Here is a 61,763-nt window from a genome sequence, read left to right as displayed (position 1 = left end):
CATAAATGAGCAAAAATAAAGAACTTTTTTGATCTTAACAATTGGCTGCAAAGAAACGATTGAGAAATTTAAAAGGGTCTAAATACTTTCCGTACCAATTTTATACTGGCCTCTTCCTCAAGATGTCCACTCCTCTAGAAGCATTGCAATTTCAGTGGTTGTCTTAATGGTTCTTCTTTATAAGCAATGGCGAATGGGAAAATAGGTTAAAACAAAAAGGTTCTCAAAATTCAGGACCAAAATGTCTTATAAACAACATTTAATTTGACCAGAGTGGAGCCAGCAGTGACTAAATATATCTTTGGCTTACAGCTGTCCTGTTTTACAGCTATTCCTCACCCAACACCTAGGTGGTCCCAAGATACAGTTATATTGCTCCTGTCAAAAAGCATATGGGGTTGGGACAGGACACATGCAGAAGTAGATCCCCCAGTGTAGATGAAGCATAGCGCTATAGGACCCATACATTAGATGTTGGCTAAGACATGTACATTCAATTCAGTGGGGAGAGGGACATAAGCTACTAGGAGCCTGCCCTCTTGAGGTTTAAAGAATTGATAACTGAGATTAAAATTCAACTCAAATGTTTTTTTTACCACAACATCTTCTGTCTGAGGGGAGTCCGCATACCCCCATAAATATTAGATGGTCATCTAGTTTTATCAAAATTGTATAATTTGTATTAGCAGCTGAATCAGAGTCCTAAGTGTTCTATGCCAAACTGCATATTTCTGTGTACTATATATTTTCTATATCCCTTTTCAATCTGTCTATTTTCTATCTTTCTTTGCCTCTTTACATGGGGTCTGATTTCTATACTAGCCCTGTTCTATTATAATTAGTCGCCACGGGGGACATTTAAATAACAGTTTTCTGGCATAGAAGCACTGAAATAATCGTAATTTCTTGCGCACTACAAGAGTTTGCAATTATTTTTAAGACTACACCACCTCCAGCTCATGTGGTTGTGGACAGGGGTGCGGCACCAATGGAGTGGGGGGGAACAGGGTGTTCCTGCCCCATGCCTGCAAACTTAAAAAAAACCTACAGAACTGCCGTAGTTTTGCCCGGCAGCCGTGCAGCCCGACAAATACATCAAGAGGCTTATGGCATAGACAAGCATAAGGGGGTACTTTAAAAGGGGGTATAACAGCGATTGGGCATAATTTTAAAAAGTTGATTTTTAAAGGAAGGAGGCCATGGATAACAAATATAAGAAGATTACCACAGTACCAGTGCGTGGATCTATGAGTAGGTGCCCCTGGTTTGTCATACTTGATTTCAATGGTAGATTTCCTTTAATGTATTGAAAGAGATGTGAAACCCTTTAAGGAAGGTATCACTCAATGGGGCATATTTATCAGGACCTCTGTACCACGCCACTATTGCTAGCACTTGAGACTATGTAACCCTCTCCTCCACCTCGGCGGTGGGCCGAGCGGAGGGCGCGGGGCTGGTGCCGGCGACTTTTAAGTCATCGTCTGTGCTTATTTCTACACCGGGAACGGCCTGGTGTAGAATAAACGCAGCGCAGCATCCTGCCCCAATACATCAAGAGGGTTCCGTCTCTTGATGTATCCCACTGCGACTATGCAGTGGCGGGGCAATCATATGCTGGCGCTCGTCCCCCAATACGTATATGTGACATATGTACCACAATTTTTTTCTAATGTAAGCATAAAGTGGTTCTTAGTCTGTTTTTTAGTAAGACATTGTCACCTTCCTATCCTAACCTCTTAGTTTCCTCCTGACAAAAGCCGTGTATCACAGCACCATCCATTGCGTCTTATTACTGACTGAACACTACACAGTGTATTATGGATAGAAACATATGAACATTTTGTAAGAACCCCTCTTGCACTTCTTCTTGTTTTTGAATGTTCACAGTTACCGCACATTATTTCCAGAAGGAGGTTGTTCATCTATCATGGGTACATTTGCTTTTTTTTTTTTTGTGTAGAAAAATAGACAATGGACAAAAATGGGCAGCTCTGACATCATTTTTATTGTAAAATGAAAAATTGTACCAATTCTTCTATGGACCATACGAAATCATTATCTTCACACATGTATTGACCAGTGTATGCCAAATACTGCATGTATCCACTATTTTATACACCTTGGCTGGAGTGATGTATAAAAATAGCAGACATTGCTAAGCCTAATCATGCGGCCTCCCCAAAAAGAGATCTAAGTAAGCCAATAGGTAGATTGAGAGTGTGTCCACGCATTCCAGTTTTCAGATTTTTGATTTCCAAAAAAAATAGGATGGAGTGAAAAAAAGAAACAGTAGCTTCTCTAAGTGATTTGTTCTCCCCCATTATGGTCTGAATCTGCTTTTGGCTTCAAAAACTGCATCTGAAACCCTGAACATGTGGACGCACCAAAATGTTGTGGCAATTTTTTCTCTTTAGGTGTTCAGTACCAAACAGAGATAAGGGGCTGGACAACCCCTTTATTTAAAAAAAAAAACATATTAAAATTAAAAAAATGGTTTCCTCTTCTATTCCTCACTGACCGACCACAAGCAACCACCACAAAGTGTTTGTTTACACGCAGCTGTTGCAGTGACCATGTGCCATACTAGCCCTCCCCCCAATGGTTAAAAATTGAATAGTGTTTTTATGGCACTTGTGTCTATATATTTTTTTCTGAATCCTGATATTGCCTATAAAAACTTTTCTTTAGATAGTTATTTATGTCACTATTCTTTTCTATGCCAGAATAAAACAGGGGTATTATATGCAAATACCTTTTCCAGGGTGGTAAATGGAATATTGGGGCACATTTACTAAGGGCTTTGCACCAGTTTTCTGTTGGAATTTGCATGTTCTTTTTAGTGCAAACTAATACGGGAAAAGATAGGACATGTCCTATCTTTTCCTGGTGTACGGAGCGGTACGGTGCCACACCTGTGATGCACGGTACCGCTCCCGTAGGGTGCTGTGTGCCCATTGCCGTCTATGGGGGACGTATATCGGCCATATATACGTCGACCGTATATACGCCCCCCCATGCGGCAGTGTGAATGTAACCTAAATGTGCCCCATTGTGCCTCCAGTGCTACCATGATGAAACCCAGGGTGATCAAAACAGCCCTGTGTACAGTTCCTGGTTTGGCTATTATCCCACTTCATGTCACTAGACTTTATAAAAATCTGACATTGTCAAAACCTGCAGAACTGTTTTCCTTTCCCCATATTGGAAAATGTATTTGCATACCCCCTAACCCAGAATCCCCGGCAGAACATGCATGACCTATAACCTGTAAGCCTAAAAAGGTGACCTGGAAAGGAAATTTACATAAGCAAAATGAATTCCTTCCTGAGAGTACAAACAGTCATTTTCACAAATATCCATTAAAATTTATAGAAGTGGTCATTTCCAAGAGAATTCCCATAACAGCTCACAATATAATAGTCCTAATCTATCCATGTTCTTTACCGGTGCCCTGTAAGACTAGATGCATAAAGATGACACAGTGGATGTTGCAGTCTCATTCATCAAATTACAGGAACACTGCATCTTATAATGTGCAAGGAGTAATTTTCAGTTGAACTGCTCCCCCTTGTGTTCAAAGGGTTATTTACACTAAATAGACTGGATGGGGGCATTAAATACAGTCTCACTATATAAAAATAATTTTTATTGAACAGATGTTTTAAATTTTAATATGGAAGTCTTCTTTCCTTTATATCACCTTAAAATAAAGAAGTAATTCACACAATGCGTTTGAAACACATTAGACAAGATACATCACATGCAGATGTGTTTTTCTAGTAGCAGCATGTTGGCTGTGTGTGACATTGTTAGTGTCATCACTATTAATGTTAACCCTTTAAGGACACACAGCACCTTTTCTGTTTTTGCCTTTCCATTTTTTATTCCCAACTTTCATTTTTTTTTTTTTTTCTGCATAAAGAGTGGTAAATAGGCCTGTGTAGCAAATTATACTTCTTAGTGGCGGGATTTAATATTCCATATCATCCAGTGGGAAGCTAGAAAAAAAATTCCAAATGTGGTAAAATTGACAAAAAACACATTTGCACCATTTTCACGTTTTAAACGTCTTTACTCTGCACTCCAAATGACACCTCCACTTTATTCTATGGATCGGTACAATCGCTGAGATAATTTATATACGTTTTATTATGTTTTAGTAGATTTCAAAAATAAAAATCTTTTGTACAATTTGTTTTTCCATTTTCCATATTCTGAGACCAATAACTTTGGTCTCATACTTTGGTGTACGGAGCTGTGTAAGGCGTCATTTTTGTACGAGCTTGTACAACCTTTTGATTACTTTTTATTGAAACTTTTGTGTCGCAAAAGGGCTAAAAAGTGACATTTGTACTTTTGTACATTTGTAGTTTTTTTGAACTTATTTTTATTTCAATTTTATTACAATTTTTTAGACCCCTTAGGGTACTTTAACCCTAGGTTGTCTAATCAATCCTACCATATACTGCTATACTACAGTATAGTAGTGTATGGGGATTTTGCACATTAACTTTTACAATGTGCCGCTGAAATGACAAGTCTTGGGGACTTTTAAAGACCCCAAACTAATTGTCGCTTTCCGATGACATCAAGGTGAGTGACAATCACAGGCAAGATGGACAGCTATTGGTGTTAGCAGTGGGTGTTTGCTCCATTGTGAGTCCTTGCCAGGCAGGTGCAGGACATGTGATGTGGACATGTGACCAGCGGCCATCTTCTGTCCTGTGTCTTCTCTGTGCGGAGGAAATTAATGGACTGATTAATTGGCCAGTATCATTTTAATTCTTCATTACAGTCTATATCACAGCATATTTCTGCTAAGGGGAGCAAAGTTTTAAATAACAACTAATTACATATTAGCTTATATTTTAAGGACCCAATTGTATATGAATTGTGCTGAATCCTAGAATACCCCTTTAACCCCTTAAGGACGCAGGGTTTTTCCGCTCATTTCTCGCTCTCCAACTTCAAAAATCCATAACTTTTTCATTTTTACGTGTACAGACCTGTGTGAGGGCTTATTTTGTGCGTAACAAATTTTACTTTCCCGAAATGTTATTTATTTTAACATGCCGTCTACTGCGAAGCTGAAAAAAAATTCCAAATGTGGAATAACACGTTCTTGTGGGCTCAGTTTTTTCGACTTTGACTGTGCACTCAAAATAACACCTCATCTTTATTCTTTGGTTCGGTGCGATTGCAGTGATACAAAATTTATATAGGTTTTATTGTGTTTTAATACATTTTCAAAGATTAAACGAATGTGTACAAAAAAGAAAAAAAAATTTTGCCATCTTCTGACGCTAACAACTTTTTCATACTTTGGCGCACGGAGATGTGTGAGGGGTCATTTTTTGAGAAATTATGTGACGTTTTCATTGCTACCATTTTGAGGTCTGTGCGACATTTTGATCATTTTTTATTTCATTTTTTATGTGATGTAAAAAGGTGTAAAAGTCGCATTTCGGACATTTGGGCGCCATTTCCCGCCTCGGAGGTCACCGCCGGCCGTAACCGTTTTTATATTTTGATAGATCGGGCATTTTGGGACGCGGCGATACCTAATATGTTTGTGATTTTTACTGTTTATTATGTTTTATATCCGTTCTAGGGAAAGGGGGGTGATTTGAACTTTTAATATTTTATTAATTTTTTTATTTTTTAAACTTTTTTTTTTAACTATTTTTTAGACCATCTAGGGTACATTAACCGTAGATGGTCAGTATTGCAATATATGGCATTTTTGCACACTATACATTACAATGAGCCACAGGCTCATTGTAATGCATATGCAGAAGCCATGTATCCTCGGGTCAAACGAAGACCCGAGGCTACCATGGCAACCGATCGCCCGCGCGCCGCCGTCTTTTAAATGCCGCCGGCGACTTTGCCGGCGGCAACGGAGGGGTTAATATCCGCGATCGGTGCAAGCACCGACCGCGGTTATTAGCGGTGGGGGTTTTCTGCAATATGCAATATGGGTATCGAGAACTTCTACTGCAAACATTGATCCCAAACACAGAATGATAAAAAAAAAATATATAGCAACAGTATATAGTAAGGTATATTCACAATCAGGGTTAGAGATCCACATTTTTTTTTTCCCGTCAGAACGCCAGTCACAGAGCCTCGCCTCCTTAGGGCTATGCCATGTGCACCCTATTGGACGTGTCCCCTGGAAACCTAGATCTAACGCTATATTCACACGACCGTAAGGGGGGGGGGGGGGCGTATATACGGCCGGCATATATACGCGGTATATACTACCCCCATAGTCGGCAATGGGCGCACAGCGCCGTATGGGAGTGGTACAGTGCAAAACACTTGTGGCACCGCACCGATCCATAACCTGGAAAAAGATAGGACATGTCCTATCTTTTCCCATAATATATCGCTGTGGAGAGGGGCAGGGTCGAGCAACGTTAAAAGGTTAAGTGGAGTGGAGAGGGGTGACTGACCGGCCTGAGGCTCCCTGTTATACAAGAGCCGGCTCTTATTAGTGAGTGGAGCCTAATGAGCCAGATCACTAAGAAGAGCCGGATTTCCCATCACTAAGGACATCAGTGTTCCCAGATAAATACTGCACACAGAATTGTAATGCAGCGCTTGTAGTAAGGCTTCTCCCCACTAGAGGGCAGTGTCACCTCAGCAGTGCCGGCAGGAAGTGGAGTGACAGCGGTGCTCTCCGTGTCCGGGACTGATGACCTTCCGTGTGACACAGGCAGGGGTGAGACACGTGCGCCCGGTGCAGTCATGTGACCGGGGATATACGCGTATACCGAACACGTATGGGCTGAGCATCAGTGTCAGAGCAGAGGCATGTAGGGCGGCTACGGCTGACACTTCTGTACTGGAAATCATGAAGGCAACATCTCCACATGTATCAGAGGAAGTGGGAGATCTGCCTGTATATACTATGAGTATATGATACCCTGTATGGAGTATATGATACCCTGTATGGAGTATATAATACACAGTATGGAGTATATAATACACTGTATGGAGTATATGATACCCTGTAGGGTGTATATAATACACAGTATGGAGTATATAATACACTGTATGGAGTATATCATGCTCTGTATGGAGTATATGATACCCTGTATGGAGTATATAATACACAGTATGGAGTATATAATACACTGTATGGAGTATATGATACCCTGTAGGGTGTATATAATACACAGTATGGAGTATATAATACACTGTATGGAGTATATCATGCTCTGTATGGAGTATATCATACACTGTATGGAGTATATCATGCACTGTATGGAGTATATAATACACTGTATGGAGTATATCATGCACTGTATGGAGTATATAATACACTGTATGGAGTATATCATGCTCTGTATGGAGTATATCATACACTGTATGGAGTATATCATGCTCTGTATGGAGTATATCATACACTGTATGGAGTATATCATGCTCTGTATGGAGTATATGATACACTGTATGGAGTATATAATACACTGTATGGGGTATATAATACACTGTATGGAGTATATGATACACTGTATGGAGTATATAATACACTGTATGGGGTATATCATGCACTGTATGGAGTATATAATACACTGTATGGAGTATATAATACACTGTATGGGGTATATCATGCACTGTATGGAGTATATAATACACAGTATGGAGTATATAATACACTGTATGGGGTATATCATGCACTGTATGGAGTATATAATACACTGTATGGAGTATATAATACACTGTATGGGGTATATCATGCACTGTATGGAGTATATGATACACTGTATGGAGTATATGATACCCTGTAGGGTGTATATAATACACAGTATGGAGTATATAATACACTGTATGGAGTATATCATGCTCTGTATGGAGTATATCATACACTGTATGGAGTATATCATGCACTGTATGGAGTATATAATACACTGTATGGAGTATATCATGCACTGTATGGAGTATATAATACACTGTATGGAGTATATCATGCTCTGTATGGAGTATATCATACACTGTATGGAGTATATAATACACTGTATGGAGTATATCATGCACTGTATGGAGTATATAATACACTGTATGGAGTATATCATGCACTGTATGGAGTATATAATACACTGTATGGAGTATATCATGCTCTGTATGGAGTATATCATACACTGTATGGAGTATATCATGCTCTGTATGGAGTATATGATACACTGTATGGAGTATATAATACACTGTATGGGGTATATAATACACTGTATGGAGTATATGATACACTGTATGGAGTATATAATACACTGTATGGGGTATATCATGCACTGTATGGAGTATATAATACACTGTATGGAGTATATAATACACTGTATGGGGTATATCATGCACTGTATGGAGTATATAATACACAGTATGGAGTATATAATACACTGTATGGGGTATATCATGCACTGTATGGAGTATATAATACACTGTATGGAGTATATAATACACTGTATGGGGTATATCATGCACTGTATGGAGTATATGATACACTGTATGGAGTATATAATACACTGTATGGATTATATCATGCTCTGTATGGAGTATATAATACACTGTATGGAGTATATCATGCTCTGTATGGAGTATATAATACACAGTATGGAGTATATAATACACTGTATGGAGTATATGATACCCTGTATGAAGTATATCATGCTCTGTATGGAGTATATAATACACAGTATGGAGTATATAATACACTGTATGGAGTATGTCATGCTCTGTATGGAGTATATAATACACTGTATGGAGTATATAATACACTGTATGGAGTATATGATACCCTGTATGAAGTATATCATGCACTGTATGGAGTATATAATACACAGTATGGAGTATATAATACACTGTATGGAGTATGTCATGCTCTGTATGGAGTATATAATACACTGTATGGAGTATATAATACACTGTATGGAGTAAATGATACCCTGTATGAAGTATATCATGCACTGTATGGAGTATATAATACACTGTATGGAGTATATAATACACTGTATGGAGTATGTCATGCTGTGTATGGAGTATATCATGCACTGTATGGAGTATATAATACACTCTATGGAGTATATAATACACTGTATGAAGTATATAATACACAGTATGGAGTATATCATGCACTGTATGGAGTATATAATACACAGTATGGAGTATATAATACACAGTATGGAGTATATAATACACTGTATGGAGTATATAATACACTGTATGGAGTATATAATACACTCTATGGAGTATATCATGCACTGTATGGAGTATATCATGCACTGTATGGAGTATATAATACACTGTATGGAGTATATAATACACAGTATGGAGTATATCATGCACTGTATGGAGTATATAATACACAGTATGGAGTATATAATACACTGTATGGAGTATATAATACACTCTATGGAGTATATAATACACTCTATGGAGTATATCATGCACTGTATGGAGTATATCATGCACTGTATGGAGTATATAATACACTGTATGGAGTATATAATACACAGTATGGAGTATATCATGCACTGTATGGAGTATATAATACACAGTATGGAGTATATAATACACTGTATGGAGTATATAATACACTCTATGGAGTATATAATACACTGTATGAAGTATATCATGCACTGTATGGAGTATATAATACACAGTATGGAGTATATCATGCTCTGTATGGCGTATATCGTGCTCTGTATGGAGTATATCGTGCTCTGTATGGCGTGTATTATGCTCTGTATGGCGTATATCGTGCTCTGTATGGCGTGTATTATGCTCTGTATGGCGTAGACCATGCTCTGTATGGCGGGTATCATACGCCTAAATTCACTACTTTTGTGAGATTTTTAATCAAAAATGTTGTGAATACACTGCAGATGTTAACACCTCATACACCCGACTTATCAACTCACTATGATAATTCTAACACACAACACAGCTCCTAAGGCAGTCTTAACCCCTTTAGGACGCAGGGTTTTTTCGCTCATTTCTCGCTCTCCACCTTTAAAAATCCATAACTTTTTCATTTTTCCGTGTACAGAGCTGTGTGAGGGCTTATTTTGTGCGTAACACATTTTATTTTCCTGTGATGTTATTTATTAAAAAAATTCCAAATGTTGAAATTTTTTTTTAAAAAAACGCATGTGGGTTACGTTCTTGTGGGCTCAGTTTTTACGATTTTCACTCTTTGCTCCAAATAACACCTCAGCTTTATTTTTTGGTTCGGTACGATCGCGGTGATACCAAATTTATACAGGTTTTATTGCGTTTTAATACATTTTCAAAAATTAAATGAATGTGTACGAAAAAGGAAAAATAAATTTTCGCCATCTTCTGACGCTAATAACTTTTTCATACTTTGGTGTACAGAGCTGGGGGAGGGGTCATTTTTTGCAGTGTATTGCAGTATATGGAGTTTTTGCATATGATTCATTACAATTAACCACTGGCTCATTGTAACGAATCTGCAGTAACCATTCAGCCTCGGGTCTGACGAAGACCCGAGGCTGTCATGGCAACCGATCGCCTCCTCTCCCACAAACCCCCGATGACATTTGAGGGAGCGACCATCGGAGGAAACTTGGTGGTGCCCAAGTGCCGCCGGCGACTGTGCCGACTGCAAAGAAGAGGTTAACACCCGCGATCGGTGCAAGCACCAACTGCGGGTGGTAGCGATGGGTCTTTGCTGCGATATTCCGCAAAGCCCATCTCTGTATGAAGAGGGCTCAGCCCCTTGAGCCCTCATCATACACCCTTCATAGCTCTGCGGCGGATATATCCATCACAAAGCGTGAAGGGGTTAAAATTGGCACACAATGTGTGCCTAATAATACATCCTGCTCAGTATCCTTGTTTTTGACGTGATAGTGGAATCTGTACATAATTTCTTGCTGAAAAACTAGTGTATATACAGATTCTGTGTATCTATCCTCAGGGTGTGTTCACACGTTCAGTTTTTCAGATGCTGTTTTTTTAAGCCAAAAGCAAGTGTAGATCATTATAGGTGCAAAGCTGCTCCTCCTCGATCTGTTACTATGACTGGTTATACAAAAACCCGAGGCTGTCTCGTTTTAACCCATTTATTACAATGTGTCATTTGTACATTGTAATAGATGATGTGTAAAATCCCCATTTACTGCCATACTACAACATATGGAAGGATCAGACAACCGAGGGTTAAAGTACCCTAGAGGGTCTGAAAAATATAAAAAAAAACAATAATAAAGTTATGGATTTTTGAAGGTGGCGAGTAAAAAATGAAAATGCAAAAACTGCAAAGGGCCTGGTCATTAAGGGGTTAACTCTTTTGCAATACATAGGATACAATATGCAGCTAATATACTTCAACCTGAAAACATGCACATTTTACCACAAAATGTCAGGAGCACATACCATAAATGGCCAGTACAGGCAGTACCAGATGGATTATTTAGGTATGTTCTAATGTTGAATTTGTATGTAAGTCAGAACTGTATATTTTATAATTGGAGCTCCAGAGAGCTTCACCAGAGGTCACAGTGGTCAGAGAGGTCCGTCTGTAACTAGGGGTTGTCTGTAAGTCAGGTGTCCTTGAGTCAGGGACTGCCTGTACTGTTCAAGCAAATATTTATTGCTTATATTTTATCATGAAAAGTTTTCTAATTTTCTTTTATAGTCTGTATAAGTTCCTTGCACGTTTCAAGATCTCTTTTTGCTGTTTTCTTTTGCACCTTTACATTTGTATAGAATGCAGTTACAATAATTTCATAGATTGTTAAATGAAATTTTAAACCCATCCAGAAGAGGAAATCTTTCAGAATGCCAGGTTTGGAGGATAAATGGGCAACACCCCTGCCAATGCATAGACAGGTGGGAAGTTGCGAATAGCACCCTCTCCAGGTTAGGGAGATTGATCACCTCTCTTGGAAGGTTCTGGAATCTAGACATTGTGTAATTGCAGCTGTAGGTTCTGCCTGGAAAGGCAACAGTTAATGATGTTATTTGTATTGTCCAATAAGGTGCCTGTAAAGCAAGTTGGAAGCTGGGTGGAGGAGTGCTACCACCTGACCAGGGGAGTATGAAAACCTCTGCTGGGTGGAAGCACATGGTCTTGAATCCAGTCAGCAGATAGAGAAGCAGGTCCAGTGTGCGGCTCCCTGCAGAGCTGCTGTCCAGACCCCCTACCAGGATGAAGAGGTATGTCAGGACGCTGCCTGATACCTGCGGGCGAGTAAGGAGACTAAAGCCCAGAACTGCAGCTTCCACTATTGGACACAGTTCCTCCGCATATCAACCCAGACTGCAGCTTCTACCAGGCTGAGAGTAACCTTCCTGCGGACCAGCGACCTCCCACTAGCGTACCAGCATGCTGAATCTACTGCTGTTACGTTTGGCCGTTGCCTGCTGTCTGAAGTTCGGTAAAGAACCGTCAGTGGATTTGCACAATGTTGCCTCCGTTTGATCCCTGGATATGGCTGTCTACCACCACGGGCTTCCCCATCCATAACCCAAGGACTCATCCTACACCTCAGGGGTTGCCCCAGGGAGATCTAGTACCTCAGCCTCTCCCTCCATATTTCTTGCACACACCACGTGCTGGAGACCTGCCAGGCTGTGGTACAAAGATAGAACTGGTATTTTTGTGTTTTATGCAACTTTTCAGTTTTTTTGAGAAACATAAATGTCACAATATTATCTTCAGTCTTTATTTTATTTGATTTAACCTCTTAAGGACGCAGCCAGTTTATGGCTAAACCCCATTTTTTGTATTCTGACCTGCGGCTCTTTATATGGTTATAACTTTTGAACACTATTACTTATCAAAGCAATTCTGAGATAGTTTTTTTCCTCACATGTTGTACTTCATTTCAGAGGTAAATTGTGGCTGATAAGTTTTGCGTTTATTTATAAAAAAAAAAGAGAAAATGCTGAATTTTATGAAAAATTTTCCATTTTAGAAATCATTGCGTTTTCAGGCAGGTAGATTTACCACCTAAATAAGTTGCTGGATAACATTTCCCATATGTCTACTTTATATAAATGTCTGGATAATATATTTACGCGGCTTTGAAATCAAATATTGATTTTCCATATTTTCAGAATTGACTATTTGGGGATAAATACAGTTTTGATAGAAATTTTCCATATTTAACATCAAAACCCCCCTATATAACCAACCCATTTTCAAATCTGCACCCCTCAACCTATCAGAAACAGCTTTTACAAAGATTGTTAACCCCTTGACATCTTCATAGTAATTGAATCAAAATGGAGGTGAAATTTAGAATGGTCAAATGTTGTCAGTAATACATTCATTTAGCCCTAAACTTTACACATTTCCAAAAGATAAAAAGAGAAAACCCACCTTACAATTTGTTATGCAGTTTCTCCAGAGTACAGAGACCCCACCTCCCCCACATGTGGACGTTACTTGTTTTATGGGCTCACAGGGAGGCACAGAAGGGAAGGAGCTATGGAGCTGGGAGATGGCTTGTTTTTTGTGGGACATGTTGTACTTTGCAACAGTATCATTCTGGAGTACATGTTTTTTTTGATCACTTTTTATTGCATTTTTTTGTGGGATTCAATAGGTAAAAATCATCATTTTTGGCAGTTTCTTTTTACTGTTTTTTTTTTTTTACTGCGTTCATCAATAATGATTTACAGTATATACACGAATATAAGCTGACCCAAGTATAAGCCGAGGCCCCTAATTTTACCACAAAAACCTGGTAAAGCCTATATTTTTTTTACTCGAGTATAAGCAGAGTTTGGGTTTTCAGCACATTTTTTTGTGCTGAAAAACTAGGCTTATACTCGAGTATATATGGTACTTTTATTCTACGGGTTGTTACTGATGTATTGCAGGGTATTAGCGGTGTCAGCCTATGCACATAAGATGATGCCATCTTTCAGGGACTGCCTGCAGGCAGCTCTGGGGTCCTGATCGGACCCCAGGGCTGCCACAGCAACGATCGGGGTGGGGGAAAGATCCCCCAAAAGCAGGTTAAATGCTGCGGTCGCGCTGACCGCGGCATTCAACGGTTTAAACACTCAAGATCAGAGCCAACTCCGACCACGGTTGTTACAGCACCCCGTGTATCCCGATGCCAGTTCGACTCGGCTCAGATACCGGCATCAGCTCTGTGTCTGATGCCCTTTTTCGTTTTTGCGTTTTCATTTTTCACTCCCCACCTTCAAAAATCTATAACTTTTTATTTTTCCATGTACAGAGCTGTGATATGGCTTATTTTCTGCATAACAAATGAAACTTCAAAATGGTGGTATTTAATATTCCATGCCGTGTCCTGGGAAACGGGAAAAAAAATTCCAAAAGCGGTGAAATTGGTGAAAAAAACGCATTTGCACCATATACTTGTGGGTTTGGATTTTACAGATTTCACTGTACGCCCCAAATGACATGTCTACTTTATTCTTTGGGTCGGTACAATTACGGGGATACCAAATTTATATGGGTTTTATAATGTTTTCATACATTTACAAAAATTAAAACCTCCTGTACAAAAAACATTTTGGGATTTTGCCATCTTCTGGCCAGAGCTGTTGGTGGTGTCATTTTTTGCATCTTTTGATGACGTTTTCAATGTTAGCATTTTTAAGACTGTACGAACTTTTGATCACTTTTTATAGAATTTCTATATTTTTAAAGATGGCAAAAATGCGACTTTGGGCGCTATTTTCCGTTACGGGGTTAAACACAGTGAAAAACCATTATTATATTTAGCTATAACGGCATTTTTGCGTGTGGCTATACGTAATGTTTATGATTTTTACTGTTTATTTATATTTGTATCAGTTGTAGGGGAAAGGGGGTGATTTGAATTTTTAGGTTTTTAATTATATATTTTTTTTAAACTTTTTTTTTTTTTTACTATTTTTCAGACTCCCTAGGGTACTTTAACCCTAGGTTGTCTCATTGATCCTACCAAATACTGCAATACTACAGAATAGCACATTGGGGTTAAAACGAGACGCCTTGGGTCTTCGAAAAACTCAAGGCTGTCATGGCGATGGATCCGGTAAGTCTTTTCTGCAATATGCAGCAAAGACTTACCGGCTATGGTGAACCCTCTCCATGCACTCACACCTGGCTTGTGACGTATTACTATGTCACATGTCGGTAAGGGGTTAAAGCCTAGAAGCGGGGTGGTGCATGGACCAGTCAGAATCCAAGTATGGCTTTCACAACTGACGGAATTGTTTATTGTTGAAGAGAGGTGAGTAAGGGTGAGTGCAGCTGAGAAGTCCTCACTTCTCCTGACGCTGGGCTCTGTGTACTTGCGCCCGGTGCTAGTTGTATGTGGTGGTGCCAGGACCCAGGTCGGAGTGCCAGAAGAGGACCCAGGAGTGGTAAGTACTTGTCAGCTGTACGGTACTGCTCCTGGGTGATCTCCTGCTACTGACACATACAACCAGCACGGGACATTGAAGAAAGCAGAAGCTGCAGAGTGGTACAGTGAGGAGAAAAGAGCTAGGAAAGGAGAGGATTTTTAGGGGTCTCCAGTCTTATCAGTTGTCTGCTCTGGGGGTCTCCTCTATTATTTGTCTATTCTGAGGTCTCTCCATTATCATTCTTGTCTGCTCTGGGTTCTGCATTATTATTGTCTGCTCTGAATGCGGTATGTAGTTTCTGGACTGGTATTTATTGCTGTACTGTGGTATTTATAATGGTTGTTTGAGCATCTAGGGTGTGGGTTACTGGTGCAGACCCTTAAAGTTAAGCAGTATGATAATGTGCCACTTGGACCAATAAATGTTGTGCACTCCAGGCCCAAATCTTTAGATGAGGAAAAAAGGACACTTAAAAAGAAACGTAATCATTTTTATAATTTATTATCTATTTGTGGAGTCGTCCATATCGCACTCTGCCTCCGCAGCCCTGGTAAAGGCTTGTGCTGCGTTTTTGTTTCTTTTCTTTCTTTTTTTCCACTTTTGCACTTGTATCAGTGAGTTTTGCATCAGAATTTGTAAACCAAAACCAGGAGGAGAATCTTCCTGGAAAAATATCATCTGTGTATTGGACCCAATACTGATGTCATGTGAATGTGCAAACCGCCAATGATAATCCCAAACCGCCAACCAGTACTGAATAGAAAATACAAAGAACGATTCATACAAGAAGATGCATCTTGTAGCGCTGTGTGGAGTGCGTATAAGCCTAAGGCCACATTCACATGTTTTCAGCCTTAACTTCTTGAAGGCAAAAAGAGTTGTACACAAAGCCAAAAATGATTGAGTATGGGAATCGCACCACGACATGCAAACCACCAAAAGAAAGTCTCAAACCACTAATCAGTACTAATGCAATAGATAAAATGGATTATTTGTATATGAATATTTTTTTTGTATTATTAGATATTTTGAAAGAATCTGCATACTAAATGATCACAGGGAATAAAAACATACACAGAGCAATGGAGGGGGGGGGGGCAGCTAACCTTGAGAAAGCAATGTGAAAAGTGCATCTGATGGTGTGGAGAGTGAAAACAGTCAGACACTCCAGAGTTTGCTCTTCAGGTCTGTAACTTTTGTTTATTTACTCGCCAGCTCTTGTTTCATGTTACATGTCCAAACCAGTTTAAGTTCCCTATATACTGGGCTATGTACTGCGGGGGCTGGCAGGCTACGTACTGCGGGGGCTGGCAGGCTACCTACTGGGGGCAAGGGGGCTGGCAAGTTACATACTTGGTGGAGGCTGTGACCAAGGTTTTCCCAGGTTTCTTTGTTAAAATTAGGTACCTTGGCTTATACTCGAGTATATACAGTAGGTTTTTTTTTTTTTGTATCTGATCGTTTAGTGTCTGGATTCTTTCAAAGTATCTCATAAAATATTTACCCAATCGTTATTGATGTTAAGATGTTGTAACTTTTTTTTATGCTACTTTATGTTAATCAACATTTTCAGGTAATACCTTTAAATGTAAAATGAGTCTAATGATTTACACTAATTGAAGATCTGTAAATTTTCATGTATGACAATAAATTTGACTCAATTTGTACAGTATATGAATTTTTTTGTAGTACTGTATCTATATTGTATTTGTACTGATTAGTGGTTTGAGACTTTCTTTTGGTGGTTTGCATGTTGTGGTGGGATTCCCATACTCATCATTTTTGGCTTTGTGTACAACTCTTTTTGCCTTCGAGAAGCAAAGGATGAAATTGTAAATATGGCGCTAGGCTTATACACGTGACTTAAAGGGTTTGTCTAACTTTGATAAAATTTCTAGAGGCTTACTGGGGGCACCTCCACTCTAACTGCTTCCAGGCGCCTGGCATCTCCTGTCCCAGCAACTGATCTAGCTCGTGGCCAGGGGACACAAGCTGCCATACAAGCTGCATCAGTTGCTGAAAGTAGTGAGATGCTCTCCCCTAGTAGCAATGCTTCGAGCCATATACCGTAAATACTGAAGTATAAGCTGAGACCCCTAATTTTGACACAAAAAAACCTGGAAAAACCTATTGACTCAAGTATAAGCCGAGGGTGGGAAATGCATTGGTCACAGCCCCATGGAGTATATAGGCTGCCCACCCCCCTGGAGTATATAGCCTGCCAGCCGTTACCTGTAGGAAAAAAAAACAAAAAGTGTACTCCCCCTCCGACACCTCCTGGCAGCTCCTCTTCTATCCATCGTGGCTCCGTATCCCGGTCCGTCGCAGGCACCATGACGTCAGCCGCTTGTTGGCACACAAATTAGAATGTCAGTGTGTGGCTGATCTCACGAAGACTGCGACGGACCAGGACACGGAGCCGATGCCGTGTCTGTGATGTATGGACGATGACCTGCTGGGGGCGTCGGAAGATGAGTACACATTTTTGTTTTTTTTCTTGACTCCAATATATGCTGAGATAGGGTTATAATTTCGGCTTAAACGCGAGCAAATTTTTTTAATTTGTACAGAAGGGGATGGAAAATAATATTTCCCTACATATGATGTAGGAACATTATAAAGGTTTAGTAGAAGGACCATTTTATTCTTTGGTGGGCCCTGGTAAAGCTCCGTCCAACACCTGAAGCTAATATATGATCCTATGACAGTGGTGGCGAACCTATGGCACAGGTGCCAGAGGTGGCACTTGGAGCAGTCTCTGTGGGCACCCAGGCCATCACCCCAGCACAGAGTTTCTAGACAGGACTCAAAACCTCCTTGTGCTGTCCCTGGCCACCCAGGATGTTCTGTGATCAGGACTATTTTAAAGCTACACAGCTTTAGCTGCTTGGGACTACAGGAGGAGCAAGGAGGTCCAGATAAGGCTGCGTTATTATTGGAGCTCCTGCTCTGGGCCCCGCAGTTCTTCCTGTTCAGGGGACCCTGGAAGGAAGCTACAATGATAATCTGTTTTTCCCCTCTTTCTTTTAACTGTATCGGTGTCTTCAGGACACCTATACAATTAAAAGCCGTGACAAAACAGGTAGCAACATGTTACTGCTTAAATTGCCATGTTGGTCCTTTGCCTTTAAATAAGTGGGTTTGGTTGTAATTTGGGCACTTGATCTCTAAAAGGTTCACCATCACTGCCCTATGACCTACAGCTGATTTCTTTTTTAAGTTTTCCTGCAAACCTAATACCATTTGCTTGTTTTGGAACGGTCAGTCATGATTTATAGTTGGCTTGTTTAATGTTCATCACTTGCAAAAATTAGCAAGTGTTATAGAAGCCTGGTATCTGTAACAAAAGCGACAATGTTTTCATAAAAAGACGTTTGTGATATGTGGCAACACGTTCATTAACATGAAAAGAGAATGTTTTCTTACTGAGGGAAGGTTTGACAGATTAGAAAGAACATGCTGAAGGCACTTTTTGTAATTCCATCATCATCCAGGCTGATTAACCATTGCTTTAGCTCTTGTTTTTGTATTGTATTTTGGTATTCATATTGTTTTGTAACTTTTATATGGCCCTAAAAAGATTACCCCCGTATTATAACAGAGGGTTGTGCTATAGTTTGCAAATAGACGTAAGAAGACAATCAAAAATCTCCAAAACGTGTTTATTTGTTTCACTCAATGTACACTTTGGTGAGGAACTTACCCCCTTGTATTCTGGAGGCATGTGCTCTGCTGACCCTTTTTTCCTTTGCCATCAGAATCCCCATGTACATCATGCACATGCCTACAGTTGTGCATATCAATAGCCACAAACAACGGAACTGTTCTCTATTGCTTGTGGCCAATGTGTCATCAGAGAATGAGGCCCCGTTTGTGTGTATAAGCCCATAGAAACCAATTATTCTGTGTGCTAGCCATTAAATCAATAGAGCACAGACAGCTGTGCACAAGGGCCTGGATTGTGAACGACGGTAGCCCTGTAAAAATTCATAGCTTCCATCTAAAGTGTATGCTCAGCCTTAGGCTACATTCACACGACCGTATGATTTCTCCAGTCCTGTATTTACGGGCCGTATGAACCCGTATATACGTGACGTTTTTAATCCGTATGCAGCACGTATTTAACCCGTATTTTATACATGCCCATAGACTTTTAGGGCATACAGAACTGAAATACGGGAGAAAATAGGACATGCTCTATATTTTTATACGGCCAGTATACGGTACGTACACTCCAGTGTCAAAAACGGCAATATAAATGGTTGGACGTATTGTCCATTGAAGTGAATGTGGCCGTATGTAACCCGTAAAAAAACGGTATGTATACGGCCGTTTTCATACGTCCGTGTGAATGTAGCCTTAGTTAAAGTTGACAGTCTTTAAAAAGAACTGGCAAATATTTTTTGTATAAAAATAACTTTTTTTTCTGTAAAACCTATGTTATATAGTACCTTTCAAGCCAAGTGCTCTGTGACTAGGCATTTTGTCCCTTGGGCGTAGCTAAGGCGTGTGATGGACTTTTTCATATATATGAAAAGGACACATGGAAGAGCGGTTTCCCAAGGGTGGGGGGGGGGGAACTGCTCCACTATAGCCACTCCCAGGTGACAAGTGCCTAGTCACAGAGCACATGGCATTGAAAGGTTCTATATAACATATCTTTTTTTTTCTTTAAAATCTATTTTACATATGAAAACTCTGTGGGGACGGGGGGGGGGGGGGTGCTAAATATGGGTCTCCTGGTGACAGGTTCCCTTTAAGCATTATTCAAAGGCATACATTACATGTAGTTTATTTTAGTAGTTCTGTAGGCGGTTCAGGTACTGTGATCCTAATGAAGTTATGGGTAAGCAGATTGATTATTAAGGCCTTAATAGAGGATCCAGAAAATGGCCGGATGCAGAGAAAAGGGTTCAGCCTATGGAAACGCAGCCTAACGGAAACAGTTCCACAGACAGAACACATTTCACAGGAAGGGAGTCTTTGCATAAAAATGAAATGGGATTCCCTGGCTGCCGACCACACAGCTGCACCTGCACTGGTATAACTTGTAAAGTGCGGAAAATAGGGAGTCCTTGAATTATATTTCTGGACTTGTTTCTTGGGATCAGACCAAATTACGGCTCCATTTCCACAGGCTAAATCCGTTCGTGTGCAGCCAATGTTCTTATGTTCATACAGATAATTTATTTTTGTCAATGAATCCTAAATCGCTGTATTACCTTATGTACTGTAGGGGATCAACTCAAATGGCAACTTCAGTAACAGTCCAGGTAGCTGTTTTATTTCTTTCCAAAACAGTTTAACGAAACAGAATCGCTTGCTTCAGCATATAACAGAAAATACAGTCCATATAAACAGGCTTGACTCACAGTCCTTTGTAGGTTGTGTCTCCATCCAGCAGCATAACCAAACAATGTCACTATTGCTGATCCTTGGCTGTGTAACACCTCCAGCTCTGCATGCAGTATAGCAGAGACTTCCAGACTGCAAACACACATTCCCCCAGCTCACCTGAGCTTCCTGGCTTTATCTCTCAGCCAAAACCTGGCCTGGATATGTGGGAGTAGTCACCCACCCTGCTCTTGACTACTCCAATGAAAGCCGGCCCGGATCAACTGCATTAAGCAGCTTTGCTATATTAACAATTGTCAGAAACCTAAGGTTCCTGACCAAACATTAACCGGCTCACTTCACTGAGGCCAGGCACCTCGGTGACACATATCTGCCATCAATAATGGCCCCTTGTACCTTCTCACATACCCCCCTCCTCTGACAAAAGCCGGGGGTTTTGGCACCTTTAGCCACCAGACTATGCACCCTTGACAGGGCGTCTGCATTTCCCTGCATTTTTCCTGGCCTGTGCTCCACTGTGAAAGAAAAATCTTGTAGGGCCAGGAACCAGCGGGTGACCCGGGCATTTTTCCCCTTCTTCTCCCGCATCCATCTTAGTGGGGCATGGTCTGACACTAGTTTGAACCTCCTTCCCAATAAATAGTACCTGAGGGAGTCTAGTGCCCACTTTATGGCCAGACATTCTTTCTCAATGATGGCATAATTTTTCTCCGCTGGGGACAGTTTCCTGCTAAGATAAATTACTGGGTGCTCTTCCCCATTGACTACTTGAGACATAACTGCACCCAGACCTACATCAGACGCATCTGTCTGGACCACAAACTCGCGGGAGAAGTCAGGAGCTATCAACACTGGTTGACTACACAAGGCTTCCTTTAACTCTTTAAAAGCCCCCTCTGCTTCTGGAGACCACTGCACCATTGCCGACTTTGTACCCTTTGTGAGGTCAGTCAAAGGAACTGCTATCTCTGCAAACCTGGGGACAAATCGCCTGTAGTATCCCACAATTCCTAGAAATGCCCGGACCTGTTTCTTGTTAAGTGGGCGGGGCCAATTCTGAATAGCTTCCACTTTATTCAGTTGGGGTTTAATTTCCCCTCTTCCCACTATGTAACCCAGGTACCTGGTTTCGTCCATTCCTAGGGCACATTTATTTGGATTAATCGTAAATCCAGCCTTTCTTAGAGAATTCAGGACAGCCTGAAGCTTAATGAGGTGACTTTCCCAGTCATGACTAAAAATGACAATATCATCCAAGTACGCTGCTGCATACTTCCTGTGAGGACGTAGAACCTGGTCCATGGCTCTCTGGAAAGTGGCAGGGGCCCCCTGCAACCCAAATGGCATTCGAACGTATTGGAAACTCCCCTCAGGTGTGGAAAAAGCTGTTTTTTCCTTAGCCTCTTTAGACAATGGAATCTGCCAATATCCCTTAGTAAGGTCTAGGGTGCTGATGTACCTGGCTGGCCCTAATTGCTCTATTAGCTCATCCACCCTGGGCATGGGGTAAGCATCCACTGTGGATACCTCATTGAGTCTGTGGTAGTCATTGCAGAATCTCCATTCACCATTTGGCTTTGGCACTAACACTATGGGGCTGGACCACCCACTTTTGGACCTCTCAATCACTCCCAGTTCTAACATCCTGTGGACTTCTTTGGAGATTACCTCCCTACGGGCCTCAGGGATCCTGTATGGCTTTAAATTTACCCTGACATGAGGCTCTGTGAGGATTTCATGTTCTATCACATTAGTACAACCAGGGCTTTCTGTGAAGAGATCCTTGTTCCTCTGCAGCATTTCCCTACAATGTTGTTTTTGGGAAGGGGATAAGGTCTCTGAAATTTTTATGGCTTCGATGGCTGACTCCGATTGAGTCACTAGGCAAGAAGCCTCAGGGGGGTCTCTCTCTTTCCAGGGTTTGATCAGATTGACATGATAGATTTGGAAGGGCTTCCGCTTCCCTGGCTGATGGACCCTATAGTTGACCTCCCCAACCTTTTCCACTATCTCATAGGGCCCCTGCCATTTCGCTAGGAACTTGCTCTCCACAGTAGGGACTAACACCAGTATGCGATCTCCTGGATGGAACTGTCTCACACGAGCAGATCTATTATAGACCCTGGCCTGTGACTCTTGGGCCTGGAGAAGATGCTCCTTTACAATTGGCATCACCCTGGACATCCTTTCCTGCATCTGAGCTACATGCTCAACCACACTCTTATATGGTGTAACCTCACTTTCCCAAGTTTCTTTTGCCACATCTAAGAGACCTCTGGGGTGCCTGCCATAAAGTAATTCAAAGGGTGAAAACCCAGTGGAGGATTGGGGCACTTCTCTAATTGAAAACAAAAGATATGGTAAAAGACAGTCCCAGTCTCGCCCATCCTTCTCTACCACCTTTTTCAGCATGGCTTTCAGGGTCTTATTAAATCGTTCCACGAGACCATCTGTCTGGGGGTGGTACACTGATGTGCGCAACTGGGTGACTTTTAACGCCTTACACAGTTCCCTCATCACCTTTGACATGAACGGGGTTCCCTGGTCCGTTAAGATCTCCTTGGGAATCCCTGTACGGGAAAAAACATAGAACAACTCCCTGGCAATATTTCTGGAGGAGGGGTTCCTTAGGGGGACAGCCTCGGGGTAACGTGTTGCATAATCCACAATGACCAGGATGTACTGATGCCCCCGAGCTGACTTCACTAAGGGTCCTACCAGTTCCATTGCTATTCTTTCAAATGGGACCTCAATAATTGGCAAAGGGACCAGAGGGCTGCGGAAATGTGCCACTGGGGATGTGATCTGGCAGATAGGGCAGGATTGACAGTAATCTCTGATTTCCCGGTAACAACCTGGCCAATAGAATCGTTGTAGTACCCTCTCAAGTGTTTTGTCCACCCCTAGGTGACCTCCCAACACATGTGAATGGGCCATATCCATAACCATACGTCTATATGGCCCCGGGACTAGTAGCTGCTCTACTATCTCATCCCTTATTTTAGTCACCCGATATAAAAGGTCCTGATTCAGGGCAAAATGTGGGTACCGGTTGTCTGCCCCAGGTTCTTGAGCAGCCCCATTTAACACTGTAACATTCTCTAGCGCCCCTTTTAAGGTCATGTCCCGGAGTTGGGCTGTGCCAAAATTTTCCCTGGATACATTTAAGTCAGGGACAGCTGCCTCCTCTGAAGTTGAATCTTCCTCATTCTCCCCTATTAGGACATTCAGAGGAAACCCTGGTGTTTCCTCAGGATTTCCATCAACAGAGCTGACTGGGTTCTCTGGGAAACTTTGCAAAGCTGCCTTGGCCCACAGGTCCCAGAACAGAGGGCAATCACGTCCAACAATTACCTCATACATCAGTTGTTTAACAACCCCCACATTGTGCAACACAGTACCCTGGTCTGTCCCAAGCATAACCTGAGCCACTGGGTAAACCTTGGTGTCCCCATGGATGCATGTGACACCCAGAGTTTTCCCAGGGGCCATAATGTGAGGGAGAGTGGCCGAGATGAGAGTGACCAAACTCCCTGAGTCCAACAGTCCTGAAACAAGAGTCCCATTAACCATCAGGGTACACATCTGTGGTCCCTCCCCCTTGGCTGATATGGCACTACATGTAGGCTGGGCAAAAAGGGAACTGCGGCGACCCACATAGCAATCCATGGGCTCTGTGGTGAGGGGACACTGGGCCGCCATATGACCCGCAGCATGACATCTCCAACAAATTACCTCCCGGGGTATCCCTTTGGTCACTGGTTTGTACCTCCCTTTGTCCTTGGTGCGACCATAATGAGAGGTTTTAGGCCCCAGTCTCTGACAGTTCCAATCTTTTAGGGGCTCCCAGTATACGGATTTCATATCCCCTGGCCCTCCCAGGGATTTCTCCATAGTGTGGAACCTCTCCACCAGTCCCACTAGATCATCTGCATTCTGGGGGTCACCCTGTGCAACCCAGCACTGTATGGCACGGGGAAGCGAGTGCATAAATCGGTCTACAACCACTCGTTCGACAATCTGGGCTGGAGAGCAGGTGTCTGGTTGCAACCACTTCTGGACTAGATGCAAAAGGTCAAACAGCTGTGATCTTGGCGGCTTGTCCAGGCTATAGGCCCAGTGGTGCACCCTCTGTGCTCGGACTGCTAAGGTGGCACCAAGCCGTGCCAGTATTTCCGCTTTTAATTTGGGATACTCCTTGGCATCCTGCAGGGCCAGGTCATAATACGCCTTTTGGGGCTCGCCAGTTAAATATGGAGCCAGTACTTCAGCCCACTGACCTGGCGGCAGCTTCTCCCGGTCAGCCACTCGCTCAAATACTGTGAGGAACGCCTCAACGTCATCCTCCGGGGTCATCTTCTGCAATGCTTCCCTTACAGTCTTTCTGACAAGGTGACCATCATCTCGGTTTGGCAGAGCTGGACTCTCCTGCATGCGGACGGCGTCTGTCAGTACTGCCATCTGCTGGACAAGGAGCTTGTTGGTCTCCTGTTGGGCTTGCAAAGCCTCAGCATGTGCTCTCTGTTGCTGCAAGTTTAACTGCACAAGGTGCTTGATCACCTCCTCCATGGCAGCTGCTGTGTGCTGGCTCTGAGCTGAAGCCTTTGCTCTAAACAAACAATATATCCAGGGGATTATGCCCACATCCAAAGCACCAATTGTAGGGGATCAACTCGAATGGCAACTTCAGTAACAGTCCAGGTAGCTGTTTTATTTCTTTCCAAAACAGTTTAACGAAACAGAATCGCTTGCTTCAGCATATAACAGAAAATACAGTCCATATAAACAGGTCTGACTCACAGTCCTTTGTAGGTTGTGTCTCCATCCAGCAGCATAACCAAACAATGTCACTATTGCTGATCCTTGGCTGTGTAACACCTCCAGCTCTGCATGCAGTATAGCAGAGACTTCCAGACTGCAAACACACATTCCCCCAGCTCACCTGAGCTTCCTGGCTTTATCTCTCAGCCAAAACCTGGCCTGGATATGTGGGAGTAGTCACCCACCCTGCTCTTGACTACTCCAATGAAAGCCGGCCCGGATCAACTGCATTAAGCAGCTTTGCTATATTAACAATTGTCAGAAACCTAAGGTTCCTGACCAAACATTAACCGGCTCACTTCACTGAGGCCAGGCACCTCGGTGACACATATCTGCCATCAATAATGGCCCCTTGTACCTTCTCACAGTACATAAAGTAAAACTAATAACGTTATATGACAGGGTGTAGTACGTGCCCTTTATACCGCTGTGCTTCCCCCATACTTCAGTAAGCTGGAGTGAATGAAGCCTGTCACGCTGGGAAGACCTGCATAACGCAGTAGCATTTCTTTTCTGGGTACAGAGGCAGTGGGAGCACTTCTTCCAGCACCACTATAAGATTTCAGCTTAATCTAATGTATCATGACAGGTTTTCGCAGGATCCTCATCAGTTCTTGCTCCGGGTGCTCAGGTGTTAAGGTCGGCTTGTAGCTGGCACTTTGCCTTGAAGTCAGGTTTGTACTAATTACCCCTAAAGTTGAAGGTTTTAGTCATGAGCTGGAATGTATCTCACCGGCGACCGCCAATCCGCCTGTCTCAGCGCTACATGAATGGATGCCTTTATCTTTAATAAGCACTGTGCTTATGAAGTCTACCATTCTGCCTTTCCCTGCTTTAGCCTAACAAAGCAGCAGGTTTAGGAACATTAAAAGCCCATTCCTCTGAAAGCTCACTCTTTAGGCTGATTTTACTGCTGGTTGAGCTGAAAACCCATGTGCTGTACCCCCTATTGCTCATGTCTAGCTTTTGCTTTCTTTGTCACCTAATGAGGGGGTGCAGAGTTATCATGGTGTCTTAAAATGCACCAAAAAAAGCGCTACTTTGAAGGTGCAATTTATGTTGTATTGCTTTCCCATTAGAGAGGGACTATTGTTTTCTTCAGACAGACGGTTGAAGGGAAAATTTTCAGTTAAAAAAAAAAAGTTCTTTCTTATGAAATTTCGATCTGTCATTTCCACAGAGAACTTCTATATTTAATTCCTTACATGTGGATGGCTTCTGGTTACGCTTAGTATACAGCTGGTAAGCGATGTAATGATTTATTGCATTGTATGCTTCTTCTTTGTCCTCAGCTTTCTGAAGAGACACATTGTGGATTTTCTTGAAGCTTAAAGGGCTATTCTCACAAAGACAATATTATTAAATACACTCAAGATAACAAAATTAAATATTCTCTAATTCACTGTTATAAAGACAAAATACAACATGTCACAGCTATAATTCTAACCTGTCAGTCCTGGTGTTTACAATTTTGGTTGCTACTGGATCCAACCGTACATCTTCTGACAATGGTCAGATTATTCTTCTGAATAAAATAATCCTTTATTAGTTCCACAGTGGGCAAATTCAGAATAGCTTCTCCTGTCTGCACACTGCAGTTCTCTCTGCATCCTGCCCCTCCACCCTGCATTACAAGACCAGCTCTGACACAGGCACTTCCTGCTGGCAAGCAGCAGTGTGTAGAGACTTACTCTATCAGCTACAGACAGATAAGGTCTTTATCCGGGAGGGAGACATATAACAGAGCTGTGTGTGTTATAGGTGAATTAGCAGAGCTGAGCGTGTCGTTAGGTGTTATATGCATCTCATGGATCTCATCATCTCATATCTGATCTGTCTCATCTCTCTTTCTATGTGTCAGATACTACAATGTTCACAAACTAAATACAAGGTTAGATAAACATGTACCCTGATAATCTAAGCACATTGTCAGCTCACAGAATTTCATAGCACAGATGAATCATAAAGTGTCTGATTAGAGAGGCCCTGCCCACACTCTGGAATCTTACACTGACCATTATAGGGTCATAGGATCTAAAACCACATTAAAACTGATTAAAATTGTAAAGTAAGGGGGTTAAAAGTGATCGTTATTGGTGAAATCTTCCATTACAAATAAACAAAAAAAAGGCATAAGCAAAGGTTACAGAGAATTATTGCTACTTAACCATCCAGATAAACTGCCATTCCTGGGAAAATAAAATTAAATAGACAACTACTTGGGAACATGCATTTTCCATGACAACTCAAACATCGCAATGCATCAAACATCAGGAAACAACACGCAAATTATTGTATAGATGGTATTTAACACCATACCGATTAGCTAAAATGTACCCCAATACATCAGACATATGATGGAGATGCAGCGATGAAAAGGGCTCATTATTACATGTCTGGTGGAATTGCAAACCAGTACAATCATTGTGGAAAACCGTATATAACACACTTCGAGTCATTATTTCCTACCCCATCCCCTGGGACCTAGGGATTGCTTTGCTATCCCTTGGCCTAGAGGCAGACTATGTAATGCTAGTTCCCCCTTGTACTGTATCTTAACAAGCTGTTACACTGTGCAGCAGCATGTCTCCCCCTCCAACTATGTGAGATTACTGCAGGCAGAGGGAGGGGTGAAATTTTGAGGGAGTAAGGGGTAGCTTTTAGCAGGAAGGAGGAAATGTATAACAAATATTAGGAGATTGCCACAGTCACCGTGCCTGGATCTATGAGTAAGTGCCCCTGGTTTATCATGCCCGATTTTGATGGTAGATTTCTTTTAATGTGCTTGGCTTACAATACAGAAGAAAAAGGAGTTGTACCAACAAACCATTAGATAACAAGTTTATAGGTAAAGGCTCAATGGCCGGGATCCCCTACAAGTACAGTACTTCCAGCCGTTCTCACTAATGAGTGGAACAACAGGATAATCACGCATCCTGCCGCGCCGTTCAATACTATAGAAGGGTCAGAAATTGCAGAGCACGGTGCACAGCTATCTCTGGCACTCATATAGACTGTGGAGAAATTTTCGACTCTCTCTGCTTATCCTGCCACCCCACCCATTAGTGAGAATGGGGCCCGATTCTCTGGATTGTTGGGATCATGTTCTCATAATGGTCAATGCTCTCACTAATCAGCTTGCTATCCCTATCTTGTGGATAGCAGATAACATGCAAACTTTATGCAACCGATTTTAAGTTTTTATCGAACAAAGCAAGAAATGTCTTGAACCAAACTGGTGAAAGAACCATAGCGGAATAGATGGGGGTACTGTAGAAATGTAAGGGAAATACAGATATGCTCCTAAACAAAAAAAACAATAAAGCTAACAAATGCTGATTTTGGACAACCCCAAACGTTTTTTAAAGTTACCAGTACTCAGCAGTCATTCTTGATTCTCTCAATCGGATCTGCATCAAAGACTTCACTTACATTGTTGATGGGGTAGGGGCAGGGGCGTTTCTTGCGTGACCAGTAATTGGCAGTAGCAGTCACATGAACAACGACTGTGACACCATCATTGCAGGGCTGTTAGGCATCACAAGAGTGGCAGGAGGATGTAACAGGGCTGAAATAGTTTGTGTTTTGTCCATTTACCATTGCACTGCTGTACACCAATTTTGTAGAAAGGTGAATTTGATACAAAGTTATCACTGAAATGACTACGTAACACACTTTTTTTTATTGAACCTGATTAGGGTGATTATTATATAAAAGCATTTGGAGACGAGACTTTTATGCATGTTATATACGGTAGCCACATTTTGCTATTGTTACTGTATATTAAGGGAATATTGTTTTTGATATCTTTTTCGCTAGATCTGAGGATTTCAGTATTTTTCTCTTTGGCTGGAGGTCCTCGGTTATATATAAAATGCTGTATAAATGCTCTACCTTTGATTTCATCCACAGACAGAAACTTGCTATTGGCTTCCTGCATGTTGACTGTAATGTATTCCAGTCATTTTACATGGAGCAAAATGAAAGCTGCCTATGAATTTCACTCAATATGAAGTGACAGCGGCTAGGTTGTGATAGTCTCTTCTTAAAAATAAATAACAAGAGAAAGCCACCACGAGAAACCAGATATGAAGAGTAGCTTGCCTGCTGTGAAAGACAGGTAATAATACAAAATTGCCTTCAATAAGAAAGAGAAATATCATCCTGATTTGAAGGTGGTTACATTGCTGGGTCATTTACAGAAACAATAAAGTAATTGGATTTTGTAATATAATTAAAAATAAAATCTACGAAATTATTTAATTTCTTATGGAAGTTATTCTGGCGTTTTTCTCTGCTAGTCTTGACACGCAGGGATGACCTAGAAAAGAAACTTAGAATTGCTCTGGGCTGCTAAATGGGCAGGCCCTCGCCACCTCCCTCTCCCATGCTGGTGGAACAGATCCGTGGCCAGGATTAGTGGAGAGAACAGAAAATTCAGATGGATTTATAAGCCTGATTTTTTTCAGAGTTAAACTTCCTATACAAGCGTCATAGACACTTGTATAGGCGTTAGTGCGATCTCTGGTCACATTATGTTTGCCAGTTGAATGTTGAATGTCAGTTGAATAAAAATAACCTTCCACATCTACTTATAGGGCTTCTGTTTTTTGCTAGTTCTCATATCGGGGTAACTCAAACAAGTCACATGAAACGGGGAGGGGAAAAGCCTAATTGGGCTCAATATGCCCATTGTCACTTAGGGTCATATTCGATTTTGCTTCCAGTGTATGAGACAATAATAGATGTATGTTGAGTTTTTAGGATTTACACTGTTATACACTGTGCACTTACTCTTTATATTGCATCATAAAGGAGAGGTGTACCCACTTTTGTGAGTTACAATACATATCTGCCTGAAATTAAACTGCATACCATGTTTACAGTATTCTGCAATTTTTATCTGCATGTGATATTTATTTTGTCACTAATTGAATTTTATACATAACCTCAAATGATCTCCTTTCCAAATAAAAAAAAAAACTCTTTGAAATGATTGGTACTTTTTAAATATGGGCAGTTCCCAACTACAACTATTTACAGATAGTCTTCTCTGCCCCCCTGTGATCTCTGGTAAAGCAACTATAAGAGTTATAAAACATGTCTGCAGTGAAGCTTTATTTATCCTTGTTCTCACAACAACCCAAAATTTTAAAAATACAGTTGTCACAGGGACAAGACAAATGAAGTGGTTGTTCGCATTAAGCACATTCCAGCAACTAATTGATATTGTTTGTGTAATGAATGTAACGTAGACAATTTCGCATCTACCTTCTGTATCAATTCTTTATGGTTCTAAATCTTTGCTTGCTGTCATGCAACAGGAAGCTTCAGGTTTACTTCCTGTAGATAAACACCGGTCCATGGTCATGTGATTTCAGATAGGTGCACGGCTCATTAGCATCACACAGCTCTTATTCCATTGTGTGATAGAATGAGCCTTGCACCTGTGTGACATCCTATGACTATGGGCCGCTGTTTATTTACAGGAAGTAAAGAATGAAGCTTCCTGTTTGCATAACAGAAAGCCGAAATCTAGAAAACGCCATTGATACATAGGGTATATTGGAAAATTGTATAACTTTTCTTTATGCAAACAATATCAATTATTTGCTGGAATGTGCTAAAAGTAAATGACCCCTTTAAGTTAAACTTACAAAATAAACCTGTTCCGACTTGCTAACAAAATTCAACTACAGAATAACCCTACAGAACACCAGGGGACTGCTTGCATGCTTAATAAAATAATATTTTTCATTAATTTGACGGTAGATTTCTTTAATGTTGTTTTAATTCTCTATTCTCACAACAGATGTTTTATTTAAGGCATTTTCACAGAGTAAAGCATGTAGCCTTTTTAGAGACCTTAAGGCATTATACAGCCCAGAAGGAGAAGCCAGTGCTCACTATGTTCACAAAGGTAAGTGCACGTTTAGTGCAACAGTAATTAAAATATACCGTATTTTCCGGGCCATTAGGCGCACCGGAATATAAGGCGCATTAGTCCGATGCGCCTTATATATGTAATAATTCCATATATAAGGCGCATCGGACTATAAGGCGCAGGGTCGGGGGCGTGACGGAGGTCCAGGGGCGGAGCGGAGACCCGACGGGACGCGACGCTGAGAAGAGACGCGGCGACGCGGGGAAGGTGAGTGGGGAAGGTGAGGGGGAGGTGGAGGAGGGCAGCGGACCATACTTACATAGGTCCCCGCTACCGGAGACAGCAGATCCCCAGCGGGAACTGCAGACCACGCGGCAGAAGTTGTCGTGCCGCGTGGTCTGCAGTTCTTGCTGGAGATCTGCTGTCTCCGGTAGCGGGGACCTATGTAAGTATGGTCCGCTGCCCTGTGCCATACATAGGGTGCACCGGACTATAAGGTGCACTTTGGATTTCCAAGGAAATCCAAGGCTTTTAAGTGCGCCTTATAGTCCGGAAAATACGGTATGTATAATAATTATGTATTATATATATCATGTCCTGGTAGGATTTGACTAATAATTTTGTCTTGTGTGTAATTAACATGGAAGAAGGGGGTCCCAAGAGTTCACTAATGTAGAATTTAGTAAATATGAATTGGGGCAACATATTAATCATGCCTCATTTCTTTTGCTCTTTTCTTTAGCAATTTTTTATATGGATCTAATTATACATTTTCTTTCTACAATTTTACACATAAATTCACACATTTATGTATTTTTTATTTCAGTAAATATAAATAATCTATAAATGACACAATAGAATGGCATGGTAGCATTAGGGCTGTATGTAGAGGGATCACAGGCTTATCCTTCTTCACAGAGTACAGGTGTCTGCTTCATTACAGCAAAACACACTGTGAACTGCTGCAATGGGTGCTGGCATTCCACACTTGCAGTGGCAATTGAATGGCGGTAGTGGATTGATATGACAGCACAGGAGCATCTGAGAGGCTCAGGTCTGTCACCTAGCCACCAGTATTACAGCTTGCTAAAGAATTGCAATGGCTTCCTACTAAAGAGTACAGAACCAAGTTTGAGAACAATCTCAGCTTTGCTACATTATAACAGTTAAACAGAACCTGTCACCAGAATACCCATTTTTGCCAACCCAATCGCCATAGAGCATTGCATTGCAGATGTTTTGACTGAAAGAACACAGTGAAGAACACATTGTAACTTATCCGCAGACACGCATGCCGAACGGTGTTCTTCACAATAGTATGTAAAGAACAATATGTGTGAAGAACACATTGCAGATGTATGGAAACATCTGCAATGTGTTCTTCACACATATTGTTCTTCACATACTATTGTTTCCATACATCTTCAATGTGTTCTTCACACGTATTGTTCTTCACATACTATTGTTTCCATACATCTGCAATGTGTTCTTCACACGTATTGTTCTTCACATACTATTGTTTCCATACATCTGCAATGTGTTCTTCACAAATGTTGTTCTTCACATACTACTGTGAAGAACACCGTTCAGCACGCGTGTCTTCAGATAAGTTAGCAGATGTACGGAACATCTTCAATGTGTTCTTCACTGTTTTCTTTCAATGTGTTCTTCACTTAAATGATCTTGTGTTCACTGTTTTAATTGTATTCTACACTGTTCTTCACTGTGTTTCGTAAATGCTCGATCTCGAGCCGGCGAGATACTCGTCCGAGCAACGAGCTGTTTCGTGTACTCTAATACTCAAACGAGCATCAAGCTCGGACGAGTATACTCGCTCATCTCTAGTGGTTACATAATACCTATTAAATGGTCACTGTGAATACTGTTTCATGCAGGTTGTGCTGCACTTGTGCTAATTTTAAGCCTATTGTGCTTTGCACCTTCTTGAAGCAAGTACAACTATAAACATCAGTTATGCAAATAAATCTGAGCTGATCCCATCTTTTTATGATCTTTTTAAAATCAACTCTACTTTTTGTCACATAATGGCTACACGTGTACAAAAATTGGCTGTGTTGGTACGTGCCTTTTGTCGGTGAAGGAGTCTATCTCTGATGAAGGCTTTGTATAAATGTCTGCTGCCAGTAGTAAATCAGATAATGCTCTTTATTTCATTCACTGATGCAAAAATCTCTGCATAATTTATTTCCCCTTTTTTTGTTTCTTTATACTCTTGTCATTTATACACATGACGAAGAGATTGGCTCCGCTTCTGAATGCATTCTAATCTTCTCTTGACTTATAACTGTAATGGGCTGTAATCAGAGGGAAATAAATCCGTTTTTCTCCTGTCTGAGAATGTAATTTGAATAAGCAGAGCTCCTGTAAATTGGCAGTGCATGACAACATCGGATCCAAAGAAAAATGGAGTTTGCAATGCTGACAACCTTTATATACATCTATAAATAATTTCCCTTCTGAACACTCAATCTATGAATGGTGAGCAGTCGGAGGATAAGACTTACTTCTCACCATTAAACAGCCCATTTTGCTTATTATTAAATTTAAAGATGAAGTTGGCAAAAAAAGTTCCTGAACCTGTATACATTGATACTTAAAGTGTTGGTATCTTAACTGTTCATTTTGTTAAGACAGAGATTGTTTGTGAATACTTAAGTACATCTACCACCAAGATGAAGGATTGTAAACCAAGCACACCTACATGCAGGTGTGTGCCCCCTCTTAACAGGATCCACTCTTCTTTTAACTTCTTATCCCGTTTTATGCAAATGAACCTGTGGGGCTCTGGGCTGAAGACCCTCAGGCTCATTTACATAATTCTTAAGCTTTTTTTTTTATAAATCAGTGGCATAAGAAGCAAAAATAAGAGCAGATCCTGACAGAGGATACACACACGAGCATACCAAGTGTGCTTGGTTTACAATGCCTTATCCTGGTGATAGATTTCCTTTTTAAGGCTCATTCACACCTACTTTTAGAAGCAGTTTCCTTAATATTCCTGACTGTATCCAGTCCCATTCTGGACACTTACTATACAACACCTGTGCTGAGATGTACTATGGAAAATGAAAAATAGTTACTAATGTCTGTTTTTTCACGGCCAATTTGCTTAAGTTTTAAACTATAGCCTGTAAGTGATGTCAGGAGGTTCCGAATAGGCAATGCTCTAATTTTTAACAGATAAGTTGTACATTAGTTATGCATTTAAAAAAGACAGCCACCATTATAAAGTATTGCATTCATTTCCACCGCAAGTTCTAAAAACGGATGGTACACAGCTTAGGCTGGTTGCACCCGATCTTCTTACATCTGGGTAACATGTACAGGTGCTGACCTTATTTTCTGTACTGACCAAGGTTATGTGACCTGTATTCACTGCATCATAGTGGGTTATGATGGGATGAGCATCAAAATGCCCACAGTGCGACTGTACTGTTTTCCCATAAAGCTTTAAAGGGCATCTAACACCAAGATGAAGGATTGTAAACCAAGCACACTGACATTCTGGTGTGTGGCCTTTATGGCAGGATCTGCTCTTCTTTTAGCTTTTTATTCCAAGGCTTCTAAAATTCTGCAAATGAGACTGAGGTGCTCTGGGCTCCATACGTGGTAATGGAGCCTGGAGTCCCTCAGGCTATTTTGCATAATGTTTAAAGCCTTTTAATCTTAAAAACAAAGGTATAAGAACCAAGGAATAGCAGATCCCGACGGGGGAACATACACCTGCATGCGAGTGTGCTTGGTTCACATTCCTTGATTCTGTTGGTAGGTGGTATAATAATGTACCATCCATTCAGGTGTCAAAGCACCTGGCCTATGAATTCCTCTGCATACTTGTATTTTCCATTAAATTTATCTGGAGTGTATTTGCTTGTATTTCATTGTTGTTCCATTCTTACACTTCCAAGAAATGAATGAATCAATTAATAACTGAATAAAATAATAATTAATTTGTATTACCCTAATGAAAGGGAGTCGCAATAGTCTGAATGTGTCAGCCGTGATTGGATAGTGTAATATAAGCCACACTTCAACTGATAAGCCCCAGTTTTTGATTTTTTGACAATTTTGTAGTAGCTATGGTACAACAAAGAGTTGCCGGAAACAAAAATCTTCGAAATTATTATTTAATGTAATTACTTAAGCATTGTAAACTGAAATGTGTCGAATTTATGTTCTTTCTAGAATCCATGTCCATTATGTGATGATGCGAAAGAAGTTCTTACACCATATATGGATCGGGTAATGTATAACCATGTTTATTTATGCGCATAATTAAAGGCTGAATATTTTCCAGCTATTTAGAAGAGGTAATGATGTACTAGCTCAAAGATCTTCTTCAGCTGTTTAAAAGGACATCAGATTGTCCTTTAGATTACTGTACATCTGTAGGCACTTTGGACCTTGCAGATTGTTTTTTAATCATTTCTGATTGTGAATGTTGCACTTTTAAACCAAGGCTGTACAACTGCAAATGCTACTTGGCAAAGTGCTTTTTTTTATAAAGGGGCTGTCCAGTTTCATGCATTTTTTAATGGTGTATAAATAATAAGGAATCCTGTGGTCAGGCGTGGTGTCGCCCATTGTCACCCACATTGGTATGCAGAAGCTCATCTGTGATACGTCCAAAGCTGAGCCCCTAATATACCAACAGCGACCTGCATTAAGTGGAAGAACTACACTACACCAGAGGTGTGGATTGGGGTAAGTATCAGTTCTTTATTTTTTGTACACTAGCTGGGGCCCATATTAAAGAAAAAAAAATAAACAAGTAGTGTCTGATGAACTGCTGACAGATTCCCTCAGTAATAGAACTGCACACCTCCTCCCCATCTCTAAAATGGCCACTACACATATTACATAAAATGCTAACAATGCTGACCCATAGAAATGAATAAGGTTTCTGTCCAGGTGCCTGCTTTAAATTATATCTACCATGACAATCAAGAATGATAAACCAAGGACATTTGCTCATAGGTCCAGATGCTGGGACTGTGGTAATCTTATATTTGTTATCCGTGGTGTCATGTTTGCGGTCTTAGGTTCGGAAAGGGAGACTGTTGGGTCACGCTGGACCGCCCTTCAGAATCTGATCGAATTTATCTGCCATCACTGATGAGACACCCGCATAAATACAATATATTATTCGCTAGTTAAATCAATCAATCAGGTATGGCCCCTTCTGAGTTATGGAATCATTAGAACACAAGAAGGCACCTATGAAATTGAATAATATTAAAATTAATATACAAAAAGGGCAGTGCTTACAAACAAAAGGGGATATCATACAAAAGGATAACAATTAAACATACAAATACATACAATGCAAAAATAGAAGTTTGATCAAATAAAAGGGATAAAAACAGAACTTAATACATTACATGATGTTATAAGTCTGGTGCCTGGGAAGCAGAAATATGCAATCAAATCTATCAGCTATGGATCCCCAAAAGAATGACAATTTCCTATCTCCAAACTTCTACCAACATATGGTTCTAACATCCCCTCAGCCTCCCTGCCTTTGATTACACAAAGGAAGTGTGGAATATGTTAATTGATGTAATTACTCAGAGTTTATGCCTTTGATTCATAATATGTGGATATCTTGCCATTCCGGCATCCTACAGACTTGGTCTTACTTACTTACATCTTTTCCCTCATGATGTCCCGCACGCATACATACTAATCATGAGGATAATCGGTATCTCTGTTACTGTGAAGCTATCCCTCGGCCTTTGACACAATAATGGAATTGGTATGGAAAGGTATATGGCCGAAATATGAATTATGCAAATATTCCTTTGATTTGTACAGCACGAGGGGTCTTTCTAGCTGTACGCAGATGTTGTCATCTCCCTGAAGTGTGACTAGAGTGCTTAAAAATATAGGCCACGGCCTCAAATCCAAAGTTTACATTAGTGTCCACTATTGTTTATAACCCTCCCCCCTCACATGGATTGTGTCCATGTGGATTTTAGACATTTGCAACAAAAAGTCTCAAAAAAATGGCAAAATTTGTGCCTGCCAGGATAGGAACATGTATCATAAGAAAAAAGACAAGATCATACATAAGGTGTAAAAAGACCTGCAAAAAGTCTCAATTATAAACTAAAGAAAAACAAATTAGATACATGTCCCCCACTGTATTCTATCACCCAGATCATGGCTGACAATCGGGAGACAGCCATCATATCTTATTATAATAATAGCTACATATATTCTGCAAACACTTCATTTTATATGCAAAATGTTTCGCGATGATAAAAAATTGTCATTAGAATCGAGGATTATTTTGTGCCAGGCTCCCTTTAAGACCAGACGATTATTATTCAAAAACAACTCCACAGGAATAATAAATCATATACGGGGTAAATAAATTGGTCCTATGAATCAAATTTCATATATTATCCCCATCTCTAATCGTATTTGCTTTCTTATTGAAAAACATATTTCAGGATCAGTGATGTCTCAGATTTCTGTGCCAGAATCCCAGCATATTTTGTTTTACAAGTAGGGACCATGAGAGTCATTTGATATCTTAATGGAAAACACAAGTCACAACGTATTAATAGTGATGATTGCTGGAATTGAGCAATATAAGTCTACCACAAGGAGCTGTCATATTTCTGAAATGTTTAATTTGCATTCAGATATGTTTAATGCTGTGACAGAATGTGTCATTAAATGGCAGAAATAACTATAGATGTTGGGGAGATCCTCATGTTTAATGTAATCTCTAAAAATCACCAAGAAGTATAGCTCTTTCTTCATGGTAAATTAATTCAATGAGTTTCAAATAACGTTTTTAAGAAACATGGACCCCCCCCCCATCCTTTCCCGGTAATTTTGGATGTCCACCACAGTTGCTGCTTAAGCAGTTTATGCCAGACACAGGTGTCTCTTTAACATGGGCATTTTTAGCGAATTTTCCTAAACGCCAGTTATAGGGCCATAACTTGCTGCTGCTGTTCTGCAGGGTGTCTCCTGTCTAAGGTGTCTAAGGTCTGAGGTTCCTATATGAACAGTTACATCACTGGAAAAACTCCCACAGCTTACATTCAGCAGAAGCCGGGAATGGATGCACTAGAGTTGTATTTGTCCCCATTGGCTATTAAGGTTGCACTGCAGTGTACACTACACTCTCTAGAGTTGTTGCTTTTATCTTTAATTAATCTGTTAAAACATAACTAGAAAAAATTGGTTACAGTATTTAAAATCAATTGAAATCTAAAGTTATTCAAACCTGATATTGTAGCAACACACTGCGTAGACTCTCAGAACATGGCTGCATGCTGTGTCAGGTGGATACCAGCTTTCTCTCCACAATGAAACAAACCATCAATCAAGGTGTGTAAAGAGAAACCTGTTCCCTCCCCGCCCTCCATCTGGCACATGTTGTGCAGCTGATTAATCTGTCAGATGGTGTTTATGTACATCTGATCAAACACAGAAACCCTGCAGAACTGTGCCAGGAGTAATGTTACCACTCACAAAATGTTCACTTTCCCCCATTCTAAGCAGGTCTTTACCTTGTCTGTGTCCTCTGTAATTGTGTTTGTAGCCATCAATCTTTTATAGTGTATGTGAAGCTGACAGTTTGTATCACGGACACACACAAGACTGTAGACTCCAGACTATACTGTTAGTATTTAACCATCTCATCTATAATGAATCCCCTGGCTTCACTCATTTTCCACACAGCTGACTCTCCAGGTGGCCTCCTCATCTTCTGCGCTATTTGATGGCCTCGCAGGGAAATTATATTAAAGACACTAAACAATGTTACTGAGCAGCTTTTGTTTTCGACGCACTGAACACTTTGTACACAAATTGGGGGACATTTACTTAGAGTGTCGGTGTCTGCATTGGCTTTGTTACCGACCTGCTCTCGGAAAGAAGATTCACATTTAATATTGTAGAGCTGTGCAGAGACATTTCTGGCGCCGAGACCATTTTCTGTCCCCGAGCCCATTTTCTGTCCCTGGGACCAAAATCTGTCCCAAGCACCAGAAATGTGTCCAACAGTCCCTGCTAGACCAGTTTTCTTTTGGTCTACTTTCCGCCAGTTTACAGCGCCCAAAAATGGCTGTGACACATATTAATTGTGTCTGAGTTTCCACTCCGCCAAAGCCACGCCCCTTTTCGGAGAAGAGTCGGAGCAGACGGAAAAAGTAATTTTTTCTGTCCCCGACAGCTAATAAATAGGTAGGAGAGCAGAACATGTGGTGAGAGCGCCACAAAACTGGCGGAAACGCCATAGTAAATGTCCCCCATTGTGTTAAATGGTCACATGTGATTGGGTCAGGTTTGGTCAGGCTCCTCATCACCAGTTTACTGGTGTAGAAATTCATATACCTGGGGTTTAAGACTTTTAAAACCTCCTATTAAATAATCATGTATTTCTGACATTCTCTCGAATTTCTAAAAGGGTTGTGGTGTGGCTGGGTCCACCAGATTTATTAACATTTAGGCCAGATTGCGGACATACATTTAATTTTAAGCATATGCACTGTTGGATATTTTACCAAATTTATCTGCACCTCTTCCCTGTAAAATTAAAATAGGGTTACAATGATGATCAGAACCAGAGACCCTGAGCACTTTGGGGGTGGTTTACGTGGCCTTTTCAGGGAGTAATTTCCTAGCAAAGGGCAGAGACTGCTCCTGATTTTTAGACCAGGTGTAACTTGGTCTAAAACAGCCAAACCTGGCAGAAAACAGGGGAGAACAGCGGCTTGTTTTTTGGATTTACTAAGAGGCTGGGATCTTTTAGTAAATCTGGCGTGTGGTATTATGGCGGGGGGAACAATAAAAGCTGTCGCCTATTATTTATTTATAGAGCACCATTAATTCCATAGTGCTGCACAATCAGTAAGGGGTTCACATACATTACATTAAGGCAAGAACAAATGCATGTACAAAATACAAAACTACAGTGATCAGGAGACAAGTGGGAGGAGGACCCTGCCCATATATAATCTATATGTGTGTGGGGGGGGTGGAGACATGAGGTGAGGGAGCAGAGCAGTGATGTTATTGTGCATTGTAGGCAGTCCTGAACAGGTGAGTTCTCAGGTTACATTTGGAAAGTGCTTTCTACATACCCTAAAATCCAAAGTGTATTTTTGCATACTTATAGTTACTGAAGTATTTATGCTCTCTCTGTTTGATCAGGAAGTGTTTGCCAGAACCTTTTGACCGGTAATTTTGCTCTTGCTGTGGTTCTTCACTCATGGAAAGCTGAATTAAATATTTAAGACGACTCCTATCTACAGGCATTTGTGTCCTTTCAGAGGTACACAGTAAAGTATATAGAGAGCCTTTTCCCATCATGTAGCATGGAAATTGTTTCTGAGTATTGCTGCCGAATCTTATACTGCATGGTCTAAAGTGGCATACTGGAAGTGAAGCATTTTAGAAAAGAAGTTCTGCATCATGAAATACAAGGCTTATTCCTCATTGCTCTATACAATATTATCTGAGTTTCTATTGTCTGGTATACTCGCACAAGACAATTAAGGTGCAATTGAAACTGCGTCCAAAAACATTGAAATGTTTTAAAAAAATAAGCAATGTTGAAAATATCTGCATAGAACACTAGAAAGAGAGTGCAATCCTGTCCTAGTGCCTATGTAACACAATTGTACTTGACCAAGGATCCGGATACAAATCTGTAAGGAAAATAACCGCTTCCTTTCAACTTACCACACCAGCCAATTAAAGGGGTTGTTAAACTTTGATAAAAACCCTAGAGGTGGGTTGTGGGCAGCTGTTCAAAACAATAAAAATCTCTCTACTTACCTCCTCCGCTCCCGGTCCCCCACACTGCTGTACCTCGGTGCCGTGCATCTATTTGTATAGAGGAGCACAGAGTCTCTGCCCAGACTGCTTCCGGCATGCGCACCCATCTTCTGTCTCGGCACCTGATACAGTGCTGGGACAGGGGAAGGGTGGGCCACCAGAAGCAGTCTGAGTGGTGGTGCCATGTCCCAATAAGTACAGGAAGAGGTACGTACAGCTTATTGGAAGATCAAACTCCCATTGTCATAATTGGTGGCGGTCCTAGCTGTTGAATTTCCTTTATTTTGATTCTTATCCTCTATCATGTGAAAAGCAGATAATAACAATTCTTCGTACAACCCCTATAATCAAACCAACCCCGTTAATACACTCCTAGAAGAGCTAAGTATACCTGTTGCTATTGTTTGGTATGTTAACTAAAGTGTTTGCAAACTGTTAGGGTACATTCACACAGCCGTCTGGAGGGATGTATATGTGGCCACAAATTTGCGGGTGCATATACATCCCCATAGACGGCAATGGTGGCCGGGAGGCAGTTCGGCAACGTACATGGGAAAAAGATAGAGCATGCTCTATCTTTCCCTGTGTGTGCGCCCGTGTACCACTGTTCTCTATGGAGAGGAGAGGGGTCGGGCATGCGGCTGTATGAATGTACCCTTAGGGTCATTATGTAGTGTATTGTGTATGCTCCAATATGTTTACTTGCTGTCAGAAGAGTAGCTACTACTGAAATTAAGGAATTGGGACAGATCGTGCTTCAGTCTTATCACTGTCAGCATTGTGTCACTTGTATCTATGTGAGATTGCAGCGCACGCAGAATAGACCTTACTGGGCAAAACAGATGGTACAACCCAGATCAGGTCAGATGAGGAGCGAACGTGCAGACGTTATCTGCAGGAAACAGTGGCAGACTGATAACAACATGATCACAGACACTCAAGTTTCAGTTTAAACTTTGTTGGTTCCAAATAAATAACAGTTTGCGTATCTAAAATTAAAAAACGCAAAAACACATTGCAGCTGCACAAATATGCAAATTATACTTTATTAAACGGGATAAATTTGTGCTGCTGAAGTCATTCTCATATCATATTTCCATAGTGAATATGGTTTCATGTTCAACCTATAAAAATATTAAATAAAAGATGAAGTAGTGATTTATATACAGAGAAAATAAATCAGGCAAATATGAAAAAATTTCTCCAAATAAATGTGTTCTCCTTAGACTCTTTGCCACAATTTGCCCATGCAAAAGTCAGCTGAAGTATAGTGTATTCTATTCTATGTTCCAAGTACAAACAGCTGAACGTTGTACCTGATTTCATTACAGCTGTATGTCTGATCAGGTCCCAAGAAGCTTAAATGTGTATTAGCTAATATTAGCCATGGGTGTTATACACTAATAAAATAATGAAAATAAACTAATTCCCATATAAACCTCAGGGATCATTTAAAGGGTTGGACTGTTTTTTCTCTTAATGTATGTAAGTTTAAGCTTTGTTGACAGTCTGGAAAATACAATAGAGAAGATTTATCAAAGTGTCACACATAAGGCCAGTGCAGAGTGCAACTAGACCAGTCTTCTGCTGCGCCAGATTTCTGACCGTGCCTTATCCTTGTGAGTAAATCTGGTATATGTTAAGACTATGGTGTCTTACTAGCGTTTTTACTTTTTCGGCACATTGACCTAATTTCTTGGTGCATTGACTTTTTGCATCAGGACCACACCCCATTTTCCTGATTTCGAACGTTTTATGTGTACAATTGCTGACAAGCAACTAAAAATGGTCTAAAACCTTTGATAAATGTGGCCCAGAAATTCAGTCATTTAAGTTCTTTACTCCAGAATTGAGTCAAAGACATCTTGATACATCATCCCCATTGTGTAGTGTTACTGAAGCTAAACCTAGTACATGATATTAGCTATATTAAAACAAGTAACTTTTGTTTTTATTCTCACTCTTTTTTTTCAGTTTGTTTTTGAGAAAGTGGACATTACACTTCCGGAGAATATGGCCTGGTATGACCGCTATAAACATGACATTCCAGTGTTTCACCTGAATGGACAGTTCCTCATGATGCACAGAGTAAATATTAAGAAATTGGAGAGACACCTTAACAAGTTGGAGCATGAAGATACTGCTCAATGACTCACAACATATTATAATATATTCATTTAACCAGTAAATGTCTATATCTTCATTATTAAGGAGACCAGTAAATAACAATACATTTTACTGTTTGACTTAAAAGAAACATGTCACCACATTTTCACTTTAAACCTATTGACCGGTTCCCGTAGCACTATACTAATTCTTGCCCACATTGTTTTTGTCTTAAAAGTGCATAGTTCCTAGCCCAAGAAAATGAGTTTTGTAAGATCACCTGGCACACTGCTAGAAGTAGCAGCATCACAAGGGGCGTGTGTTATTCATGCAGTCAATGTTTTTCTCTGCCCAAGTCTGCTGGAAAGTCCATCATCCTGCAGCAGTTAAGAACCAAGGATGACTTCAGCCGAAGGAAGAAGGGATAGGGGAGTTGCCAGCAGACATGAGCTGAGAGGCAGACTATCTCTCACGAATAACACACATGCCTTGCAACTCGCTGCTCTTTCTGGCAGGGTAATAGGTAGGCTTACAAAGTTTATTTTCTGGGGCTAGATACTGCATTTTTTTTAGCCAAAAAGTAGTGTCTGTAAGAGTTAGCTGTCATTAGGTTTATTAGTAGAAATATGGTGACGGGTCCCTTTAAATAAAATAATTCATATGTAATATAACTTTTTAAAAAACCCAGAAATAAAGGAAAAATACTGTATCTTGCTGATTTTTGTGGATATAGTGAAGTGAAGAAAATTCTAATTCACACTTAACCATTAGGATCTGTAATGTTTCCATGTACATGCTAGGGGGAAAAATTTTTATGAAAAAGTGTAATAAAATTACACCGAGGGCCAATATTGGCTGAGCCATCACATTCATAAGCCTCACATTCTGACCGGACCCAAGTAGAAACATGTGTTTTGCATTTTTAATAATTTCTAATCATAATTATTAACCGGTAAATTGGTATTAACAGGTAAAACACATGTTGTACGTGTATTTTTTTGGATGCGTTTTGTTTGATGCATTTGCAATCCGTTCAAAGTACAAATACACCCACCATGTCTATAGAGCTTCACCGTTGAGGTGAACAGGTGCACCATTTAGCGACTTCCCAGTCCTCCTTCTATATGGTAGATGGAGCCTGTTTCTTCCATTTGCATCCACACTATAGGTCTTGGAAAATGTCGGATGCATGAAAAATTCCCTAGTCAATATGACATTTGAGATTACTAACACTTTCTGCATAAAGCAGCTTTAAGCATTCATTATAAGAAAGCTTGACCTGACCACACACAGCTGTTGGTGTTGAGGGATCGATTTCATCTGTTCTTTTGTTGTACTATGAAGCTGTGCACTTGCTGCTACTCTGAACAAATTGATCGAAATACACTAAATTAGCACAAAGAAATGCCAAAGGTCAAATACCTTCACAACAATTCACATTGCTGGGATATTAGGTTGTTTTGTTTTCTGGTGTGACATGAATTGTAGTTCAGTGTTCTCTATTATTCTTCATGTATTCATGTATGCCAGAGATTTTCTGTACTTCAAGTGATGCTTCAAAGACAGTATGGGGGAGATTTATATTAGGCTGGTGTTCCGTGCAGCAGTGTTTGTTAAAGCCCCTCTGCCACGTGCGGGGACATCATGAGGCTTAGACCTTGAGATGTGTCTGCTGGTCGTGCTGCGTTGGCGGACAAAACTACACCAGATCGGACCTGGCATAGTTTCACGCAAAAACCAGGCACAGGGCATGAGCGTTCCATGCCAGTCCACATCCGATGCCGGCTGAGTCCCTTCAGACACCATGTGTGCATGGAGGTAATCGCCATTTCTTGTAGTGCGCAAGATATTGATGATTAATTCAGTGCTTGTACACCAGAAAATTGATTGAATTTGTGCCAAGATCTCCTCAGCTGCCTGTTGCACATCTCCACACTGCGCACCTTAAAATACTACAGTTACTTATAGTACAGGGTAAGCTGAATAGCAACTATGACCTACTCTATGGTCCTAAGTAAATGTATTCCACACAACACAATTAAAATGTGTCCCTACACGTATCATGTATACTCCTCTCACCACAGACGACCTGACTTTGCCCCCACATACATCATATATACCCCTCACACCACAACCGACCGGACTGTGCTTTCTCATATACATACCCCTCACACTACAACTGACCTGGCTGACAGTATGACTGTTCTTTATGTCTCCTGTACAAATCACATGAAAATATATGAATGAATATACACCCCACCTTTACTTATTAAACTAAAAACAGTCCTCCTGACTTATGTACAATAAAACAGAAAAAAATATATTTTCATCTGCTTTAGGATTTTTTTTTCAGTGGAAAAGTGACACATAGGGGCTCATTTACTAAGGGTCTGAACGCCGCACTTTCATCAGGTTTCGTGAATATTTCTCTTTTGCCCTGAATTGCCCCGGGTTTTTGGCGCACGTGATCAGATTGTGGCGCATCGGCGCCGGCTTGCACGCAACATAAATCGGGGGGCTTGGCCCTCGGACAACCTGACTGATTGGGACAAACCACGAAATTTAAAGAAGGAAATGTGTGGCAAGATCAAGCACTCACATGCACCAGGAAGAAGAAGGTGAACTCTGGCGGACCTCGGCGCAGCAGCGACACATGCAGGAACGCACAACCTTACTGAAACACACCGGATCCGAATCGTCGGACAATGCACAGCGGGATCGGGTCGGGACCGGGTAAGTAAATCTGTCCCACAATGTTGGTACTTGAGGCATATGGACACCGTGCAGTGGAGAGGGGACTTTAGGCTGAGAGAGTCTGAATTTTCATCATGAGCGGGGAGAGCATGTTGAAGTTGATATGTGTGAAAGTTTTATTGTCCTCTATTTGTGGTCTGGTCTGTACTTGTTATGTCCCCACTGTGTCAGTGAAGGGCATTCATTAAATGATATAAAATAAAACGAAATCCATTTATTTCGGTTAGGACGGTGGCGTGGGTTGTCATAAGCTTGTAGTGGCAGACTCTCCGGGGACCTGAATTGTCCTTTTACTATCAGGCCTTTTATGCCTGTGATGTTGTGGTTTGAGCTACAAACATATTTTTCAGCAGAAAGTTCTGTCTTTTTTCTCTTTTACCATTTGAACCTGGATCTTTCATTTACGCAACAGACATTTGTTGGGTTAATAAATGAAATGAGACAACCGCAGATTCATTACCAAAGTAAAATCTTAATGATGGAGAATTCTGAGAGCCCATTACAACATGTTATTCTATCAGCTGATTACTGTATTTACTGAGAAAAATGGTAAATTTACAACTTAACCCTTTTTTAAGCAAACTTGGGGACATTCACATTGCAACACATCGTAAAGAGATTGCATAGATTTAATCTTTGCCACTTATGTAAAACATAATATCATTTTTCAGCTAAGTCATTAGTATTTTGATCACATTTCTTCCCAAAAGTGTCAATAAAATCTTGTCTTGATGCAATGCGCAAATCCTAATGTGATAGGTACATTGAAGGGGCGTCCTGCCCGCTGGAGGAGAGCCAGCCTTCAATAAAAGAACCTTGTGCTTTCCCAGCGGTGACCTTCAGTGCTGTGTTCTTACTTGTCGTTAAGATGAAGTAGTTCTCCTCATCGCCTACATTCTTATATTTGACTCCAATTTGATACAATAAAACTTTAAGGTAATAAATGAGCATTTCATTCACTGAAATTTTGTTATAACTTATATATAGCTAGGGCTTTACTGTGTTAAATTCACAATTTGTTTGTGAAAACAAGAAAAAGAGAAATCCCTATTGTTCACACCAAAACAGAAAATTAAGATTCTAAGATTATTCTAAAATATAATGCTCTAAAATATAATGCTTTAATGTATAGAAAAAAGAAAACAAATTAAAAAGATAAGAACCAATACTAACCTGTTCACGACCCGTGACGTAATAGCACGTCACGGGTCGGCCGCGGGTGCATTTAGAGGGCTCACGCGCTAAGCCCTCTCCATAGCCGGTAGGTCTTTGCTGTATATTGCAGCAAAGGCTTACCGGTAACACCCGCGATCGGTGCCGGCACCGGACGCGGGTGTTTTCCCGCTGATCGCGGCCGGCAAAGCAGCCGCCGGCTTCAAAAAGATGGCGCATGGGCACCACCATCTTTTCGAGGATCGCAACTCCCCATGACGTCATCGGGGAGTGGCGATCTGTCGCCATGGTAGCCTCGGGTCTCACGAAGACCCGAGGCTACTTCGGGTTAACTCATGCATTACAATGTATGAGGAGTAAAATCCCCATATACTGCCATACTATAGTATGGCAGTATATGATAGGATCGTACAGACAACCTAGGGTTAAAGTACCCTAGGGAGTCTGAAAAATAGTAAAAATAAAAAAAAGTTTAAAAAAAAGAAATTATAAAAAAAACCCTAAAAACTCTAAGCACCCCCCTTTCCCTAGAACTGATATAAATAAACAGTAAAAATCTATCAAAATATGATAACGGTTTTTCACTGCGTTTAATCCCGCAACGGAAAATCACGGCCAAAAATCAAAAATGGCACTTTTTTGTCATTTTAAAAAAAATTTAAAATTCTATAAAAAGTGATCACAAGGTCGTACAGTCCTAAAATTGCTAACATTGTAAACGTCATCAAAAAACTACTGCATTTGGAATTTTTTTCCCGCTTCCCAGTACACGGCATGGAATATTTAATACCATCACTATGAAGTGCAATTTGTTACGCAGAAAACAAGTTGTCACACAGATCTGGACAAGGAAAAATAAAAAAGTTATAGATTTATGAATGTGGGGAGTGAAAAATTAAAATGAAAAAACAAAAAAGGGCCAGGCCCTGAAAGGGTTAAAATAATTTTAAAAATGTCTGTCCACTCTGCCCGCGCACATACTATGACGTCACCAGCTGCAAGCTGCATCATAGTGTGTACGCAGATAGAATGCATAGACGAGCATGTACCCACATTGTCGGTAGGAGCCGCAATGAGAATAGGAGAGGAAGAAGACGCCAGATGGTGAGGGTGCATATAAGCTGAGCAGGGCTTTTTCAGAACAATAATTGTGCTGAGAATTCGTCTCATACCTGAGTATATAAAATGGATCCTGCTGCTTAACAGATTGGCCGGGTTTTTATTATAAACGGTGTGCATGAACCTCTTTGTAAGTTATAGATTGTGTGAATGTAGCCTAACAGGGAGCTTAACTGCAAAATTCTCAACATCCATGTTTGATCCATGAATACATTTCCTGGTTCTATAAGAATTAGTATTTAAACAGTCTTTCTCCTCATTCTGTTCATGTTTTGACATCAAGAGACCAAGACGACACCTAATAAATGATCAAAAGTTCCTCACCATTGTTCCTCACCACTGTGATTTTTGATGTGGTCATATATGTGCATGGGGTACAGTTTGCTAATGTTAGAGGCTTACGGAACTGTGATGATGTCACTATGATATGGCGTCCTCAGGGAGTAATGGGGCTGATCTGAGGCTGTCGGCGTGCTTCCATCCGCTTTATTACTTCGGTTGGTGGTGTCATCAACGAGGGTGTGTTTACTGGCAGCCAATACGCTGACAGCCTCAGATCAGCCCCGTTACCCCCTGAGGATGCCATATCATGGCGAAACATGTCGGGGGGGGGGGGGGTTGCTTGAGTGTGTGTGATTTTAAATAGAGTGATGCTAAGGATTAGAAAGAGTAGTTGATGCTGAACTGCAGCGGCATCTAATCATAGCAAATACAGTGTGAGTGAAAGTGGGAATGAATGAGATAGTACAGACACTTAAAGGGCATTGAATCCAACGAGTGGCTAGTGACAGTTAGTAAACCAGCAGCCAGTTCAGAGCCGCATAGAGCATAGTACTTCTAACGAAAAACAACTCTAATCTCAGATGTTATAATAAATACTGTGCGCACCCATAAACAGTTACCTCGGCTGCAGTCAGAGAGACGACACGGACCAATAAACTCCGTAGACAGGGGAATATACATGGACATGAATATGTGATACTCACAATTGCATGATATCGATCCCCTAGAGACTGTCGCCCCAAAATCAGTGTTGACCAATAATCTGCATAGTACCACACGGGGTACAGCGAGTACTGCACAGCAATACCAGGAATAAAAGCCTGTTGGTCTAATTGCCCAAATATCTCTGCGACAAATGTGAACATGTGCAACACCCTCACCGATGCAAGGCAGAGAGGTTGTTGCGAATACGTCCCACCATGTAGCTGCAAGCCTGTGTAGGGTCTGATCAACCCCACAGCATGTCACTACATAACAACTACATAACACAGATGAGCACTGCAGTGGTAGAGCCTGCCTGGTAAGGCAGGAGTTAATTGTTTTCTGTGATGTAATTCCAGCAACCAATCACATGTGTTATACTTTGTTTCTGTGAGCTGAGATGTAATTGGAGTAGTAGCCACCACCTGACCAGTGGGAGTAACAAAACCCCTGGTCAGGAAACTTCTAGAGTTCCAGTCTAGTTGAGACTGAGAAGAAGAAGTCAGTCAGACCTAGGAGTCTGAACAGATCAGATTAGAGACTCTGAAGAGTCAGTGCAGCCAGCACACCAGACCAGAGCAGGTGAGCCCAGCTCCCTGCCTGAAAAGTGTAGCGAGTTAGACAGTGAGAGAAAAGGGGTATCATCCTACCTTCAAGGGTGAGATCTGAAGCAACCCAGGACAAGCTGAAGTATCCTCCTAGGACACAGCTATTTCCCAGCCTACCATTGCATCCAGGCTGATGAACTACTCCTGTGGCTCCCTCCAACTGCATCTCTAGCATCCTACCATTCTGTCAAGGCACGTTGCTACTGTTCCTGTTGGTTTCAATAAAGAACTGTAAGTTATTTTTGTTCAATGTCTGCCTCCGTCTGGTCCCTGCTACTTCGGCTGTCACCATCACGGGCACCCTATCCACTACACAGGGACTCATACTCCAGACCCCAAAGGGTTGCCCCAGGGAGAACCGCTATAGCAGCCTCTCCCTCATCATTTCTTGCCAACACCACCCTGCGGGAGACCTGCCAGGCTGTAGGACAGCCCTCCTGTTCCCCATACCAAGCACCGTGACACTAGCGTGCCTAGGCCGCAACCGCCAGCCACTCAGGTACTGCGGGCCCCGGCTGTCTATAGGCCCCAAGAAAAAGCTAGGCCCCGGTGGGGGATGTTGCAAGTGGCGTTATGAACAGGATTTATACTTCTGTGCCTTATACTGGCACTATAGACTGTCCTTTATTACAAAGACTGTGCTGCCTAACCCTGCTGCCATTCGGGTTTAGGCCCAAGTGATTGTGTGCATTTCCACATTGAACTGTGTTATACTGCTGCCACGTGCTGTTGAGCATTGCTCCAGCACTCAGGAGGTTAAACCTTTGTCAGCTCTGCTACATCCGGCGGTGCCGCGCCTGAAGCAATTACCTCACGAGGCTGTGGCGCAGCAAGTAATTCCAGCCCGCCAAAAGTCACTGGCGGGAACCCACAGTCTGCATGGGCGAAGCTCCGCCCCCTGCGCTTATGGCGCGAATCCTGCCTCAGACCGCCGTGGCGCAGGAGAAAATTCAGCCCGCCACAGCTCCTGGCGGGAGCTCCGCCCTCTGGCGTGAAACTCTCCCGCACTGCAACGCCAGTGAGCCCACGAGGTACCTCAGAGTCAGCGCAAGCGCCATTCAGCATCAGAGAGGTTAATCGGCCATTTTGGATGTCTCCTGTCCTGCCGACATGCAGCACAGCCGCCGAGATGAGGAACCAAGTGTCACATGGTCTGCCCACAAGCCTCGGGCACCTTCATCTGCTGTCTCCCGTACACAGTCCCCAATGGCGGATTCTCCACAGCGGCTGCCTCCTCCAATTCCGGACCTCCAGAGGACCACCGCGGATGTGAGTACCATGGCCCCCAGGGCCCATATCACAGTGACTTTTGCGATATCTCCCTTATCCCTTGCTGGGGTACAGTCCGGCCTCCCTGCAGAGGGCCAACATCTACTCATAGGAGGTCCGGCTACAAAAGGGACTCTCTTAAAGGGGCCTGACCCCTTTTCTAATGCTGCTGACCGTCCTGCGGAATATCCGTTACCACCTGCTAAGAGGCCCAGGCTGTCCGGTGAGAACGCCCTGCTAGCTACAGAGGTTACCACCGCCAGCGCAACAGCGCTTCAAACAGCTACAGGTCAGTCCAGGAACAACAAGCCTTCAGCTGTCAGCAATGAAGAAGTTACAGCTCCTGCGGTTATCATCATGCGCTCCACAGCGCCTCCAGCTACAGAAGGTCAGCCAGAGAAGTTCCTGTCTCCTTCCTTTGCTGAGACGCCTGCTGCCGCAGATGACCTCCCTGCTGTTCCAACTCCAGCCCCTGGGTGCCCCATGTCAGCAGTTACAGTTTCTACCACCAGATGTCTTCAGGTGACAGATCTCAACACTGCTTTCTTCACCCAGGCTGATGATGTCCCTGCTGTAGTTCCTGCTCCCATGCTTCGTAAGTGGGGGTAGTCCGTAAACTGCGGGTCCTTAGGGGACCGTGGGGGTGCTAAAGATGTAGCACCTGGATACCACTCATACAAGGGTAAGAATGTCAGCCGGCAGGTACTTGTACATTGTACAATGTCTTATTGTGTCATATATGCCAATGTAATGTATATCTACACTATGGGGCAGATTTATCAAGTGTCTGAAAGTCAGAATATTTCCAGTTGCCCATGGCAACCAATCATAGCTCAGCTTTCATTTTACCAGTGCTCATGAATATTTTAAAGAGGAGCTGTGATTGGTTGCCAATCACAGCTCCTCTTTAAAATATTCATGAGCACTGGTAAAATGAAAGCTGAGCTATGATTGGTTGCCATGGGCAACTGGAAATATTCTGACTTTCAGACACTTGATAAATCTGCCCCTATATGTTTGTCACTAGGGAAGAAGTGTTTATATAACAAATATACAGGCTCTGGTGCAAGGAGTGGATTAAAGTACATGACACCACACCTTCCCTACTGTACAGTTTGGTTTAATGGCGTCAGCAACCAACTGTCACACTTCGCATTCACATGTCCTTGTCTTAGTCCGACACCAACCCAGGTGCCTGTCTCCAGGACCATGTCCCTACAGATCATGTAGCCTGCACTTCACAGAAGTGCCCTTATTTACCTCTACCGGCCATCACTTGCACGAACCCCCCAGAGGTTCCCCGCTGCTGGCCAGCGGTTGGTCCTCTGTGCCCCAAAATGTCCATAGTCAAGCCGAGGGCGGCTCTTTCAATTGCTCCGGGGGTATGCAACACCCTCGCCGATGCAAGGCAGAGAGGTTGTTGCGAATACGTCCCACCATGTAGCTGCAAGCCTGTGTAGGGTCTGATCAACCCCACAGCATGTCACTACATAACAACTACATAACACAGATGAGCATTGCAGTGGTAGAGCCTGCCTGGTAAGGCAGGAGTTAATTGTTTTCTGTGATGTAATTCTAGCAACCAATCACATGTGTTATACTTTGTTACTGTGAGCTCAGATGTAATTGGAGTAGTAGCCACCACCTGACCAGTGGGAGTAACAAAACCCCTGGTCAGGAAACTTCTGCAATGCAAAATATGTAAATATTTAGTTCCACTATAGGTCTAGACCATATAAGTGGTCCTAGGTGAATCTAACCTTATTATTCATTTTTTACAGTGGAACTAGATGAACTAGGAATCTTTGCCCAGGCGCTTGGAGCAGGGAATGCTGGACTATATTACTGTTGGCTGGGACAACCTTGCTGAAATACGCCCTACATGAAGGGTGTTGTCCTCGCCCTAAGGGAGCTGGAGCATTGCCGGACACAGCAGCTGAAGGTAAGATGGCGACGGGGAACGTGACCAGGGGAGGAACCTGTTGCCAGTGTTACACTTGATAGTGATGGTTACGCTGAACTTGAACATGCTAATCTTGGAGTATCTACTTTTGTTTTTCCCCTTCAGTGACCTGTGGTTCTTCACTAAAGGATGTATAAAAAGAATCTTGGCAGGATACAGTGCTAAACTGTGATCAATACAAAGAGGAACATTATTCCTCAATTTAATCCATATTTAACTGCAATACATTACCTTATAAATACAGAAATGTGAAAATAAACAGCATGGGGACCACATTCTGAGCGCAGGGATTTATTATTCCATTGTTCTCTATAATGATGATGAAGCTTATTATTGTATGGAATGGAAAAAAAATCTTTACTCATTTATTCTGTTCATGTTGGCTCCTTTTTATCATTTCATTTTTTAGGAGATATTCCTGGAAGGAGGTGTACATTTTATTGCGTTAATTAACCGTTCAGGTTAAAACCTAGCAAAGAATATATATATATAACATTATAATTCCACTTTATTGATGTAATTTCTATGCTCTTTTTATGGAGTGCAGTTTATATCTTGCCAGATGACAAACCAGGGCTGTCAACGCCTCAGTAAATTTAGACATTGTAGTGGTAAAATGGCCAAGGTTCTATCATTTCTGGAGACAATTTATGTGATGCAGTTGTGTAAATTGTAAAATGAAATTTTTTGCCTTTGCGAAGTGTCAGAGAGAATAAGAAAATTATTTACATGTGTATATTTCAATTCTGTTGTTATTCTCTGACATTCTCTGTCCTTCCTGTGGTTGTGTTTGTTGGAATCTTTTAAGAAAACCTGCCACATCAAATCTTTTTTATTTGTTAACCAATTCATGACTGGTCCACATAAATATACGTCGGCCAGTTGTGAAGGGAAGTATAGAGAGGGCTCAAGGACTTAGCCCCCCTCCATACGCAGCGGCTGACACCTGACAGTAACTGCCACAGTCACTGCTGGCACCAATCGGGGCAGTTAAACCTAACAGTGCTGCGTGTGGGCGCCAACATCTCTATCGGCAATGCCTGTGACATCATCGGAGGGCGCCAATTGGTTGCCAAGTCATCTGGACGCCTTTTAAAGGCTCCCATAGCAGTCATTTAGCGTCCTGTATCATAATCTGTCAGGAACTATTGCAGAATATTGTATAAGTGATCAGACCTCCTAAGGTTTAAACTGAAACAATAGTTTACAAAATATAAAAAGGTTTTAGAAAAAATTCAAATCACCCTCTTTCCCTAGAACACATAAAAAACAAGTAAAACCATAAACATGTCCCAAAATGTCACATCCAAATATAAAACAATTATTGTACTATAAAACAAATAGTGCCCAAATGTTCGAATCAACACTTTTTCGCCATTTTGTCTCCATTAGAAATTTTGATTAAAAGTGATCAAAAGGTCCTACACTTCTCAAAATATTATCAGTGGTATAAACTTTACACAGCTCTGCAGATGTTTCCCTACATCTGCTAACTTATCAGAAGACACGAGTGCAGAACGGTGTCACTGTTCTTCACTGTGTTTTCTTAAGTAAAAGCTCGATCTCGGGCAGGCAAAATACTCGTCCGAGCAACGAGCCGTTTCGAGAACGCTAATACTCGATGTAACTAAGAAGCTTGAGTTAGTTTTGTTCATGTAGCCTAGTGGCAATACATCATGGTATTAAGTGTGGTCCAGACCTTTCTCTCTCCAAATGTTGGTATAGTTTGAATTCTGTCCATTTATTAGGGCTGCGTTCCAAACGTTCTGTATGGATTGTGTTTCAAAACGCAATCCATATGGGATGGGGAGGGGCTTGGCTGGGTTGTATATTTGCATGTGATCATTTTTTTTTACATGAAAAAGACTGGGTGCTCGTTAACCTCTTGTGTCCCATATATCAGACGCTGAATGCAGTGACTAAACGCTTAGTGTTTGATATATATTGGACGCTGAGCTGATGCCGACCCAGCTTGATATCTGAGCCGGGCCGGCATTGGGATACACTAGATGTCAGCTGCAGCCAGTAGCTGACTTCCCAGTGTAACACCCGTGGTCGGAGTGGGCTCCAAACGTGGGTGTTTAACCTGTAAAATGCCGTGTCAGCGCGACCGCTGCATTTAAACTACCTTCAGGGGTCTTCCCCTCACCATCCCCCCGCGTGCCATCTTCGGGGGGGCACCGATCATCGCTTTGGCAGCCCTGGGGTACATCATCTTAAAGGCACAGTGTAAGCCTATGCATTTGCATAGGCTGACACAGCTAATACCCTGCAATATGTCAGTATTGCAAGGTATTATCATGTACAAGCGATCAGAAGATTGCTTGTTCATGACCCATGGTGGAACTAGTAAAAAAGTTTTAAAAAAAAGTTATTCCATAAAAGTAATAAATCAATAAAAATGCCCATAATCCCCATAACATATAAAGAGACATATAATGCACAAAAAAGTCAAAATCATAAGTATCACCACGTCCATAACAACCCATGCAATAAAATAAATCATTATTGAAAGCGCATGATAAACGCCGTAAAAAAAACTGTAAAAAAATCCCCGAAATTATGATTTTTACCTGTTTAATCCCATATGTACTCCAGAATGATACTGTTGCAAAGTACAACATGTCCCGCAAAAAACAAGCCATCAAGCAACTCCTTAGCCAAATAAGTAAAAATGTTATGCCACTTGGAAGACAGTAATGAACAAATCATAGATTTTTCTTCACATTAGGATTTTATTTGGCAAATTTAGTAAAACATAAGAAAAAATATTAAAAGTATGGTGTCCCCGTAATCGTATCGACCCATAGAATAAAGATAACATGACGGTTAGTCTATACGGTAAATACCTCCAAATAAAAGTAAAATTTTCAACAACAGGGGATACCAACCTCAAAATGGTAACACTTGAAAAAGCATCTCATCCCCCAAAAAATGCCATCACATGGCCTCAATAACGAAAAAGCTAAAATTGTATAGCCTACAAAAGGGGCAAATGAGGAAACTGGTAGCTGCAGGGCTTTCCTTCCCTTCTGCCCCATAAAACAACTAATAGCCACATGTGGGGGATCTCTATACTTTTAATGTGTAAATTTTAGGGCTAAATCAACGTATAACCAACAAAATTTGACCATTCTAAATTTCACCTCCATTTTGATTCAATTACTATGAAGATTTCAAGGGGTTAACAATCTTCCTAAAAGCTGTTTCTGATAGTTTGAGGGGTGCAGATTTGAATATGGGTTGATTGATATAGGGGTTTTTAATGCTAAATATGTAAAATTTCATTAAAAACAGAAATTATCTCCAAAATAATAAATTCTGAAAATACGGAAAAGCGATATTCTATTTGTAAGCCGCGTGACATTAAAGTAAATTATCCAGACATTTCAAAAATTATGAAAATGTAAAGTAGACATATGGGAAAATGTTATTTAGCAACTTATTTAGGTGGTAAATCTATCTGCCTGAAAACACGATGATTTCGATTTTCAAAAATGGCAAATCTTTTTAAAAATTAACCATTTTTCTTGTTTTTTAAAAAATAAATTCTAAACTTATCAGCCAAAATTTACCACTAAAATGTAGCACAACATGTGAGGAAAAAACAGAATCACTTTGATAAGTAACAGTGTTCAAAAGTTATAACCATATTAAGTGACGCATGTCAGAATCCAAAAAATGGGGCTGAGCCTTAAGCTATAAACTGGCTGCGTCCCTAAGGAGTTAATGATTGCATGTTTTGATACACAATCCAGATGGAATGTGTAAACACAACCTCATTTTGTTTTTCTACCTGGTACTTGTTCCTGTGGTGCGCCACTGGGCTGCTGGGTCTTGGGCCGTGCTAGGGCTGTGTTGCAGCAATAGTGGACGCCATGTGTTGCCGCTCCCACTATTGTAAGGACCCACTAAAATGAGGTCACCATGAAGTGGTTAGTGGGCTCATGCAATTTGATAAAAATGTAACTAAGAACCTCTAGTTTGTTTTGTTAATGTAGCCTGGCCGCAATATATCAATTTATAGTGTGTGAATGTGCAGTCTACTGTAGAGCTTTCTCTCTCCAAATGTTGGTGAATTTATTTTTGAAAAACAAAATGGGTCATTTTTTTATAGGGAAAGTGAAAATTCAGCTTAGTTAGAAAAAGTACTGACATAAAGAAATGATTATTTAATTACTTTGCAAAACTTTACATTTGTGATATTATTTAAAATGTTAGAGGAGAGGGCCAATGAAGGACATCTCATCAAAAATAAGTGGTTTTTTTTTAACAATGCCAGCACAGCTTTGTATTTGCATGTCTCTTCTGTAAGTGTTGAGGTGGGAATCATTTCATCCAGCCTTCAGCCTATAATTAATCTAATTATAGCTCCAAATGTCCTGAGTCTAATTTTCTTGCAAACCATAAATCTATCATATTATTAATTTCATTTGGATACAAATAGTTTCATATAACTGATTTATCGTGCAGACCAACATTGAGAATGTCAGTAACTTGTAGGGATATGCTGGGATCACTACACTTAACTAATCGTTAATCACTCATTAATGTCAGTGGAGTAGGATGCAGTATCAGACAGGCCGGCCATGGACATCGCAGCCATTCATCAGGGCAGGTTGATATTTAGAAGGATGGAGACAAAAACTGTCCATACCTGTGATTCACTACTTTGGCTAAAGAAACACACGGAGAACATGCTGCTTAACTTCTATCCAGGGAAAATCTTCTGCTTTGTTGCGGAACACCTGCATAATTTGCATTGATAGGAGGGATTGATGGAGCTAAAAACTCCATGATCTCTGGAAAGGAGGAGATGTGTTGGTTTGTTGGACTGTTTTCCTCACTATTTGACATGAAATCAGAACAATCCTTTCCTGTTTTAGGTCAATTAGAATTACCAAAATTATGTATATATGACAAATGGCAGAATAATGAATTAAGGCGTTTTTCTTACTATCTGCAAAGCCAAAAGTTTACATACATTTCATTAGAATTTGGTAACTCTATGACTTGGGCCAAATTGGGCCCATTCCTCCTGAGAGAACTGGTGTAACTTTTGTAGCTGCCTTGCTCACATTTGCCTTTTCAGTTTTACCCTTAAATTTTCTATAGGGTAGAGAGCAGGGCGACTCCAAAACATTGACTTAGTTATCCTTAAAGTGGTCTTCCCACGAACTAAAGTGCTGAGACCCCCACAGATCACGAAAATGAGTGGTCTGTCAAATTAATGGAGCAGATGGTTGCGCATGACTGTTCAATTAATCTCTATGGAGCTGGCGGAGATCGGTGAGCACAGTCCTCGGAAATTTCCGTCAGCCCCATAGAGATTAATGGAGCAGAACGGTCATGCGAGGCCTTCTGATCCATTAGTCGGAGTAGTGAGGGCCTCGTTTTTGCGATCTGTGTGAGACCCCAGTGCTGAGACCCCCACTGATCAGCAAGTTATCTACGGGATAGGGCCCCTCTTTAGTTTGTGGGAAAACTCCTTTAAGCCACTTTGTAGCCAGTTTGGCAGTATGTTTCAGGTAATTGTCCATTTTGAAGACCCATTTGCGCCCAAGCTTTAACTTCCTGGCCGATGTCTTGAGATGTTGCTTCAGTATTGCCACATAATGTTCTTTTCTTTATGATGCCATCTATTTTGTGAAGTGCCCCAGTCGCTCCTGAAGCAAAACAACCCCACAACATGATGTTGTCACACCCATGTCTCTCAATAAGGATGGCATCCTCAGGCTTGCAAGATTATCCCTTTTCCTCCAAAGATAACAGTTGGTCATAGTAGTCAAACTCTTCAATTTTAGTTTCTTCAGACCACAGGCCAAGTCTCCAAAAAGTAAGTTTTTTAAAATTCCTATTTGCATTTGCAAACATAAATCTGTTCCATGTAGATACAGTACTTGTTTCACAGCCTCAGCCAGCATATTCACAAGGGATTTTGCTTTTCTTAGGTTAATATGCACACTTTGGACCAAAGCATGTTGATCTTTGGGACACAGAACCCATCTCCTTCCTGAGCAGTACGATGCATAAACATTCTCATCTTGTTGTTTGTACTTTGGTATAATTGTTTATACAGAGCAATCAAGCTACGACTGCCCTATAGATCTGTTGCTGGGTACCTCTCCTTCCCGTGGTCGGGAGTACCCTCTCTCCATAGCCGAGACCACTGCCATATCGGAGTATGTTAAGGAGAACCTGCAGAGAGGGTTTATACGTAAGCCCTCCTCTCCAGCTGGTGCAGGGTTTCCTTCGTCCTTGCATTGATTATTGCGGACTTAATAAGATCGCGGTTAAGAACTGCTACCCTCTGCTGTTGATCACAGAGCTGTTTGACCGCCTGGAAGAATGGTTATATTTTTTAGAGGGAGCTCGCGATCTGGTCTGTGTATATACAGATCATAAAAATCTCTTGCATCTCCAGACAGCACAACTTCTTAATCCCAGGCAAGCCTGTTGGTCACTTTTCCTCTCATGCTTCAACCGCTTAAGCCACTTTCAACCTGCGGAGAAGAATATCAAAGCTGATGCCCTTTCCAATGCCTCCAAGAGAGGAGAAGAGCCGGTTCCTCAGCATATTATCTCTCCGGAACAATTGGTTGTTGCCGCTCTGGTGGATCTTCAGCAGCTTCCCACTGGCAAGAGGTATGTCTGACCTGCACTGCGCAAGAGGATTTTGTCTTGGGGACATTCATTGCGCCTGGCTGAACACCCTGGGGTGCAATGCTCTGTGGCCCTCATCTCCCGTTACTACTGATGGCCTGACTTGGTCAAAGACATTTGGGAGTATGTGAGATCCTGCACTTCCTGTGCCCACAATAAGCCTTCCCGTCTGAAACCGGCTGGCCTCTTACTTCTGTTACCGATAGATACCCAGTCACCCGTAGTCGCACGTGGCTATGGACTTTGTCACGAACCTTCCACCTTCCTCTGGCAATACCGTTATCTGGGTGGTGACGGACAGGTTTTCTAAGATGTCCCATTCTGTCCCTCTTCCAGGTCTTCCGTCTGCTTCACGTCTTGCCAGCTTGTTCTTTCAACATATCTTCCAGCTGCATGATCTCCCTTTACACATCGTGTCTAGAGATGAGCGAGCACTAAAATGCTCGAGTGCTCGTTATTCGAGACGAACTTTTCCTGATGCTCGAGTGCTCGTCTCGAATAACGAGCCCCATTGAAGTCAATGGGAGACTCGAGCATTTTTCAAAGGGACCATGGTTCGGGAATAAAATGTGTTATTTAATTGAAAAAGAATGTCTTCTGATAAGTTAGCAGATGTATGCAAACATCTGCAATCTATTCTTCACTGTTCCGCGTGTATATTATCTCCCGACAAGTTAGCAGATGTGAAGAACAGTGAAGAATAGAATAAAAACAGTGAACACAGTGAACACAGGATCATTTAAGTGAAAAATACAGTGAAGAATAGATTGCAGATGTTCGGCACATCTGCTTACTTATCGGGAGATACACTGTCCGGGGATCCGCTGCTCTTCTTCCACTGAAGTCTCCCCGATGTCTCCGTGCCGCTGCCCGATGTTTCCGTGCCCCGATGTCTCCGTGCCCCTATGTCTCCGTGCCCCTATGTCTCCGTGCCCCTATGTCTCCGTGCCCCTATGCCTCCGTGCCCCTATGTCTCCGTGCCCCTATGTCTCCGTGCCCCGATGCCTCCGTGCCCCTATGTCTCCGTGCCCCTATGTCTCCGTGCCCCGATGTCTCCGTGCCCCTATGTCTCCGTGCCCCTATGTCTCCGTGCCCCGATGTCTCCGTGCCCCTATGTCTCCGTGCCCCTATGTCTCCGTGCCCCTATGTCTCCGTGCCCCGATGTCTCCGTGCCCCTATGTCTCCGTGCCCCTATGTCTCCGTGCCGCTCCGTGCCGCTGCCCGATGTCTCCGTGCCCCGATGTCTCCGTGCCCCTATGTCTCCGTGCCCCTATGTCTCCGTGCCCCTATGTCTCCGTGCCCCGATGTCTCCGTGCCCCGATGTCTCCGTGCCCCGATGTCTCCGTGCCCCGATGTCACCGTGCCCCGATGTCTCCGTGCCCCGATGCCTCCGTGCCCCGATGCCTCCGTGCCCCTATGTCTCCGTGCCCCTATGTCTCCGTGCCCCGATGTCTCCGTGCCCCGATGCCTCCGTGCCCCTATGTCTCCGTGCCCCTATGTCTCCGTGCCCCGATGTCTCCGTGCCCCGATGTCTCCGTGCCCCTATGTCTCCGTGCCCCGATGTCTCCGTGCCCCGATGTCACCGTGCCCCGATGTCTCCGTGCCCCGATGCCTCCGTGCCCCGATGCCTCCGTGCCCCTATGTCTCCGTGCCCCTATGTCTCCGTGCCCCGATGTCTCCGTGCCCCGATGCCTCCGTGCCCCTATGTCTCCGTGCCCCTATGTCTCCGTGCCCCGATGTCTCCGTGCCCCTATGTCTCCGTGCCCCTATGTCTCCGTGCCCCGATGTCTCCGTGCCCCTATGTCTCCGTGCCCCTATGTCTCCGTGCCCCGATGTCTCAGTGCCCCTATGTCTCCGTGCCCCTATGTCTCCGTGCCCCGATGTCTCAGTGCCCCTATGT

At 41.8% G+C, this 61,763-nt stretch overlaps 1 protein-coding gene and 1 long non-coding RNA gene across 3 annotated transcripts; one reads left to right on the top strand and one right to left on the bottom strand.

The window, feature by feature from the left end:
• The first annotated feature begins 6,592 nt into the window (after positions 1–6,592).
• C1H5orf63 (chromosome 1 C5orf63 homolog) lies at positions 6,593–44,311 on the top strand. 2 transcript variants are annotated; one of them, XM_072141610.1, is made up of 4 exons: positions 6,593–6,727; positions 31,331–31,438; positions 35,609–35,665; positions 43,199–44,311. In XM_072141610.1, exons 1-4 carry the CDS (start codon positions 6,701–6,703, stop codon positions 43,373–43,375), a joined length of 369 nt encoding a protein of 122 aa, XP_071997711.1. In that variant the 5' UTR covers positions 6,593–6,700; the 3' UTR covers positions 43,376–44,311. The 2 variants fall into 2 exon arrangements, with proteins under 2 accessions (XP_071997711.1, XP_071997720.1); XM_072141619.1 differs by having other exon boundaries at positions 6,612–6,727; positions 31,345–31,438.
• Positions 36,123–38,790, bottom strand: LOC140121695 (uncharacterized). The gene is made up of 2 exons (XR_011854159.1): positions 38,667–38,790; positions 36,123–36,640 (listed from the first exon to the last, which is right to left on the bottom strand). It is a non-coding gene; the product is annotated as an uncharacterized lncRNA (long non-coding RNA).
• Positions 44,312–61,763: the final 17,452 nt, after the last annotated feature.

Source organism: Engystomops pustulosus, chromosome 1 (assembly GCF_040894005.1).
Source record: "Engystomops pustulosus chromosome 1, aEngPut4.maternal, whole genome shotgun sequence".
Taxonomy (NCBI): domain Eukaryota; kingdom Metazoa; phylum Chordata; class Amphibia; order Anura; family Leptodactylidae; genus Engystomops; species Engystomops pustulosus.
The sequence above is the reverse complement of the archived record's forward strand: the minus strand, read 5'-3'. Positions and strand labels throughout refer to the sequence as shown.

Bases quoted from the DNA above. Each gene is read 5' to 3' on its own strand.
- C1H5orf63 (XM_072141610.1), top strand. From the start codon at position 6,701: ATGACCTTCCGTGTGACACAGGCAGGG. The intron at 31,439-35,608 runs GTAAGTGCACGT...TGTTCTTTCTAG, and splicing joins TGCTCACTATGTTCACAAAG to AATCCATGTCCATTATGTGA. The intron at 35,666-43,198 runs GTAATGTATAAC...CTTTTTTTTCAG, and splicing joins TTACACCATATATGGATCGG to TTTGTTTTTGAGAAAGTGGA.